General features: G+C 34.2%; 5 protein-coding genes, 2 long non-coding RNA genes and 1 pseudogene across 8 annotated transcripts in view; 5 read left to right on the forward strand and 3 right to left on the reverse strand.

The window, feature by feature from the left end:
- Positions 1–9,505: 9,505 nt before the first annotated feature.
- LOC120165941 (protein indeterminate-domain 12-like) lies at positions 9,506–12,404 on the forward strand. The gene is made up of 3 exons (XM_039175370.1): positions 9,506–10,012; positions 10,099–10,495; positions 11,584–12,404. The coding sequence occupies exons 1-3, from the start codon at positions 9,919–9,921 to the stop codon at positions 12,317–12,319; spliced, it is 1,227 nt and encodes a 408-aa protein (XP_039031301.1). The 5' UTR covers positions 9,506–9,918; the 3' UTR covers positions 12,320–12,404.
- A 19,171-nt stretch (positions 12,405–31,575) lies between these two features.
- Positions 31,576–32,811, reverse strand: LOC120165977 (annotated as a pseudogene).
- Positions 32,812–38,055: 5,244 nt separating this feature from the next.
- Positions 38,056–40,030, forward strand: LOC120165933. Its single transcript, XR_005519872.1, has 2 exons — positions 38,056–39,058; positions 39,149–40,030. It is a non-coding gene; the product is annotated as an uncharacterized LOC120165933 (long non-coding RNA).
- A 16,356-nt stretch (positions 40,031–56,386) lies between these two features.
- Positions 56,387–59,822, forward strand: LOC120165985 (protein LONGIFOLIA 2-like). The gene is made up of 4 exons (XM_039175405.1): positions 56,387–56,644; positions 56,718–58,175; positions 58,259–58,436; positions 59,175–59,822. The coding sequence occupies exons 1-4, from the start codon at positions 56,486–56,488 to the stop codon at positions 59,756–59,758; spliced, it is 2,379 nt and encodes a 792-aa protein (XP_039031336.1). The 5' UTR covers positions 56,387–56,485; the 3' UTR covers positions 59,759–59,822.
- Positions 59,823–62,121: 2,299 nt separating this feature from the next.
- On the reverse strand, positions 62,122–63,097 carry LOC120165890 (histone H2A variant 1-like). Of its 2 annotated transcripts, XM_039175321.1 has the most exons (3): positions 62,989–63,097; positions 62,703–62,810; positions 62,127–62,619 (listed from the first exon to the last, which is right to left on the reverse strand). In XM_039175321.1, the coding sequence occupies exons 2-3, from the start codon at positions 62,808–62,810 to the stop codon at positions 62,323–62,325; spliced, it is 405 nt and encodes a 134-aa protein (XP_039031252.1). In that variant the 5' UTR covers positions 62,989–63,097; the 3' UTR covers positions 62,127–62,322. The 2 variants fall into 2 exon arrangements, with proteins under 2 accessions (XP_039031253.1, XP_039031252.1); XM_039175322.1 differs by lacking the exon at positions 62,989–63,097 and having other exon boundaries at positions 62,122–62,619; positions 62,703–62,883.
- A 1,512-nt stretch (positions 63,098–64,609) lies between these two features.
- Positions 64,610–66,263, forward strand: LOC120165949 (DJ-1 protein homolog E-like). Its single transcript, XM_039175376.1, has 4 exons — positions 64,610–64,906; positions 64,990–65,451; positions 65,544–65,906; positions 66,007–66,263. The coding sequence occupies exons 1-4, from the start codon at positions 64,724–64,726 to the stop codon at positions 66,190–66,192; spliced, it is 1,194 nt and encodes a 397-aa protein (XP_039031307.1). The 5' UTR covers positions 64,610–64,723; the 3' UTR covers positions 66,193–66,263.
- A 1,978-nt stretch (positions 66,264–68,241) lies between these two features.
- On the forward strand, positions 68,242–69,388 carry LOC120165897. Its single transcript, XR_005519870.1, has 3 exons — positions 68,242–68,495; positions 68,943–68,995; positions 69,325–69,388. It is a non-coding gene; the product is annotated as an uncharacterized LOC120165897 (long non-coding RNA).
- Positions 69,389–69,903: 515 nt separating this feature from the next.
- The window catches only part of LOC120165898 (basic leucine zipper 25-like), a 2,472-nt gene continuing 286 nt past the window's right edge, over positions 69,904–72,089 (reverse strand). The window contains exons 1-2 of the mRNA XM_039175329.1: positions 71,977–72,089; positions 69,904–71,874 (exon numbers count right to left, since the gene is read on the reverse strand). The exon at positions 71,977–72,089 is cut by the window's right edge and continues 286 nt beyond it. Of these exons, the coding sequence (XP_039031260.1) occupies positions 71,767–71,874; positions 71,977–72,089 (221 nt within the window). The 3' untranslated portion in view covers positions 69,904–71,766. The remainder of the gene's footprint in view (positions 71,875–71,976) is intronic.

Raw genomic sequence — 72,089 nt, forward strand, 5'->3', positions numbered from 1 at the left:
CATTCCAGTCCAATTGGCAAATACGTGTCGAGCACAATTTCGATGTTCTACTCATGGTAGAACATCATTTACAGCAATCTCAATACCCTGTCAAGAAAAATTTAACCAAGTTTGAAATTATATTCAATTATCATAGAACAACAAGTTATATAACAACAATAAGTCAGACTGTGTACAGTAACATAACAACTAGCATCAAGTAAAATTAATACATTGATTTACCTTGTGTTGGTCACTGATGATGGTGTAGCCAAATCCATCATCCAATCCCAAGTCTGCTGCCACTATATTTAGAAACCAATACCAAGAATCTGTGCTTTCACCCTCGACGACGGCCCATGCGATAGGGTACATCTGATCACTGTCATATCTCCCAACAGCAGATAAAAGTATGCCTTTGAATGGGCCCTTACGAAAGCAGCCATCTACACCGATTATAGGCCTACACCATTCTTTCCAACCTCTCTTCATAGCATCAAAGCATACATAAAATCGTTTGAAGTGAGGTGGAGAATTATCTGACACCCTATTTGCTGCCATCTTTATTTTATTCCCTAGATTATTTGACCTTAACTCATCTGCATAATCCCACAAGTTTGCAAATTCCTCCTTCATGTTTCCACCTATCCTTGATGTCACCATATTCTTTGCCCGTCGACATTTACTCAGATTAACATTTACATGTATTTCAGATTGCACCCTTCTTTATATGTCTTTAAGCTTCATTTTTGGGTGGTCTCTAATTGTATCTTCAAAATATTTTGTAATTACCTTTGCAGTCACCATCCCGTTAGTAAAACTAACAGGGCAGTTATGTTCATCTATGAAAGTCTTAACCTGTAGACTCCCTACCCTCTTATTTCTACTCACATAGATTCTCCATGGACAACTTTTAGATGCATTACATTTGTAACTAATCCTGTTAGTTTCAAAATGTACAATTCTTAACTCTCTTCTACTGTATCTTGAGTATTTATGGATGACAACTTTGAATTATTTTTCATCTATAAATATCATCCCCAAACAAAAATGATGACTCTCTGTATTTGGGTTATAAATAGGATATCTTCCTCTTCTCCTAGCACCTTCTTCATGTTCATCATCATCTGACATAATCAAACTCCCATGGTCATCACTGTCATAGTAATCAGTATCATTCCCGCCTACATGTTTTGTAACTCCATTATTACCTCCTTCATCTACTCCCTCATCATGGAAATCAGTGTCATTTCCCACGAAACCACTATCATTTCCCTCATCAACATGTTTTTTACCTTTATTCTTCTCTCTGGCATATTTCAGTTCATCATCACCCTCATCGTCAGATAAATATGGAACATCCATACTATTTTCACTTTGTTCCTCACTATCACTATCACTATCACTCTCTTCATCATCTTCATTTGTATTCTCAAATTCTTCGACACCCTCGCCACTACCACCACCACCACCAGTAGCATCAATACCACCCTCTCCTTCAGCAGCAACATCCTGAACACCACAATCCCATGCAACAGTATCATCAACACCTCCCCTATCATAATCTAACCCATCATGTTCTGCAACATCTCCAATATCATCAAGACCAGCAGCATCAACTACATTTTTAGCAACCCTCTCAGCAGCACAATCAACAACACCCTCAGCAGCAACCTCACCAGCACCCTCACTAGCACCCTTAGCAGCACCCTCAGCGGTAGTTATTCGTAAAATATCATCAACAATAAAAGGAGTGTCTACTTCATGCTCAACGTATATGTCTATAAAGCCATATTTTACCCAGTAATTCAACATGGCAATTGTACTTGTATCATCCCAAAGCACCCTAAGATTATCTTGTAAACGACCACTAAATGGTTCATGGATGTATATAATTTGTATACTATTAAAATGTAACGCATTTTGAATAATTTTATGAACTTCAAAATAGGAAATTGTATTTGGATCCTCTTTCAACCTAATCAACTCACCACCTACATATCACACGTATGGATCGCGAACAAATTTACCACCAACATGCAAATTCATGTAATACTCTTTTTTCTCGTCCATCTGTATTTATAATAAAACAAATTAATTTTAGCATGCACATGGAGGGACCCAAATAGTGTAAAAAACAGATAATGGATGTTGAACATGGGGGACCACTTTCCTAATAAAAAAACCAAACATGCAGTCCCCACCACTAAAGTACCCTATAAAGTGCAGTCCCCCACCGATTATATATGCATCCAAATTAAGCTTTCCACATTCGATTCATAACCCTAAACCCAAGTAATAAAGCCTCAAAACCAAATATATACCCTTTCATGCAAAACCCACAAGTTATTAACATCCCACAAGTTAGAAAACCCAAATATTTTACAAATGCTTCGACACAATGACATAAACCAAAACATTTAACCAAACCCATTATGCCGAAACAAATCCAAATAATCGATGTTATTCTTTAAAAACTAAACTCACATTCTACTGCATTTAAGAGAGAGAGATTGAATGGGGAAAAGATTCAGAATTCGTTCTTGTAGAGGAGATTTGATGGAGTAGAAATTGAAAGGGGATATGCGATTAGGGTTTTGGTTTGATTTGCATTTGGGGATACTTGGGTTTGGGGGAAAATACCGTTTGAATCGTATATGTATGCTAAACGCACGTATAATTTTTTTTTAAAACCTGGATATTTATTTTTGGTTTATTAGCATAATGTTACACATAATTATCGAGTAACATGCCTGGCCTGGTGGCAAGGGACATCCCATTTCACGTCCTTGCCCCAGGTTCAAACCCCATCTATCACATTGTGAGCCTTTCATCTCTTCTATCAAATACGCGCCAATGAGAGAGTGATACATGTTACTTTCTTACTGATTCACATTTTTTATTTATATTTTATTATAAAAATATGACGTGTAAATTCCACGTCAGCAAAAAAATAATGACATGGAAATGCCACGTCATCATAGTTGACCACATGTGCATGCCACGTCAGATGGACCCGTTGACCGTCAGTTGACTGACGGATTCCATCCAACGGGGGGGACTTATGCCTCATAAACAAACGTTGTGGGTAGAACTGCTCCAAAAAAACGATTTGGGCACAAATGCATATAGTGCCAAACGTTAGGGGTATTTGTTTGCATAATGCCTTTTTTTATATACATAAACTACTAATTTTACTCAAAATAAGAAAATTTTAATTGCAATAAAAAATTATAATCATAAATTAAATATATAATCAGAATAGTTTTCTATAATCATTGAAATAAAACTAATAACTTAATATCACATAAAAATCAAATAAGGAAAGATTAAAATCTACCCAAGAAACTCAAACAAAGATATATACAAACAGATTTGATTGCATCTACAAACGAATTAAAAAGGGAATCAAGCTACGGAAAAACCACCGATAAATCATAAATTAGATTTGAGTTACGTGAAAAGCTATCGACAAACGCATAACGGGCATGCAAATCAAATCCGAGAGGCCAAAACAAGGGAAATCAACAATGTAACAGTTACGCGCTATTTTGATCAGTTGTATCGATGTCAAATCAATTCCTAAATAAAAATAAATCAAAATAATGGTCAAATGATAAAAAACGTATCAAAAGGAAAAAAAAACATATCATAAAGACATGGGAAAACGTGTTATAAAAATAAACGAAAAACGTGACATATAAGCAGACTTATTAAAAATAAAAAATAAAAAAAATAAAAAAATAATAAAAAAATATCAATGATCGACAACTAATATTAAAGTTGATAACATTGTCAATTAAAAAAATAAAGAAATAAACGGTGTACCAATAAGAGAAAACTAAAAAAATTCTTTATTGTTCTTATTACGTTTACTTCTGTTCACTTGCGATTAGTTACAGTGTAAGTTCCATTCCGTTTTAGTATTCTTTCACCCCACTCAAAATAAGTTCATTTTCACTTTATTATCAGCAGAATTTTTTTAAAGAAATTATCAGCAGAAATAGAATGTAAACAAATTGGAAATTTGATGAATTATTTATTAAATGTATAATTTTTGTTTATGTTAATTTATTAAAGAAATGAATATAAATAATTTTTTTATGTTGAATTAATAAATGAATGAACATGAACAAATGTGCATTTGGTTTATTTATGTTCACAAACAATCTCGTTTATTAATTTGTTTATTAGCTCGTTTACTTGATTTTTATTTTATTTTTATTTTTTTATTTTAAATATTGGTAAAAATAGTGAGTAAATTTAATACAATGTGAACTTTAGAATTCAAACTGTGAAGCCTAAGGAATTTAAAGACTAATAATGTAATTTTATCATTTTTGAACATATAAACAAACATATTCGTGAACGATAAACAAAAATATTCGCGGACATTAAATGGACATGTTCACAAACATATAAACATATACATTTAAGAACAGTAAACGAACCAAACAAAAACACTTTAAAAAATAAGCAAATGAATACAATATTAAAAATTCAGATGAACAAAAACCAAACATGTTCACCTTCAAAATAAATAAAAGAACATGAAGGTAGTTTTATTTGTTCGAACTTCATTTGTTTACACCCTTAAATAAAACATTTTTATAAAAAATAATACATAAAAATTACATTTTTTAAAATATTACCTTCCAAAAATTTATATACAATATTATTAATGAAGATAATCATCCATTTTAAAAGGCGTTGTGTTTTACATGTAAAAATAGGAGCCATGCACCAAAAACTCCTAAAGTTGTGTTAGAGGATCAACTTTTTTTTCTACTTCAATTTTAGCTAAAATTATGTCTGTGTGCATTTATTTTATATATTTTAATTATTATTTTTTAAAATTTATTTTTGACAGAAAAACAGTTAATTTTATTTAGTAAAAAATATTCAAAATTACAATAAGAGCTTACAATTAGAATCGTAAACTAAATATATAATTAAGATTGTTAAGATAAAAAACTAACAACTTAAGATCGTATAAGAACCATACAATGAAAAGGTGAAAACCCGATTCAAAAAACCTCGAACAACAGGTAGATACAAACATATTTAGCTGCTACAGTAAACGAACCACAACATGAGATTAAAAGGCGTTGTGTTTTACATGTAAAAATATTATAAATGAAGATAATCATCCATTTTAAAAGGCGTTGTGTTTTACATGTAAAAATAGGAGCCATGCACCAAAAACTCCTAAAGTTGTGTTAGAGGATCAACTTTTTTTTTTCTACTTCAATTTTAGCTAAAATTATGTCTGTGTGCATTTATTTTATATATTTTAATTATTATTTTTTAAAATTTATTTTTGACAGAAAAACAGTTAATTTATTTAGTAAAAATATTCAAAATTGCAATGAGAGCTTACAATTAGAATCGTAAACTAAATATATAATTAAGATTGTTAAGATAAAAAACTAACAAATTAAGATCGTATAAGAACCATACAATGAAAAGGTGAAAACCCGATTCAAAAAACCTCGAACAACAGGTAGATACAAACATATTTAGCTGCTACAGTAAACGAACCACAACATGGGATTAAAAGGCGTTGTGTTTTACATGTAAAAATATTATTAATGAAGATAATCATCCATTTTAAAAGGCGTTGTGTTTTACATGTAAAAATAGGAGCCATGCACCAAAAACTCCTAAAGTTGTGTTAGAGGATCAACTTTTTTTTTTCTACTTCAATTTTAGCTAAAATTATGTCTGTGTGCATTTATTTTATATATTTTAATTATTATTTTTTAAAATTTATTTTTGACAGAAAAACAGTTAATTTTATTTAGTAAAAAATATTCAAAATTGCAATGAGAGCTTACAATTAGAATCGTAAACTAAATATATAATTAAGATTGTTAAGATAAAAAACTAACAAATTAAGATCGTATAAGAACCATACAATGAAAAGGTGAAAACCCGATTCAAAAAACCTCGAACAACAGGTAGATACAAACATATTTAGCTGCTACAGTAAACGAACCACAACATGGGATTAAAAGGCGTTGTGTTTTACATGTAAAAATATTATAAATGAAGATAATCATCCATTTTAAAAGGCGTTGTGTTTTACATGTAAAAATAGGAGCCATGCACCAAAAACTCCTAAAGTTGTGTTAGAGGATCAACTTTTTTTTCTACTTCAATTTTAGCTAAAATTATGTCTGTGTGCATTTATTTTATATATTTTAATTATTATTTTTTTAAATTTATTTTTGACAAAAAAACATTTAATTTTATTTAGTAAAAATATTCAAAATTACAATGAGAGCTTACAATTAGAATCGTAAACTAAATATATAATTAAGATTGTTAAGATAAAAAACTAACAACTTAAGATCGTATAAGAACCATATAATGAAAAGGTGAAAACCCGATTCCAAAAACCTCGAACAACAGGTAGATACAAACATATTTGGTTGATACAGTAAACGAACCACAACATGGGATTAAACTATTGAAAGATCATCGACAAACGCAAATCAAAATTAACCTTCTTGAGAATATCATCTATGAACATAGAATGTGTATCCAAATCTAATTCGACGGTTCAAAACATATAAGATCAATCATCTTGATCAGTCGCAACGATGTCAAATCCAATCCTGTAAAAATTAAGCTACAAAACGACAAAAAATAAAACTAAAAAACATGTCAAAATGAAGAAAAAAAATGTTATGAAGACAGAAAAAATTGTATCGTAAAAACAAAATTATTAACAATAAAGAAGTAAAAATCCGATATTAAAATAAAGAATAAAGAAAAATCAACGACTACAACGAACATCAAAACTGACACTATCGCATACTAACCAAAAATAAAAAAGAAAATATAAGACAAAGGAGGAGCGGCGGCTAATTTTCTTTTAAAAAAATAATCATAACTTAAATAGTACATGAGGTAAACTTTTATTATGACTCAAATATAAAAGAAAAATAATAATTCCTATAGATTACCCTTAATAGTTTTCATGTTTGTCTGTACTTTGAAAAGATAACATATTTATATATGAAGGGTGATGAATGAAAAAAAAAAGATGCCCTAAATAATGTCTTTAGCTTTCTCGTGAGACCCCGAGTCAATTCATAACACTTAAATGTCGTTGGCCCCACCTTTGGTACCCCCTTGCTGGTGTTTTGGGCTCTGAAATTGAAGGCCACCACTTGCAGTCCGAGTTGAGCTTAGTTCTGGTCCACTCTCTGCGCTATGCAAAAGCCTACTTCTATTAGGGTCGTTATTGAAACTCGGAACGTCTTTTCATCAAACCACCCTAATTTCATCCCAGCATCACCATTATGTGCATTAACCCTAACGATGCACGAGGTTCTTAGATACTAAACTAAAAATAGTTCGAATTATCACCCACTCTTAATTTTATTGATTTTTAAAATTTTATAAGCTCGAATATACTGTGTCTTTGATTTAATGGTATAAAAAAACCAAATTTTGAGGACATAAGATAAGAGGTCATAAACAGAGAGACAAACCCAAAATTTTGGCCCACAACTTAATTGGGAAAAAAATATCTTTTTGTGCACTTGAGGGGCAAGTGAGCCAATATTGCACTAGAGAATCTGGTAATAGAAGAACCCGTGAATAAGGGCATGGACCCCCCTGGTTATGGTAGCCTTTCTACTCTCTACACATCCAAAACAGAGTGGTAAGTGTTTTGTTTAGATTCGTAAAAGATTTATTGTTATTCTTTGAAATATCGGATTTAAACATCGAAAGGTTATTATCAAATTTACTTTATACTCCGTCACATATTTATCAAATAAAAATAATAGTAAGTTAGAATAAAAAAATAATTTTGAAATGCCAAAAGAAAAAGACTTATAAAAGGCACTTGTTTGTAGTCAATGTTGAAAAAGAGAAAACAAGATAGGGTTGCAAAAAGGCTAGCAGACTAAAAAAATTAGATCAAAGACCACACTATTTCAACTTTGTATCATACCGGTTCAGCACCTTTTAACGGGTCTGCCAAATCAGGCTTCCTCTTAACTGTGGGGGACTTGTTTGCATGGGTTTGCTCATTTGTTTCTACCTCATTGTTGGGATCAAAGATCAGCTTCCAGTGCCATGTTTTGCATCCATTAAAGCAAAATAGTCGAGCCAAAAGATCACCTGACTTGGACAAATGAAAGGTGATGGAATATATATAAGGCCGATTTCATGCTATCTTCCTGTGCTTTACATATAGGTTTGGAATAACTAAAGTTATTTAAAGAAAGGAGAAGAAAGGCCTTCCAAATTCCCCTTGGTGGGGTTTGCTTCAGCACTTTATATCAAACACATACATTGTGAAAGATATTCATTAAAGTTTACAATTTTTGAGTATCAATGTGGAAATGATGCAGGAAGAGATATAGCTTCAATATTTATATGATATAAAATAACATATTCTAAAAGGTTTAGTAACATAAGCCAAAAATAGTTATTTGTTGTACACGTAAAAACCCTACTTCATCAACTAATTGATTGGAAAATATGAGATTGCTTTGACATTATCAAATAATGTAGTGTCTGGTTTAAGAGCTGATAAGAGTCGATCATGTTAACTGTGGGGTATTAGAAAAAGGTTGAAAGTCTCAAGGGTAAGGGATATTCCTCGCAGTGGCCCTGCCTTTATCAGTAGCGCCTCCTCAACGACTATGCATGTATTAATAATATGAAATTTTTGCATGAATGGACACAAATAAAATTTCAGTTTTAGTGTAGGTACAATCAATAGAATATGTAATTAACTGCATAAAATTTTCGAATGAACAAGCACAAATAAATTTTTAGAGTAATCATAATCAATAAAATAAGTAATTAATTTGAAAAATATTCGGATTTAAGGATTAACATATATACACCGACCACCATAGACTACGGGTATCAGCCACTGGCCTTTGGCCCTTTACCACCCACCCCCTTGAAACTTTTTTTTAAGTTTCTAATGAATCATCTAGCAGTAAGCAAAAGCAAGCCTTACTTTTAATATAACATTCCTTTTAGGGTTTGGGTGTTTTATAACAGGAGCAAAGGAAAAGATAGAAAGTGCCAACGTTTGAGTTCACAAGACAAAAGTATAAGTATTAAAATAATAATGGTATAATTTTATTACCAAAAAGAATCTGAAATCAAGTGGGGGTGAGAGGTACTTCTAGTCCTTGCTTTGAGCTGCCTCTTCACTCTTCCTTTTGTAGAATTCTAAACCTTTTTTTATTTCGCATTGCTTACTTTTTCTTCCCTGGAAATTGATTTTATCTAGTTTTACCAACCCTTCTCTAATCTCTCCTTAGTCTTCCACTTTAATCATCACCTTCTGCACTCTACCCTGCTAATGAAACTCTCTCTCTCTCTCAATCTATTATCTGTGAATCTTTATATACACATAAATGGATAAAGGATAGGGCTATTGAGTAGTAGATGTTTAGAGAGAACAGAAACCCATTTTATTGTTTGTATTTCCTCATGTTTTGATTGCATGAGGAGAGCAATTCTCAGCTCTGGTTGGTTAATTTGCTAAGAAATAGATAGATGTATATGTAGTCTGGATTGCGTTGGCAGGTTGTTCAGAGCAATCCATGGCTAGACAGCGACTTGGAGAATAACCCATCATCATCTTCACGAGATTTTGCTATTGCCCCCCAATGAATGATGTCTTTCTGTATGTACATGTCACTGCCACCTGTTCATTAACCTAGCTGTATGTGTGTAGTTTGTGTCCAGAGCTAGGGGATCCTATTCTATATTATATGACCGACCCTTTGCTGTTCTCATTTGGTCTGTATTGGTTGTTTCTTTCAAAGGTGCAAAGTGCTCACTCTTTGAAACAACATATATCAGATAAAACAAAGAGAGGGGAATCAAACTAGTCTTCTGGGATTTCCTTCTTGTTTTTCTTTCTTGGAGTTTTCTTCAATATCTCCTCCAACTATGTCCACAAGAGCTCAAGCTGACTTAAATCCTATTGTTTCAACCGTTTCTCCTCAAAAAATTAAGAAGAAGAGAGGCCTACCTGGGAACCCTGGTAATCAAGACTTTTGCTTTTTATGATCTCTTTCGAAATTTCTTTTAGAATTTGTCTTTTAATTATTTGATGCTAATAATTTACAGACCCAGACGCTGAAGTGATTGCTTTATCTCCAAAGACGCTGTTGGCTACCAACAGATTCATATGTGAGATCTGTAACAAAGGTTTCCAGAGAGATCAGAACCTCCAGCTTCACAGAAGAGGCCATAACCTTCCATGGAAGCTGAAGCAAAGGAACATCAAAGATGTAAAAAAGAAAGCCTATGTTTGTCCTGAGCCAACGTGCGTCCACCACCATCCATCGAGGGCTTTAGGTGATCTTACTGGAATCAAGAAACACTTTTGCAGAAAACACGGTGAGAAGAAATGGAAGTGTGAGAAATGCTCGAAGATCTATGCGGTTAAATCGGATTGGAAGGCTCATTCTAAGACGTGTGGAACAAGAGAATATAGATGTGATTGTGGAACCCTTTTCTCAAGGTATTCCTTTTTCAATTTATCCTTTTTTTTTGCCCTGTTTATGGCTGTTTTTGTTTTCTTGCTTAGACCGGGGCCGAGGTTTTTTGTTTTCTTGTAGTTGTTTCTCTTACACAAGAGTTGGGAAGCTTATGCATGGAACTTAATTAAATGCAGTGCCTGGCTTCGTTTCATCGAAGTGGACACCATTAATATACAAGTGTCTGTTACTTCCTACTGGGTAACCCTTGCTAGAGAAACGGAAAGCAAAATCTCTGAAATCTTAACCAGTTGCCTTGTTCTTCTCTCTTTTCATTTATAATCTGTAGTATATTATATATTAACCTTGATTTTCTTCTCTTGTTTTCCATTATCGGTTTACATGGTTTTATTTCTCCTTTGATGCCTTTTAATAGGGTAGACTGTAGTCTCAAAAACAATGATGAATATCCAAAGAAAAAAGCAAAAAGAAGCTTAATTGTTGCTTTTGAGATTTCATAGTTTGAGAAATCCGTGACAAAATTTTCATGTAGTATGTCATTATTTACTTGCAGAAAATACTGAAACTCTGAATTTTCTCATCATGATGTAGAACTGATAAATCTGCAACAATATCTGCTGTTGATTTTGGTTTCTTTTTTTCCCATGCCCTCCATCTATTAGATTTATGTTTCAATTGCACATCTTTGTTTACACATGCATGGAAGAGCTCTAGTTTTAAATACCAACACTTTTCCATCATGTTTTTTACCATATTCTTGAAATTTTAACCCATCTCTGCATGCATATACACATCAATTCACTGCCCATGCATATTTCTTCTCTCTCTTCGTCTTAGCTTTATATTTGACCAAGGTAGTTTTCTCCTTTATTTTTTTCTGTAAAACTTTGACATAAGTCTATTTAATGCGCATGCAAGATCGTAGGCTTGAACCTTTTCGATTTTTTTTTTTTTTGCTTTTTTATTGCAAAAACAAGAACATACATTCTGTCTTGTGTCAAAATCCCACAATCACTTTCACTTTGTTTCACAACTGTTTGATTCATTTTCTCAAATTTATTGCTTGTTAATGCGTTTATTAATTATGATGACTTTGTGAAACCTCCTACAGGAAGGATAGCTTCTTAACTCACAGAGCGTTTTGTGATGCATTGGCTGAAGAAAGTGCAAGACTGTCGGCCAACCAACTTGCCGCTGGCGGCGGCACGAATCCAGCCCCCAATCCACCTTTGGGTTTCCCTTTCCCAAACCCTATTTCTCTTAACCCATGGGACCCTACTCAAACCTCTAACCCTAACCCGAATAACCCACTTCAAGTCAAGCCCGAGTCTCAACATTTCGCGCCATACTTCCAAGAACCGCCGCCGCCTCCAAAGGTCCTGGTCACCTCTCCCTTCCAAACCCTCCGCGTAAGCAACAATCCGCTCTCCAATGCTGCCATGTCAGCCACTGCACTCCTTCAAATGGCGACCACCGTTGGTGCATGCACCGCCACGCAGATAAATAACAACAGCAATTATCATTACGGCATGGCGAGTCATGTATCCCCGGATTTCTCAGGTTTCACGGCGGCAGACCTGGCCACGTGGCAAAAGAACAGCGACCGTTTCACCAGAGACTTTCTTGGTTTGACTAGAGACAATCACCAGCAACATCACGGTGGTGGCAATGCCATTGCCAATGGTAATGGGAATGTTAACTTTGGCATAAACGCGAGAGATGTGATAACGTGCACTGTCGGAGTGGAGTTGCAGCACTTTGGGACAGGCCACCCGCTGTTGAAGCCCCAAGGTTTTGGATTCGCCGAGCCCTACGTCCCAGCCTCGGAAGCCTGGGGTGATTGTTGAAACAAAAAAAGGGGAAAATTTAATAATTTGGGATATCCCTTTCAGAATGAAAACAATGCCCTTATCCGGTGTAATGTTTAATAGCGAGCCCTACGCTTAGATTTCAATTTGTTTGTTGCTAAGTATGAAAGCAAGAACATGGAAGATAAGATTTATATCGACTGTACTTTCTATATATTTAAGTAGGGAATTCGGATAGAAACCATAAGTTATGAAAGGAGCGAAGGCAAAGAATATTCTGTGGTCTTGCTCTTTCATGCATGTGAGTGATAATGCCCACTATTCTCTCTGTCAATCATCACGACCCTACCCTACACGTTTCATGGGAATCGTCATACTTGTCATGCATGCACTACAATTACCATTCTGCCCTTCATTTATTACCCAACAAAAATTATCTATTCTCGGTAGAAATAAATCTGTATAATTAGAATAGAACTGAGATAATTATGCCAGCGGGAGCACATAAGTAGGATTAGAGGGGCAGTAGGTAGAGACTAGAGCGAGTCCATTTTTTCTCTCTTTTTTTTTCTTTCTTAAAAATATTACTAATACCAACGGTTCACACAATACTCGTACAAATCCACAATGATAATTTCTCATACCCAAAACGGACGTTCACTAAAACTGTTAAAATTCATGAAGAAAAATTACCTGATCCAACATGGCCATAAAATAGCCCCAAATCTAAATGTCCCCGTCCGCCAATTATTAGGGTAAAATTTGTATTTAGTCGCTCTAACTATTATTTTATTTGTATTTTGATCATCTAATTATTTTCTTTTAAATTATAATGATATGTTTTTTATTTTACTTTGATTATTCGTCATTAAAAAATTAATAATGATATTGATGTGTCGTCATAAGATAATGTCACCTCATTATTAAAAAAATGTCACGTTAATAATTTTATTATTTTTTAATGATAAATGACTAAAATAAAATTAAAACGTAACGTTAATAATAATTTTAAAAAATGATTAAATAATCGAAACAAAGTCAAAATGATAATCATAAAACTAAACACGTAACTTACCCTAATTATTAATTTTATTATTGCAGAGCTGGAGTAACTAAATGAATTAATAATGCAGTTTTGTCTCTTTTCTTCTGGAGAGTTACAAAAGGTAGATACAATGGCAAATATGGGAAAAATAAAGTCTAAAATGCCAACTGCTTGCCTACATAAATAATAGATCATTACCCGAATCTCTTGACTAACACAAGCCAAAAGATGGAATCCAATTTGAACATCGTTTACGCCCAAGTTAAACATTGGAATACTTGACTTGCACAAGAGTTCAAATTTAACCAACCCACAATCAGATTTGATTCAATAAAACCATACCCCACCATTATTTGTACATACATACACATATTTTAGCGGTAGTTTTCTTCACATTACCTTTATTTACCTCCTCAGCTGGCCCTCGCGCATCGAATACCGTTTAAAGATGGAGGTGAAACCAGTTTCCAAGAAATTCTTTTCCCCCCATTATGTAATGTAATAAAAGAAGCAAGTGATGTGGCCTTTTGTTGTAAAGAGGTGCGCCTGCTGTGTAAACCTTTTGTAAGCGTGACGAGTGAAAGAAAGGTTTACGAAGTTGATTGATGCTGCTGTTGGTGGTGGTCCGGCTCTTGTGTAGGTGTGGTACTAATCCGAAACAAATGTCAACGGTTATGACAAAGATGCTGCCTATAACTTTGAATCAACATTTCAGTCAACTACTTCCTTTTGTTTTCGACCCTTTATCAATTTCTGTGCACCTCCCCATTTCTACAGCTTTTGGCTGCCAGCTTAACCTTCATCATATTACGGTCATACAACTTTCTTTGACTGAATGGCATACCAAACCCCAATCCGTTTGCTACGCTTCAACAAAATGTACACAACCTAATGATGTAAGATATACCATGTCAAATCATCAATAACACTCAATTAAATGTGAGAATATACCTGAATCCAGCAATAAATTAAAAACTTTGAATCAACATTTCGGGGATGTCTCAGGAAAGGCGGGTTAATATACGGCTAATATACAGCATTACCGGATACATTAAAATGTATTTAATAAATTCGGTTTAGCGGTACCTATTATGTTGACAACTAATAATGTTTTTTAGGTAGAAAGAAAAACTATTAAAAAATTTGATAACCGGTAAACTTTGGTTATCGGTAAGTATCTATCCTTTTATAAAAGTGTCCATAGTTTAACATATCAAGTAAATTTTACCGGTTTGTCATAATGAATCTGGTTTGTCATATTTTACTTGTTATATTGTAATTATCTATCCTTTTTATAAAAGTGTCCATACTTATTTCACTGTGAAAATATATTTATTATTATCTTTAGTTAATATTGTTAAATTTAAAATCTAAATAATATTTTATAAAATATCAAAACAATCAAATAATTTTTTGTGTAAATGAAATTATTAAATTAATATTGTAGGTGGAAAACATGAAACACTATTAAAAAATTTGAAACATAAATTACATAACTTTCAAAAAAGTATATATTTTTATAAAAGTGTCCATACTTATTTCACTGTTGAAAACATATTTATTATTATATTGGTTAATATGTTAAATTTAAATGCTAAATAATATTTATAAAATATCAAAACAATCAATAAAATTTTGTGTAAATTAAATTATTAAATTAATATTGTAGGTGGAAAACATGAAACTATTAAATAAATTGAAACATAAATTACATAACTTTAAAAGCAGTTTTAAATCCTAAAAAAGTGTCGATACTTTTAAAAAATATATCGATCCAAAACGATATACCAAGGTAAAAATATGATAAAACCGGTAACAAATGATAAAACCGGTAAATTTAAAAGTGTCGATACGTTATATAAGGATCGACACTTTGTGAATTTAAAAGAGAAGCAGTTATAGCGCCTATAAGTGTCGATACTTTAAAAAAAAATCGATCCACAACGATATAACAGGTAAAAATATGATAAAACCGTATCAAAATGAAAACGGTAAAATGATACCGGATATATTGAAAGTGTCGATACTTTCGTAAGTACGTGTAACAATTATCGACACTTCAAAGAAATAGGTAATTATCCTTTCGAAAGTATCGACACCTGACATAAAAGTATCGACACTTTTGTATTTGTATCGATAAATATAATACATATCCGATGATATAAGCTAAATATCCTCTGAAAAGATAGAACGGACGAGTTTTTGAAATCGAAGAGTAATTGTTGCTGCATTTCAGAAGGCGTTTTCTAAAGCGAAGTTGTTTGTTGTTGCTGCAGTCGAATCGAAAAGTATGTTGTCGAAACCCAATTTTTTATTATTACAGTAATCGCGATAGGGTTTTTTATGTGTTGTTTGGGTTTTGGAGTAAGGAAGCATTTGGGACCGATGCAGGTAGAAATAGATATTCAAGGAAAAATATAAATGTCGATACTTTTATTAAATATTATAGGTAGAAAATGATATTATAGGTGTATAATGTGCCGACACATTTGGTGTGGCCATTCAAATTCTTTGAAGAAAACCGTTTTACCACAGAGTAGTTATCTATATTTGTATATTGACAAGTGTATGTAAAAATAATTGATTTGCGTAAACTGAATAATGAAGGAAAAATGGAGTCAATGGGTTGGAAAATTGTGGTGGAGCAGATGCTTTGAAATTGAGGCCGAGACTCGAAAGCAACCAAAGGGTGGATATATGTACTTCTAGTAAGTATCATGTCTTTTTGTTATTATTGTTGAAATGGTAATTGGATTAAAGTATCGATAAACTTTAAATTGATTACAAAATTTTAAATGTTAACAGTATGGCCGAATGCAAAAGGATGAAGGAGATGGCACAGCGGTTCGGTATGTAAAATGAAATTGACATTGAGTAGTATTAGTATTTAGTGTTAATGTATTGATTAAGAAACGTTTATGTTTAATATTAGGTGAAAAAAGATGTGAGGTCCAAATGGAATTCAATGAGTGATGCTTGAAAAGGAACCTTACATCACACAGTCAAGGAAGAATTTATTAATAAACACCTTAAGGAGAAGGGTCAGTTGAATGTGCTGGGAGAAATAGGTTTTGGATCGTTGATCGGAGTAAGGGATCGACCTATTCGGAGGGAATTATGTCGATCCTTGATGGCACAATTTGACGTCAGTCAATGTATGGCTAAGTATGGTGATTATTCATTCCCTCTGGGGGTATCGACTGCTGCAGCCGTATTGGGGGTACAAAACAAAGGCAAAAGTGTTATAGAAGTCTGTAGGAGTAAAACTGGAAAGCACTTGCCTCCAATATGGTTTGAATCATAAGGTGACATATACTGAAGTTGAAGAGGATATCAAAAGTGGATATTACTTGGGGGATGAGCTGAAGGCCCGAGTTCTATTGTACCTTGTCGGTATATTTCTTTGTCCAACGGGTGATACGTCAACGAACAAGGAATATGAAGCTCATTTGCGATGAAGGCTTGAAGGGTGAATTCAATTGGGCTGAATATATCCATTCGAGATTGATTGAATCAATTATCACCTTTAAAAAGGGCAGCCAGAGATACCTCAAAGGGTGCATAGCAATCTTAGAGGTAAATGAGTTGAATCACTTTTTTTGTTTTTATATAAAATTCTAATTTTATTAAAATGCAGGTTGCACTGTTCGATTTTTGGTCGGGCTGTGAGGCAGTGCCGGCTTATGAAAGAACGGAGTGGCACGCATCCGTGCATGGGGGAAGGAAGAGGTGGTTAGAGTGATGGTGAAGTTGAAGTTGGATAGAGGGAAGAAGCAAGAAATGGTAATAAATGTAATTAAATAATATTAAGAATATAATCAATGTCTTAATATTGTAATTTAATTTTTTGAAGGTTATTGGCAAGGATGTAGAGGAGGCAGTGGAGGCAGAGGAGAAGAAAGGAGGGATGGTTGTATTGGGGGATGAAGGTGAGTGGGACGAAGGTGAAGCAAAACAGAGTAACTTCGACATTTTGATGTCTGAATTGGTGATATCAAAAAAATCCAATTTGAAATCATGCAAAGACAATCAAGAGTCGAAGAGAAACTTGATCAAGTCGTAGAGAAACTCGAGAGGCATAAGGGGGTAGTGGAAGGAAAATAGATGGAGTGGTGAAAGAAGTAGAGGTGTTGAGGGGTGAAGTGGTGAAAGAAGTTTCGGTGTTAAGGGGTGATATTAAGATGGTGACGGGAGAAAATTTGAGGGAGTGGTGAAGGAGGTTTTGATTGAGGAGTGAACTTACGGGGGTGAAGGGGGTGGTTGATAAATACTCGGATGAAGGAGCTCAATTAAAGGGTGAAATAAAAGATATGAAGAGCTATGTAGAAAAAAAGTACGATGAACTGAAAAAATATGAAGAAGAAAAGAGGGAGGAGGAAGAAGAAGAGATGGAAGAAATGAGGAGGAAGGAAGTCGATGTCATTTATACACCGGAGAGTGTTATAGCAGCAGTTTTGGATTCGGAATGTCCTGCACCCCAGAAGAAGAAGCAGAAGGTAAGTTTAATAAAAATACTTAATTTGATTTTTATTATGTTGTTGTGACAAAATTTGTATACAAAATTGTAGGTTGAAAAAGCGGACATTCCAACCGGAATTGATGACATCGAAGCTGCAATTTGTGATTATTTATGGAATAGCGAGTTAGAATCGGGGTAAGTGAAATATATTGTTTTGTGAGTGATATTTAAATATTTCATGACAATATTAATCCTAATGATTCATACAGATATTCTGTAATCAATGGGAAATCAATTCGCTACTGTATACGACGTTGCAACGTTGAAGCCTACGGAATGGGTTGGCGGTGTGGTAAGTAGAAAGTAGAAATAAATAAAACTTATTGAATATGTTCTGATTGTGTAATTAATTTTGTTAGGTTATCGATTTGCTCGCCTGGACCATATGCTACGATTCTCAAAAGTCACACGGAGGATTGGCTACCTTCCATACCTCTTAGTGGTGAGTTAAATTAATAATATTGAAAAGTAGTGTTATAGACGGTAAATTAATAATGTTTGTTGCGTAATTACAGCAACAGGCGTTGGAAGGCAACAACAAAGAAAGTGTTGAGGGTATTTCTACCTTCTGGGGTGTCATATTGGATAACTATGTGAAATTCACCGACTGTGAGAAGGTAAGACACCATACCAATTGCAAATGATGTTTTCGGATATAGAATGTTGAATTTTGTCAAATTGGGTGTGAAATTTGTTGCAGATAATGATCACAATAAACTACCATAATTCACATTGGTATCTGTTGGTGTTGGATATGGTAGATCATGTTGTAACAATATATGATAGTATGTTTACAACTGAAGCAGCTAAACAGAGAGTGAAGGATGCTAAGAGATTGGTATATGTATGTATGAAAGGACATTATGTAAATTATAATGCATAATTTTTTGGTGCATAACTTCTTCTATTTTAATGCAGATTAAAATTAGATTCTTATAATAAGAAACGCATTTGGGTTGAGTCATGTGGATCTCTAGGAAAGTATCCCTTGAAAATTTCAAATTTGTGGAGCATAAGAAGAATAAGCAATTGAATGGGTATGAGTTATCACAAATAGAAAGCTTAATTTATGCAGTATTCATCATATGACATGTGTGGTTTTCAAATTTTGTAACAGATATGATTGCGGCATGTATGTGATGATGGGATGGAATCGATCGGTTCTACAGGGGCAACTGGTGATTTTGTAAGTGGATAGAAAAAATTGTTTGTGGTAAAATTGTTAAAAGTCGTAGATTGAATGCTGTAATTGACAATACTTAACGTTCTGACAATTTGAATATAGGTGTTGGAGACTGGGATCGATCGCGAGTATTAAACGATCTCGTAAGCCACAATCAAATGAACGAAGACAGGAGATAACAAAAGCTGCAATATTACATAGGAATAACAAAAGGATGCAATGATGTAAATGTCGAGTTAATTTTGTATAAGATTTATAATTTTGTATACGATTTATTTTTTATGTGAATAATTATGAATGAGATGAAAAAGTTAGCAGTATGTTGTTGTACATGTTTCTTATACACATTAAGGGTCATGTCGATACTAATATAGTTTGTGTCGATATTTTTTTTCCAGAATGAATTAAAAACAAGGTGCACCCATAAAGTGTCGATCCATATATAAAAAAGTGTCGATCCCAAAATCATCGAACCCAAAAGTATAATGTAATATGTAATTTTTTAATCTAACCGGTACATTATACCGGTTTTATGAGAGAATAAGTCTAAATAATGTCGACACTAATATAGTTTGTGTCGATATTTTTTTTCCAGATGAATTAAAACAAGGTGCATCAATAAAGTGTCGATCCATATATAAAAGTGTCGATCCCAAAATCATCGAACCCAAAGTATAATGTAATCTGTAATTTTTCAATCTAACGGTACAATTATACGGTTTTATGAGAGAATAAGTCTAAATAATGTGTCGACACTAATATAGTTTGTGTCGATATTTTTTTTCCAGAATGAATTAAAAACAAGGTGCACCATAAAGTGTCGATCCATATAAAAAAGTGGCGATCCCAAAATCATCGAACCCAAAAGTATAATGTAATCTGTAATTTTTCAATCTAACCCGGTACATTACCGGTTTTATGAGAGAATAGTCTAAATAATGTGTCGACACTAATATAGTTTGTGTCGATATTTTTTTTTCCAGATGAATTAAAACAAGGTGCACCCATAAAGTGTCGATCCATATAAAAAAGGTCGATCCCAAAATCATCGAACCCAAAAGATAATGTTAAAGTGTCGATCCATATATAAAAAAGTGTCGATCCCAAAATCATCGAACCCAAAAGTATAATGTAAATGTAATTTTTAATCTAACCGGTACAATTATACCGGTTTTATGAGAGAATATGTCTAATAATGTGTCGACACTAATATATTTTGTGTCGATATTTTTTTTCCAGAATGAATTAAAAACAAGGTGCACCCATAAAGTGTCGATCCATATATAAAAAAGTGTCGATCAAATCATCGAACCCAAAAGTATAATGTAATATGTAATTTTTTAATCTAACCGGTACAATTATACCGGTTTTATGAGAGAATAAGTCTAAATAATGTGTCGACACTAATATAGTTTGTGTCGATATTTTTTTTCCAGAATGAATTAAAAACAAGGTGCATCAATAAAGTGTCGATCCATATATAAAAAGTGTCGATCCCAAAATCATCGAACCCAAAAGTATAATGTAATCTGTAATTTTTCAATCTAACCGGTACAATTATACCGGTTTTATGAGAGAATAAGTCTAAATAATGTGTCGACACTAATATAGTTTGTGTCGATATTTTTTTTTCCAGAATGAATTAAAAACAAGGTGCACCCATAAAGTGTCGATCCATATATAAAAAAGTGTCGATCCCAAAATCATCGAACCCAAAAGTATAATGTAATCTGTAATTTTTCAATCTAACCGGTACAATTATACCGGTTTTATGAGAGAATAAGTCTAAATAATGTGTCGACACTAATATAGTTTGTGTCGATATTTTTTTTCCAGAATGAATTAAAAACAAGGTGCACCCATAAAGTGTCGATCCATATATAAAAAGTGTCGATCCCAAAATCATCGAACCCAAAAGTATAATGTAATATGTAATTTTTCAATCTAACCGGTACAATTATACCGGTTTTATGAGAGAATATGTCTAAATAATGTGTCGATACTAATATATTTTGTGTCGATACAAATTTAAATATCAAGTGTTTTCCACCGTTTATATAGTACTCTTAATCGAGAAACCCTAAACATAAATGCAAGCAGGCAGATCTTCCTCTTTCTTCCTTCTACCGTTATCATAAGTGACGATCAGATATTCAGGTAAATTTATCGATATTTTATGGGTTTGATTGATTATATTGGAGTTTTTATCCTGAATGTGTTTGTGTTCCATTGTAATAGGGGTAGCATCCAACCAAAATGGCTCCAAAACGTCAGCGTCAGAAGCGAGGTCTTTCTCAAAGCTCTTCTCAACCCAGTTCTTCTCAACCACCTCCTTCTGTAACAAACGATTCTTCTGAGGAAATCAGGTCCTTCGAAACTCTGAACTTTAGATCCGACATGGAGAAACAAAGATGGCAGAGGGACGAGTTTTAAAGTAAGGAAGATTCGTCCGAACGTGTCATTGACCTGGGTTTCTTTGATGATAAATATGCATTTAGTTTTAAATCCACATTTACATCTTGGGGTTGGCTTGAATTCCTTGGTGTAGAACCAAGATATTATCCCAACCTAGTTAGAGTCTTCTACAACAATGCTTCCTTCCCAACCTAGTTAGAGTCTTCTACAACAATGCTTCCTTACAGCACGAGCTAATAGATAATAGGAATTAATACACATGTCATGGGGAAGGATATATATATCTCCAGAAACTATTGCGGGGTTTAGGTGTAGCGATAGGGGATTCAGATGAAAATGGTGTAGATTGGTCTACAATTAAACGGGTTACTAGAAATAGCCCAATTCACCTCGATGTAGAGTCGAGAGTGTTTCACAAATGCTCACATGGTTATCCGGCCTAGTGGGGGAAAACATTCAACGCTTCGAGACAGCGATTATTGGTGGATAGCAAAGTATAAATCCAAAACGGCTCCAAACATTGCAAAACTCATATTTAATACAATTGTATATATGGTCACAAAGGGAGCAACAATTTCAACTACACTACCATATGGATGTGTCATCACCCATCTGTTGAAGAAGAAGGAAGTTGATTTTTCGCATGACGCCCTGTTCGATTAACCCGCAAGATTGACATGGTATTTATTAAAAAGCGGGATATGATTTTGTTGAAAACTCGGTTGGAAGCGTGTCAAGGAGGTCGGATTAGATCAAGAGAGGAGGAAATGGACCCGTTGGCCATGAAGAAGAGCAACCAAGTGGAGACGCAATGATGGAAGAAGCAACAGTTGCAGAGGATGTCACAATTAAGACGTGATGGAATACATGGTCAATTTTCGGGAGCATATTGATTCCCTTGTGAGTGGAATGCGATCCGATATTTCATCATTGCAACGTGAAGTCTCCATGTTGCGTAACGAATTACGTCAACGACATCAAACGAGTTAGGTAATTCATTATCTATGTTTCTTAACATTTACACGTTCTGAACTTTATTTATTTTCTTTTAACAGATGTGGACAACCAATCGGTCGCAGAAGATGAAGCTGACGATGAGATGACGATGATGATGATGATGACGATGAAGCTGGCGATGAAGATGATGACGATGATGATGATGATGATGAAGATGATGATCCAAACAAGTATATCGTGTCTGCAACGCCGCCTTCAAGAAAACTTTAATTTTGATCTCAATGGTGTCCTTGCCTACATCCCAAGACTACCGGCAGGTTTTAATTCTATTCTTTTGTATCCATTATTTTAACATATAAGCGTAGAACTTTAATCTCATTTTCTTCATGTTGTAGATGTTGTCCTCAGAAGAGGATTATTTGAATTTATGCAATTTTGTGTCGACAATTTTGTTGTTGCCCTTTGGTCTTCAAAGATGAGGTTAGAACATGTTTGAGGCAATTGAATTACTGTAGTCAAAATCGTTAATATACATTTGAATGTTAACATTCAACTTGATTACAATCTCAGCATAACGTCGACCGTGTACTTGAGAAACTACCTGTATTCTCCGAGCATTTCTATTCGTGTGGGTAAGATGATGTCATTACAGTTTGCTGACTTTCCTTGTCTATGATTCCTACATATTATTTCGACGTTTGTGAACAGGATCAAAAAAAATGCAAAACATACGATTCTGTTACCTACTGTAAAGATCTCAATGATGTTTGGAACGCGTGTCCAGATTTTAACGAGCTAAATACACTTTTGGTCGATGATTCAGCGGAAAAAATGATTTATATCCGGTAGGTTGCATTTATGCAATATGTTCTGATCAGTTGAACAGGTGTTCAGACATTGATTATTTAACAACTTATGTGTTTATATAGAAATACAATTACATATGTCCACATACCTTTGACGCTGCTTCCCATTCGAACGACAAAGCTCTAGGTATGACACAAATTTATTCATGCTTATGCGAATTTAATTTATTGTTAGTAAAATTGCACCTCATTAGTTTGATAATTGAAATTATTTATGTATGTCCTCAGAAAAAGGCGGAAACATACGAGAGTATTTGGAAAATTGTTGAAGGCCTCTAATGTTCCGGACTTCGTTAGAAACAACCCTTTTCATCGGATTAATTTTGTTTGTCGGTACATTATTGAACATTCTTGTGTATTTAAATTTTGGTGTGATTATATTGTATGTATATTTTCATTAATTATTCCATATTTGCTTCTATGTGTACATATACATTTGAGTGTCTATACTTTTTTAATATATTGTAAAGTATCTATCCTTTTTATAAAAGTGTCTATACTTTTTTCACTGTGGAAAACATTAATTAAGGTTATCTTTTGAGTGAGTTTTAAGATATTAATTTAGTAATTATAGGCGTCTAATGATTAATTTTTTACGTTACGGTATATATATTGTTAAATTAAAAATTCTTATATTTTATAAATATCAACACAATCAACTAATTTTTTGTGCAAATGAAATTATTAAATTAATATTGTAGGTGGAAAACATGAAACATACTTAAAAATATTGAAACATAAATTACATATCTTTAAAAAAAGTATCGATCCTTTTTATAAAAAGTATGGACACTTTCAACATATTATAATAAAATAGATAATTTTGTAATATAACCGGTATAAATATACCGGTCTTATGCGCGAATAGGTCTACAACCTATATCGACACTTTTTAATATTGTGTCGGTACTTTATGTCCATTGGAAGAAAAATGTGTCGATACAATTTAAAAAAGTGTCGACATTTTACACATTGGAACCCATAATTATAATGTAATAGATAATTTTGTAATATAACCGGTATAAATATACCGGTCTTATGCGCGAATAGGTCTACAACCTATATCGACACTTTTTAATATTGTGTCGGTACTTTATGTCCATATTGGAAGAAAAATGTGTCGATACGATTTAAAAAGTGTCGACATTTTATACATCGGAACCCATAATTATAATGTAATAGATAATTTTGTAATATAACCGGTATAAATATACCGGTTTTATGAGCGAATAGGTCTACAACCTATATCGACACTTTATAATATTGTGTCGGTACTTTATGTCCATACCATTTAAAAAAGTGTCGGTAATTGAAGTAACGCGGTTTTTCTTCCTTCATTCAAAATTTATATGTACATACAATAGGAGTGATGTTGATACTTACGATATATTATATGGAGATCGTTGTCATTCCATTCCGTCTTCGAAAAAATCAGTTGATGTAGGCTGTGTGCTTGTACTCAAACTAAGCTTGACTTGAGGACATGTTAGTTTGTTATGCCCCTCACCGTTGCAGTACCCACATCGCCTAATTTGCTTCTCGACCTTGTTCTTCGGCACTTCTTTTCGCTTGCGTTGTTTTCGTTGAGGGTCACGAACATTGTTTACTACAATGCTCTGGTTGACTGAATGATTCAAACCAAACGAGTTTTCTAATTCTTCTATTAGTTTTTTCATCTCATCTCTTGCGGTTTTGAAAGACTCGTCTGTCTTTGATGCAATGTAGCATAACCTACTTGACGTTGAACGTAGAGCAGCGAACCTTGCCATTTGCATCACTTCTGGAGACACATTCAAATCAACATAGCTGGGTGCAGAAGCCTTCGCATCATTAGTCCACCTACTTTGAATCAAAGTCCCGGGCAAATATGTGTAGTCCAATTGCTTCAAAATGTGAAGTTGATGGCGACACGGAAGTCCAACGGTCTCGAATTTTTTGCAGGAGCAAATTAGAGTTTTCGTACGAGAATCAAAACTAATTTCAAATTTCCTATTTTTTCTGCGTACTTTGACAAAATATAATGTTGACATTCATCTGATAAGGACTTAATCTCTGCCTCAATCCGTACAATGTCTCCCGTAAGTTCATCTTGGAACACACGAAAAGATTCGCGGGTAAAAATCGCAGCGGCATGGCTTTCAAGGTCGACCAGTTTTGTGATCTGGAAGGGCTTCGTATGGGAACTTAAGTAATCCGCTTTCAACTCGTTCATACGCATTCTACTAATTCCATCTTCAATTGCACGAACAACATCTAAATATGTCTTCTTGTGTTTCAGTGCAATAGCTAGTGAAGCATTCATAGACTCGCACCTTTGTGTTGAGCGAATATTGGCAAAGAAATGACCGGTTAGATATGCTTGTGCCCATAAGTGTCGTGTATTTCCCTTCTCAATCACCCATGGATGCTTTTGGACGTTGAATTCTGAAACAATCGAACGCCATTGAATATCAAATTCCTTGGTTGTCCACCAGGAAGCCATGCATTTTGAGAATGCTGCTGTAAACTTTGGTTCACCAATGTTAGCTTGTGCATTGCGAGAAAGATGCCAAGAACATAATCTGTGCTTAGCATAAGGGATAACAGATTTGATAGCCTCTGCATTGCCCTATCCCCATCGGTTACAACAGAAATAGGTGATTTATTCATCATGGCTTCTAAAAAATTCTGTAGCACCCACTCGAAAGATTGAGACGTTTCGTCAGCGATTATGGCAGTGGCAAACACAATTGTGTTATGGTGATGATTGACACCAACAATAGGCATAATTGGTCGACCATACAAATTATCTTTGTACGTTGTGTCGAACGCAATTACATCACCGAAGCATGTGTAATCCGATCTCGATGTAGAATCCGACCAATAAGATTATACAATGCCCCGATTCGTCTACCGAGTATGTCATAAAAAACCCGGGATCATCATGTTTCTTATAATCAAAGTAGGCAATAAGCGCATTCACATCCCCATCGACGATTTCCTTTGCTTTACCTCTTTGAAGTGCATTGTAGAGGTCTTTATGTGTAAATCCAACATTATGATAGCCCCCTGCCTGCTGCGTTAAATAGTTCATTACTTGTGACGTGCCAACACGACCTCTTTCAATGTTGTTGCCTCATCGATATCAGCCTTACTTACAGCTCGATTAGAACGCATAAATGGTGTCATAGCAGATGTGCACAATGCATGATTATGTTTCTGATCAGACTTACTTATAACCCACTGATCGTTTGTATTTGTTGCTGTAACTACGACTCTAGCCTTACATCCTGTTCTTGTGACTGGCGTATGAGCACGTTGACGATCAACAGTATTGACTTTTGATACTCGAAACCCTTCTTTGGAACAACAAAATTCTTGTGTCTTCACATTCCCTTCCACGTCAAGCCGTGTTGTTCCTTACGTGCACTAAACCCATGTTCCCGTGCGAATCCCTTGTAAAGTGCCAAGCTTGATCACGTGAACAGAAGAGCTGACCAACCAATCTGTCAGATTCATCAACATTATGTACTTCATGGCATTCCTCGGTTGGCTTAACATTGTCTACATCAGTATTATCCATGGCAAAAATTTTGTTGTGCAAGTTCAGTGCTCCAGGAGTTGATGGATATGTAAACGAAGGTTCATTTTGAACATGTTTCTGTAGTTAAAGGGTGGGTACAACATTAAATTCGCAGTACATATTTAGGTATGTACAATAACTACAAGTATATTATCATTTTAAATTCGCAGTACACTGTTAAAAAAATTGAAACATAAATTACATAAGTTTTAAAAAAGTATCGATCCTTTTTATAAAAAGTATGGACACTTTCAATAAAATAGGTAAACATATGATGTAATAGGTAGCCCTTATATAATGTAATAGGTATCGTTTATATAATGTAATAGGTAGTGGTTATATTGTAAAGTGTCTATCCTTTTTATAAAAGTGTCCATACTTTTTTCACTGTGGAAAACATTAATTTAAGGTTATCTTTTGAGTGAGTTTTAAGATATTAATTTAGTAATTATAGGCGTCTAATGATTTATTTTTTACGTTACGGTATATATTATTATTAAATTAAAAATTCTAAATAATATTTTATAAAATAAAAAAAACAATCAATAATTTTTTGTGCAAATGAAATTATTAAATCAATATTGTAGGTGGAAAACATGAAACACTGTTAAAAAAATGAAACATAAATTACATAAGTTTTAAAAAAAGTATCGATCCTTTTTATAAAAAGTATGGACACTTTCAATAAATAGGTAAACATATGTAATAGGTAGCCCTTATATAATGTAATAGGTATCGTTATATAATGTAATAGGTAGGGTTATATTGTAAAGTGTCTATCCTTTTTATAAAAGTGTCCATACTTTTTTCACTGTGGAAAACATTAATTTAAGGTTATCTTTTGAGTGAGTTTTAAGATATTAATTTAGTAATTATAGGCGTCTAATGATTTATTTTTACGTTACGGTATATATTATTATTAAATTAAAAATTCTAAATAATATTTTATAAAATATAAAAACAATCAAATAATTTTTGTGCAAATGAAATTATTAAATCAATATTGTAGGTGGAAAACATGAAACACTGTTAAAAAAATTGAAACATAAATTACATAAGTTTTAAAAAAAGTATCGATCCTTTTATAAAAAGTATGGACACTTTCAATAAAATAGGTAAACATATGATGTAATAGGTAGCCCTTATATAATGTAATAGGTATCGTTTATATAATGTAATAGGTAGTGGTTATATTGTAAAGTGTCTATCCTTTTTATAAAAGTGTCCATACTTTTTTCACTGTGGAAAACATTAATTTAAGGTTATCTTTTGAGTGAGTTTTAAGATATTAATTTAGTAATTATAGGCGTCTAATGATTTATTTTTTACGTTACGGTATATATTATTATTAAATTAAAAATTCTAAATAATATTTTATAAAATATAAAAACAATCAAATAATTTTTTGTGCAAATGAAATTATTAAATCAATATTGTAGGTGGAAAACATGAAACACTGTTAAAAAAATTGAAACATAAATTACATAAGTTTTAAAAAAAGTATCGATCCTTTTTATAAAAAGTATGGACACAATATAATAGGTAAACATATGATGTAATAGGTAGCCCTTATATAATGTAATAGGTATCGTTTATATAATGTAATAGGTATCTATCTCGCATGTGAGTACTTTATTCCAACCATGTGACAAGTGTGACAACTCCATCAACTCACAACTCAGCTTTGAACTCAATCAATATTGTCTTTTAGCTTGATGGTTCATAAAGCATGTTACTTGAACAGTATGAATCAATTATGCAATTTTCATGTTCAATTTAACACTGCATTTCAAATCATTTCATATGTAATTGGAGTTTGAATTTAAATTTCAATTTGAGTTTGAATTTCAATATATATTTCGGCTCCACTAAATATTAGCCCAAGCCAATATGCATGTTATCATGATTATTCCTAATTTCCATTGTTTTTTTTCCAACGTATAAACGCGAGGGAAATCCCGACCATTTTATTTTTTGGTCAACTTTAAAGCGTCAGAAACGTTTCGGGCGTATGATCTGGGTGGTATACAAGAAATGTAACAAATAGCAACTAAAATCATAAGTTGAGTACCACCCAAATCATAAGTCTGAAATACTTCCGATGCTCATCAAAATCCAAAGCTCATATGGTGCCAAGCAAAAGGAAATCAAAATCCAAATCTCATATGATGCCAAGCAATAGGTAGTGGTTATATTGTAAAGTGTCTATCCTTTTTATAAAAGTGTCCATACTTTTTTCACTGTGGAAAACATTAATTTAAGGTTATCTTTTGAGTGAGTTTTAAGATATTAATTTAGTAATTATAGGCGTCTAATGATTTATTTTTTATGTTACGGTATATATTATTATTAAATTAAAAATTCTAAATAATATTTTATAAAATATCAAAACAATCAAATAATTTTTTGTGCAAATGAAATTATTAAATCAATATTGTAGGTGGAAAACATGAAACACTGTTAAAGTATCGATCCTTTTTATAAAAAGTATGGACACTTTCAATATAATATAATGTAATAGGTAAATTTACAATGCTATCGGTATAAATATACCGGTTTACTTATAAAATAGGTAAATATAAGCGCTACCTATTACATTATATAAGCGCTACCTAGTATGTTATTGTACTTTATAATATTTCCGGTTAAATAATATAACATAACCGGTCTAAATTTTAACCGGTCACTTGTTTAACCGGTCACGCCGTATATTAGCCGTTTTTTAGGCGCCGCACCGCAGAACGACCCCAACATTTCAGTCAACTACTTCCTTTTGTTTTCGATCCTTTATCAATTTCTGTGCACCTCCCCATTTCTACAGCTTTTGGCTGCCAGCTTAACCTTCATCATATTACGGTCATACAACTTTCTTTGACTGAATGGCATACCAAACCCAATCCGTTTGCTACGCTTCAACAAAATGTACACAACCTAATGATGTAAGATATACCATGTCAAATCATCAATAACACTCAATTAAATGTGAGAATATACCTGAATCCAGCAATAAATTAAAAACTTTGAATCATTACGTTAATCTCAAATTTGTACTTTTTACAACTCATATGTTATAAGATGGTATGTCATAATTTAAAGATCATAACCCTATCAAATAAATTTTGCACATTAATCTTAATCTCTAGTCAGCCTGTAATCAATTAGAAATTAGTTATTTAGGTATCTACTTATATTTTTTATATTCTAATTGATCCCCAATTAACTTTAACAGTATTATGTCACTTTAATTTGGACTAACTTTTTTATTATAGTAAATAATGTATCGTTAGTTACTTCTTATAGATACATATCACGTCCATATAATTACCAGGTGTTAAGTTTGACCAAGAAAACATTTGAATGAAATCAAAGCATAAGAATCAAGAAAATATTTACCAAGTGTAAAGCTTGATCGAGTCACAAATGCAACTCAAATTGAAATACTACAAATGCCTAATTGAGTTAAACTATTGTTAGGTAACAAATGGCTTATGAGGCAATCTTTTGGGAATCAATGGAATACAATGCCACATTCCTCTTTAACTAGCTATTAAAAGAAAAAAGATTCTGATAATCCATGTAATAATATTCAAGCTAAAACAGAAAGAAAGACCAAGAGAAGGGAGCCTTGGGATTAATGAAAGTAGAAGTGCAGTGCTTATGGGTATATCCCCCAAGCTTTTAGAAAGTATATGTGAGAGTTGCCGGCTTAAGGTACAATATACATCCCATTTGCCTACTAAAAAAGACTACCTCTTTTTTTAATTTAAAATCTCTCCCCCTGGTACACAATCAGACAAACCAAAAGCTTCTCTTCTATTCTCCCCTTTGTCCTCTCTCAATGCCACTTGCATATGTCACCTTCCATAAGGGAATCTCATCTCTAACAAACCTTACTTTTGCCCTTCCACTCCTAATAATTACCAGCCCTCCTTTTTATGCCTTTTTCCCCTTTTTTCTCCTTTTCTTTTACCATCTGCTGTAAAATCCCATCTTCCCTCGATATTAATATTTGCACTACAATCCTTCAAAAAAAAAAATGCACTACAAATGAACACATGAAGCTGATACTTGCACGGCTTAATCCTAAATATATATTATATTAAAAAAAGGCATCTTTTTACCCTATTGCTCAAGGCATTAACTGTAAAAGCCTATTTTAATTAAGATTTTTTTCTTCCATAGAAACTTTTAGAGTTTAGCGAATAGAAAGCTTAGCAACCAAAGACACAAATTAATAATATGAACTCGTAAAGGAAAGTCCCCAACATCATGGCAATCTCAGTGCTCATTTCAAACATAAAATAAGACAGGTCGATTTCATTGTGTGTGGGGGTGACTAACTTATAGGAAAACTGTTCTTCCTCTTTTTTCTTTTCCTCAATTCACTTCAGGGATCAATTAAGCATGTATTTATCTCAAGTTAATTAACAGACCCCTTCAGTGTGCATACCATTTTCATCTAGTTTATGCATGAAAGATTTTTCCCCAAAAATGGTGTTTATGCTGCATAAGAGCTTTGTAATCTAAATCATACAGCATCTGAGCATAATTGAGATATGCTGCTGTATTCAAGGCTTGTAATTATTTATATTCTATAAAATTGTTGATGACTCACATGTGAAAGTACTGATTGGGACAGAAAAGTTCAGTGATGAAGTATGCATCAATCTACAATCTCGATATCACCATGGGACCAATTCTCTAAAGAAGAATGTGTCGCGAGATGTCTTGGCTAATTCATAGTTTTAATACCTCCAAAGTATTTAGCCAATAAAATTTCTGAATGCCTGCAATATAAAAGTATTATACTAAGAATGCAAAGTTAATAAATTTAATCTATATTGTGGGTAGATGCATCGAGATAAATGATGCATGCAGTGGGACAATGATCATATGAGAGTGATTACCTGCAAAGGAGAGTCCCCGGATGCAGGTTTAACACCGGTTACGGAGCATCCCATGATCAAACCGTGTCTGCGAACTCCTCGATAACATTTAGGGCCAATCCTTTTGAGTTTAACATCCTTAAATCCAGCCTTTTCGAACCACTCAATGTACTCTTCCTCCTTGGGAAAAAGCATCCAAACATCCACAAAGAAGTGAGACAACCAAAATGTAGGGTACACAGGACCAATTAGACAAGCTTTTCCTTTTAGTTTCAACACCCTGTATGCTTCCTTGATGCCTCGCTATGGGTCTGGCCAGTACTCTATGCTGAACAAACATAACCAAGTTACCATCTCCTCCATATCATCCATGCAAACCGGCCAGCAATTTTACCATCATGCATGACAATTAACAAAGGACGTAATCCAACCACAAGAAATCAGAATTTTACATCTTATTGTGAAGAGTGAAGACATATGAAGTGCATTTCAAGCAGACAAATAGTTCGGAAAAAACTAACCTGCCAGCAGAGACATATCTATCAGCATAATCAGTAGGGAAGGGGAGATCTTCGGCATCACCTTCAATTATCTTGCACTCCTTGAGGGGCTCCTTCTGCTTAGCCTTGGCGAGTTGGTGCGGAGATTGGTCGAGAATTGTAACATTCTTAGCATCCACATGCTTAACGATACCCAAAGTAGTGAAACCAGTTCCACCACCACCATCTACAACAATCATGTTCCTGTTGTTGAGATCAGCCGGCTCAAGTGCATCATCCCTCATGTCTTCAGTCCAATGACCAGGGTTTATCACATCGTCATAAATGATTGACAGGAACCTGTAGAACCAAAAAGCCTCCTTTTTGTGTTATATGAATCTTGGCTGTGAAGCAGGCCTTGATGCTGATAAGCTGCACTTTGGGGTCATCGTTGTTAACGGCCTGGAGATTCTAGTACTAGATATAAAACCCAGATTGATAAGTGTTTCCCGTGAAAACCTGACCCTAAAAAAGCAATCCTTTTTGGGGTTACCCCTCTGATGAGAGTGAAGCTTTCAGCTCCGCCGAGCAGGGAAGAAGCCATGAATTGAGCAAGCAAAAACAACCCACAAACCAAAAAGATGAAATCTTTACTTGAAAACTTTGAGCAAATATCTTTTTTGGTTGAGATTGGACCAAAGATTTTGCCCTTTTTGGGGTATAGCTGGTTTTACTCTTTCATTGTCTGGTTTTCAGCAACTTTGGTTGAGACTTGATTCGAGTTAAGGGAAACGGACATCACAGCCACAGGATTTGGACCGGACTCTGTTCCCTAGTGGATTCTAAGACAATTTTTTCTCTAATTTTTTGTTTGTTACTTGGCTTGAATTGTGTTTCTGACTGTGATTAGAAATTAATGGCTAAAACGTTGAGAAATAAGAACTGTAAATCAGCTGAAGATGAATATCTGTTTTTTTGGTCGCGATAATAGTTCGTAACTTCTTCGACTCATACGCTCCTCATGTTTCCAATCCAATACGTGTTCCCTTCTTTTCGTTTCATTTGTCCAAAATTCATATACTTTTCTTCCTTGTTAGTGGTGAGAATGACATACAAGGAAAACTGTTAATTTTGTAAGAGATGTGATTTATGTGATTAAAATAAAAAAATTATTTCTAATTAAATCAAGTTTTGTTTAACTTTAATTATAACAATCAAATTTTTTTTGCATAGTTTGGGCCTTCGAAGACGAAACCTCAAAGACCATGGGCCAATGGCCTATTACCATTAAATTGAGTAATCCAATCCAAGGCCTACTTTCATTATTAGCTCCATCCTGAAAATGGGTAGAATCACTGTTCATTTCAATGTTGAAGATTCCAATTTCCGGGCGGAACTAGAGGAGGGCAGCGGAGCATTGGCCCCGTCGATTGTATTTTTAATTATTAATTAAAATAAAAATATATATATTTAAAAATAAATAAATAAAAATTGTCAGGTCCCTCTTAATTAAAAAATTTATATTTATGGAAAATAAAAAAATATTTTAACCTCGCTATAATAAATTCTTAGTTCTGACCCTTTCCCCATATTTTTTTCTGTTTTAGCTTTTGTCTTGTTCTCAATATCATCTCAAGTTCACAATGATTCTTTGAAAATGGGGTCTTACTCGTATATACAATAAAAAGTTTGTCGAAAGCAGCAAAAATATAATACTACCCACAAACAGTGACTGAATGAAATAGTATTTTTTCCAAGTAAGAACTCTTCGACAATATCAGTTTTCAGGTTCCCCACCATACCATGCAAAACAATAAGAACTCCTGGGGGATATGTTATTCTGGTGTAGCTAGTTTCACCGCAGCTTACTGGGTAGTTATTGGCTACCAACACATTAGTTGTAATACCCTAATTCAAATCGTCTCAAATTCGAAGAATTTTTCTTCAAAATTATTTGCTTAACATTTAAAAAACAGTTGCATAAGATATAAACATCATAACATTTTATAATAGCGAAGCTCATTATTTGAAAATTCAATGCATGAATAAAATATTATAATACGAATTATAACGTTTACATGTGTACTAAAGCCGCCGTTATTGTAATCTAATACTTTTATTGAGACTCTTTCGATGATATCATTGTCTCATTCTGATCCTTAAAATATGTAACTTATGAATGGAGACGCATTTTGAACAATGAACTACTAGGCTTAGTGTCACAAAACTAACTATATTATATATACGACATGTATTTATAACATATGTATTTATAACATAAGTATCCCTTCAAGTATAGTTAGAGAAACAATATTGTCTATCCAATACTTCTCCACAATCACAGATCACGTACTTCAAACAGGTATTATGATGTATTCTGAGATCATACATGCATCATGGGAGTTACACTCCTCTAGCTTACTAACATAGATATTTAGATGATACATGGGTTATTCTCGTATCATGAATGTATATCTAAAAGACTCTCAATAGCTAAAAACTTCGAATAAGACTTGACTCACATCTCAATAAAAAACGTACACTTGAATAATTTACTCGTTTAAAATGTATGGATGAATCTAAACCACAAAAATATTAAAACCTCTTAGATGCTTATTGCACAATTCTCAATATAACCACTGCACGTAACTAGCTACTCTAACACCTCCACGGTATCATCTGTCGCATTCCTACATTAGCAGTTATTGGCTTATTGCATTAGTCATACAAGTACTAAAGAATTCACAATAAATCTACCTTATACACGGCGATGCTGGTGAAAACAGAAAAAAAAAGAGTAAATTATACAAATGATCACTAATGTTCAAATAAGATTTCATTTTTTTCACAGAAGTTTTGAAAATAATAAGTTTAATATTATCAATTTATAATAAATTGATCACTAATATTATCGATTTATAAAAAAATTAGTCACTCACCGTTATCAACTTTTATTGAAGGTCACATAATACTGATATGGCATGTTAAATCGTTTATCTGGCACAGTTTGACCGCATGGGAATATCGTATTGACTGGTTTGACTCCCCAATCTGCTCTATCTTAATCCCTAAAAAATCCTAATTTATCGCGGCTTTTGCTGCTTCTACTTCTACTAGACCACCTCTGAAACAAGCAGAGAAGACCAAAACGGAGAAAAAAACGCCAACTGGTCCGTCAAGAGTGACCTTACCACTGCGAAGATCTCCAACTTCATCACTACCCTCTGGCGTAATTCACATGTGACCTCACCACTCAGAAGGTCTGCTTATTAACCATAGCTATCTTCTTATTATCTCTCTACTGCTTCTATCTCTTCATTTTTTCGCAAATGACACAAATGGGGTTCATTGTTTTTGTGTGTGCAATTCATTTCCTTGAGTTGTTTGATTAATTCCAGCAAAAGAAAAATGAGTTATTATCTAAGTTAAGAGAGGGACAATTTTTTTTATATACTTTTCAGAGGAAGTAATGGTTCTCTTTTACTTGTTTAATTTGCATGGGAGTTTTGGATGTCTAAAAATATTTTTCATGTTCGTAAGTGAATTAAGATTGCATCCTTAAGTGTACTCTCCATGTGATAACTAAAACTTTAGCGAATATTCAAATTTAACAATAGGTTCTAATCCCAGTCATGCAACGGGAAGCTACTGTCTTCGGTCGACCTTTTCTCTATTGCAGTGTTAACCTCACTCTTGACAGATCAAGTGGTGGCTTTTTCTCCAGTTTGATATTCTCTGCTGCTTGTTTAAGAGGTGGTCCGATAAAAGCAGAAGCTTCAAAAGTTACGGTAAATTAGGGTTCTTTTAGGTATTGAGATAAAGGGGAGTCAAATTGGCCAACATGGTTGTCCCACATGGGCAAACGGTGCCAGATAGATGATTTAACAAGCCGCATTAACATTATGTTACCTTTAATAACAATGGTTAACAAGCGATCAATTTATCATATATTAGTGACTATTTATATAGTATATAAAAAAAATGCAATGGGTTGACTACTGAGACAGACAAGAGAATGAGACGAAGGGAATGAAAAATGTGGCTGAATGCATAGGATAATAGAAATAGACAGCATTGAAAGGGCAACTTCCCAAACAGGGATGGACCCATTTCGCCTATCACGAACCACGAACCACGAAAGGGCATCTTTCTGGGTTGGCCGCCTACTACGATTTCTCGGCGTGTTCATACACTAAATTGCGATTGGTAAGCACAGTTCAACGTTTGGGTATTAGGGAAAAAATAGGAATGATTGAATTATCGTAGTGGGTTACTAGGAATAAGATAAGGTAAGCGAAATATTATTTTATTAGATAAACTACGTATTTAGTATTTAAACTATTAATATTTATTCGTTGTAATACCTAAATTTTTTTTTTAAATCATATCTAATGTTTAGTTTTTGTTTCATTTTAGTACTCACTATTAAAAACTTAACGCATGTAATACTTACACTTAATTTTGATCCGTTTTAGTACCCAAACTTTAGATATGATTTTGAACAAAAATTAAAAGTTTAGGTATTAAAACGGACCAAAATTGATATTTTAGGTACTAAATGCCCTATTTTATTTATAGTTTTTTTAAATATAAAATAAGTGTCAAAATTATATCATTTTTCTAAATAGGTGCCTAAAGTATTTTTCGACCCATTCAGGTGCCTAAAGTTATAAACGTTACAAGTTTATGTACCTAAGTGTTAACAGTCGTTAAAAAACCCATTAAGTGACATGTGTCACAAACCTATAATTTTGAAATATTTATTTTTAAAAAATAAAAATATTATTAAATAAACGCATGCTATCCCTCCCCTGCTCTATCGACCAAAATTCAAATTGTCAGACGTCAAATGGTCGAGGAGTCGGCTTTCATAGTCAATTAAATAACCGATTATCACAATCGATCAAATGAATTTAAGGGATTAAGTATTTGGGATTTTAAGGATTAGGAAAATTAGGAATTTAGAAATTTTAAGTTTTGAGATGATATTAAGAGTTGTAACCGGTTAGCGGGTGGTCGACAACGTATGGGTGGTCTGTCGTTGGCGAATGGGTGGTCGGAGTTGACTAGTGGTTAGAGTAAATAGGATTAAAATAAGAGAGTTTAAGAGTTTAAGTTTTTTTTGTATATAAAATATTTTTAAGTTTTTTTAAATAAATTTTTAAAATTACATGATTGTGACACATATAACTTAACAGGTGTTTTTAATAGCCTTTAACATCGAAATACCTATAGGAATAACGTTTATAATATCAAACATCTAGATAAAAGGAAAAATACTTTAAACACATATTATGTAAAAAGATATAATTTGAACATTTATTTTTATACCTATATTTTTTTTTTAGGAAATCAGAACGGCTTTCTTAAGGAAGAAAAGTCGTTTACTCGTTTCCGTTTCCGTTTCCGTTTCCGTAATGTAATAAAAACAGAGAGCAAGCAATTAAAAGATCACAGCTTTGTAATAACTAACAGATCTGAAGGTTTAAAGGAGTTGCTTTAGTGCAATTGAAAATTCAAAATGAAATGAGAATCTCTCAAGCTATGTCAGGTGAGTAACAATGGAAGCAGAAACGGCTTCGTCATCGGATGAACAGAAACCATCTGCTTCAGCAGCTGATACCAGAGGGAAGCATCGGATTCTAGCAGAACTCAAGCGTTTCGAACAAGAATCCATGTTTCTCCAGGTTAGCTTTTGCTTTTTCATTTTGTTTCCTTTTCCACTAATATTCTGGTTTCCTCAATTTAATAGGAGGAAAATAGTTCATGGTAGAGTCAAAGTCCAAATAAACTTCAAGTACTTTCATTGTGGAATCCAAGTCTCCTACCTTGCAATTAGTACCATGAGTGGTTAATAGTTCTCTTACTACTTACGTGAGATCCCAATTTGATAGCTTTTGATCCTTTTTTTTATGCTATTTTGGACTACTGTAACTTTTTTTTTTGCAGAACTGTAGTTTTATTGGACTCGCAAAAATCTGCCAGGGATGTTGCAGATGCCGTATTCATCAGGTTATACTGATGTTTAGGAAGGCTTTATTAGTGGCAGGATGAAGTTCTTGATGTTCCTAAACTTTTTCTTTTCTCCTTTTCACTTAAATTCAGTGATGAAATGGTTTTGGGTTAGTGTTTTTGGCAACCATAAGATGAACTTTGTAGTATTGGTTGCTGCTCATATTTTATTTTGAAGAATTAAGGTTATATTCGGCATTAAAAGGGCTTGTTGGTTCCCTTTGTTATGGAAGAGAGTTTTTTTGCATTTGCATTTGGATTTGGCTTGCTGCTCTTGTTAAGCTTCACCTTGATTAGTCATATGCTTAGCATCAGCTAAATAAACAAGCTTTTAGCGATGTTGTGCATTTGCACCGCATAAAACCCATGTAGAATGCTGCTATATGCCTCGGGTTATCTTATCCATTCACACTTCATAGACTAGTCGACTTGGTATGGATGGAGTTGTTGGTATTCAGCTCACAGATGTAGCTTTCTCGTGTCCCATTTTTGCCCATATTTACAGCTTTCTTAGGTAGATGATTTTAATAGTTAAATACAAGATTTCCTTTACTTTGAGCAATGTCATACCTTAGTGATTCAAAAAGTTTCTGTGTGCAGAAAAGTCACCATTTACAGTTTAGCATGTTTTTTTCTCTCTTTTCATGTATTTTTTCTTTTTCCAGGACGAGATGGCTGGAGAGAACGGACAAATTGCAAAAACTTGAATATAAACTATTATCATCTATCGTTACAAGATATGTTTATCGCACAAAAGTTGTATGATAACCGGTTCGATCGGAATTAATCTCTCCTTTTCCCCCTCTCAGGATGCTGCTTAGCTTGGAGACGAGACCAGATCCGCTACTCCCAGTGTAATTGCAACAACTTGAATTATTCTTGTATCTTTTTTATTTTGATAAAGTTGTTTTTCCCTCTAATGCTTGTGTTTATTCTGTCAACAGAACACGTGGTCCTATAAACCCATCATTGGATAGATGGTCTGAAGGGCCCCAAGATTCCAAAGGTTGCAGATGCCAGATTCTATGATTTGAGCCAATCTAACATTTGTTGCCAATACGTGTTAAAATGTTACAGCTTAGTTGTTATCTTAATAGATGCTTTCAATTCTCTTTCAATAGTGTGCAATACCCAAGATTTTGGGTGGCGCCGTATAATTTACTTTTTCCGATTCGGATGAAACTTGTATATCGGATGCATCTACTGCAGATATGAGCTTCTAAACGGATGGTTCTCGTCTTCATTTTGCCGGTCCATTGTTGACTCGTAAGCAGGAAGCTCTAGTTTATGGATACCGTATACTTTCTCAACAAGAAACCAGAGTAAGTCTCTTTAATCACAAAAGGAAGAGCATGCTGGAATTATCAGGTGTGCTGCCCAACGGTTTGTGATAGATTTGGAAAACATAGTCACTGTTTAAACTACAGCTAGGTCACTATGTTCAGCAGACCAAACAGACCTAGAACAGTGAGGTGGGGCGTCTTCCATTCTGCTATTCCCGCTACTTGATTGCTTAATGATGTTTTCATCAACCTCTGCATGTGAGTTGAAATATCATATACCTGTTTCAACCACGGAAGCTCTCTCTTAGGAGTTACATCACAACCACTACAAAGATTTCCTTTTCTTGGAGGTTCTACCGATGACTGAAATGCAAGCCACCAGCTTCGAATGGAATTGTCGGCCAAGTCTGTTATTCTCCGCAACCTGCAAGCGTATGTAATCTGGCTTACCCTATATAAAAATACGTTGAAACAAATTTTTGTAAATATTTTTAAATGAGATTAAACAATAACTAAAATATGTAGATGGGCCGTTGAAACTCAGAGGGATCCAAATTGTGAAGAAAAAATAGTAAAGATTTTTTTCATTAGTTTAAGGTGATTATAATTAATATATGTTCAGAATTGTGTTAATCAATCGATAATATATACGTCTTGTAGATGCAATTTCTTAAATCTATAATTTCTATGAAAAATAATATTTTCTTTTATCATCAAAATCATTTGATTTGATGAGTTAAATTATATTAGAAGAGTTAAAGTTTTTTTTTATTAATTGGGATAAGTACGAGGTAATATATGTTCAAAGATAATTCTCAACTATTTGACATTGAACGCTTACATCTATGGTATTCCTGTTGCTCGAACCCGAAACCTTAAAAAATAACTACAATTCTTTAAGGTTGCTCTGTTCGTGTAAGAGTCAAAGTTAAATTACTAAAGAATATTAAACATATTTTTAACATCTTCGATGAGTTGATTTTTTTTCCCTTATAGGAATGAAGCTTCAGCCGTTGTTATCCAGTCTCCAACCTTCTTCCTTTATTCTTATCCCAGGAGCCGGTTGACGCAGAGTTGGCTTTACATCGGCTTATGAAATGCCCATTTTCGGTTTAAGGATGGGCTGTCGTTTTGTTGACCCAACAGTAGATTTGTTGACCCAACAGTAGAAGACGTATCCTTTGGGTGAGGAATTTAGGCTGATTAATCCTTTTTTTTAAATGGGATGATAATATTACTAAGATCAATCAATAGAATGTAACAATCAAAGAAATTATCTTGAGATAAACTGAGTCGAAAATATTTAGGCTGACAATTTGATGGCGGAGGGTTGGGTTTCATATAAATTAAGCTTAAATTTATATTCACAACGTTTTAAAAATTGAAACATATGATTTAATGTTGATATTTTTCATATATAATCGATTCTAAACTCAATTTTATCTTTACATTTAAATCAAGATTTTTAAAATTATTGTTTTTTATAAAAAGAAAAAATATAAATATTTAATTTAAAATAATTAAGGTGAATCTCTTTTTTTTTTATTAAGGCGAATCCTATTTTAAAACACAAACAATGATTAAAAGAAAAATATAAAAAAAGCATCATAGGTCCCTCTACTTTTTTAAAAAAATCAATGTGGTTCTTGTCTTATTTTCTCTCTCTTAATATGGCCCACAATAAAGAAAATAGACCCGACCATTTGATCAACGTTTTTCGTAGTTGATTATTATGGTGTTGACGTGATAATTCATGGTACTGACACAGCGATCCATAGTGTTGATGTAACAGTCCACAGTGACTAATATCGTAGCTGATGACATGACTAATGAACTAAATTGATTTTTTTTCTCCTGGGTCAAATTTATTTTTTAAGCTCAAGAGTTTATTTAATTTTTTAATAAAAATTATTTTAAATTTTAACAATAAAATATTTAACTATTAAAAAAATAAATATAAAAAGTAATAAAAATAAATTATTTAAAAACCAAATATTCATAATAAAATACTAAAACTATTATAAAAAAAATTACAATTTTTTGAATATATACTGTAGGTTATAAAATGGTAACTTATAAATTATTAAAAAATAAATTTTTTAAAAGATACATTATACATAATATATACATGTAATATATAGGTGTATGCTATATCATCAACACTTATATAAAATATTTTTTATTAGATTAATCGAGACATGCAAATTTAAATTAGTCAATGCTTACAAATTTTGGATTAGTCAAAATTTACCATGTTTTCTACTTATATTTTATGTCAAAATTTATTATATAATTATCTTTTTAAATTAGTTAAGACTTAAAAAATAATTAGAAATATAATAAGTTTCAACTAATTCAAAAATCATAAGTCTCAACTAATTTAAATTTTGTAATTCTCGATTAATCCAGTAAGAATACTTTGTATAAATGTCGATAATATGCATATATGTTACATGTATATGTTAAGTATAATATATATTTTTTAAAAATATTTTTATTTTTTAATAATTTATAAGAAATTATTTTACAACCTATTATATAAATTCAGTTTTTTGAAAGAAAAAAATTATAGTAGTTTTAGTATTTTTAATATGTATATTCAATATTTTAGTAATTTATTTTTTAATAATTTTATATTTAGTTTTTTGAAAACTTGAATATTTTTATATTTAAAATTTAAAATAATTCTTATTTTTTTAAAATAAATAAGCCTTTGATTTTTTTTAAAATTGACTATCGATCAAAATAAAAAATTTAATTTAATCTATATGTCACATTATTAATCACAATGAACTGTTATATTAGTATCATAAATATCTACGTCATCACTATGACATGTTACTTTAATATAATAACAATCAACGATAAAAAAATATTAATTAAAAAATCACATTAAATTTATTTTTTTCAATAAGAGAATGACATTAAAAAGTAATTCGGTGGACACGTTAAATTCTTTAAAGTGCATGGACATCAGATCCTTTTTGCCCAGAAAAAATATATTTTTTGGAGAAAGGAAACGGCTTCGACACTTACTTTATGTTGTAGTTTACTTCAACGCAACCAATTCATTCAGCTCTCCGTTCCGAGAGAGAAAAGCTATGGGAAAGGTATGTGAAAGTTGCTTTGGGAAACAGCTGGCCAAGCCACGCTAATTTCCATGCAAGTGGAAAACAACATCATTAAACCCCGCTTCGACAAGACCTGAAAAAATTAACCCAAGAGACCGCTCGCGTTAAGCATCTGTTTCACCACCGCTTTTGTGTGTTTTTAGGCACATGAGATCAGTTGGTTTTAATTAATTTAATAACCTATATTCCTAGTTTACTGTCCAAGGAGAATGAACCCCATTATAGCTTATACTGTTCCTTTTTTCGCCGCTTCAGAAAAGAAAAACTTCACAAGCAGATTGGTTGCTCTTTGAAGTTCTTTTGCTTTTGATTCCAATTCGACGTAGATGTTTAAGTCATGTGCATGTTGCTTTGTTAATTAATAGTTTGCTTCCAATATCAGTACCCAGTTTCTTTATGAGATAATAATGATGAGCCATATGCTATCAGATTTAGGTAATTGTGAGATTTTGACCAATGTTGAAGATCACTCTTGTTCACCAACATATATACTTGAACTTCGCATTATTTTATTCATGGTGGTGACTAGACAATGGATTAAATCTTCCCTGCTAAATGACAGGTTTCCAACTCTAAGTCTGCTCTTATCTAACCTGCTCTTCATTTTATACAAAGACAAAAATATATTTATTGTTATTGGTAGGGGAAATAGGAATTATAACAGTTTTTATTGATCAATCCTTTTAGTTTAAATAGAGAATTATAAACGAGAGCTATAAACGATGATCGGTGAAAAAGGAAAGAAATCACAAAACGACGAAGTTGATGAATAGTGGCAAAAATCTTGAGAATGATTGTCACCCTTTTATATACATTTTTTTAGTATTGGTTTTAGATCTAGGGTGATGTAGGTTATGAGATTGTACATTTAGTTAGTACATCACGTAATATTATCAAAGATAGATCATGTTAAGGATAGTGGCTGATCTACATTCGTATTGCCCACTCTAAAATTCAAATTAATCTTAATTTTTTTTCTTATAATTATTCATTTTATTGATTTTTTATAAAATTTTATTGATTGTTGTAACTCTAAAATTATATTTGTGTTCAATGCATATAAAAAATGTGTTGTTAATACATGTATATATTGTAACACCCTAAACCCGATTGGGCCTAAAGTGCCTCATTGGGTTGTCGAGACAATCCCTGAATTTCAAAACATATTCATTTTATTTTCAAACGTACTGAACGATATCATAATTAAACATAAAAAAAATTATAAAATCATTTTACAAAACCGAAGCTCTGTGGCATATAATTTAAAACAAAATAAGACATCTTAAAGATTACAACTCAAAAACATAAATAAGGTTATATGAATACACATGCCATTAAAGCTACAGTACAATACTCTGTCAGAGATGCTGGAAGTCATGCCACGACGGTACTCCATGAACTACCCAAGCTACTGACATGTCAACGGAAAACATCCGAAGGATGAGCTTACAAAGGCCAATAGTATAATCGCTAATATAGAGCATCATAAGAATTTCATAAATATAAGCATGATGAATACATGACACTAAGCAGTAGGTACATACATGACCTGGATCAAGTGCTACCTACTTAAGGCTTTACTACTCTATTACTGAAGTAAGGGTCTCACGCTTCCCTTATTCCTCTGCTAAGGGCCTTGCCATGAGTACGCCTCTAAAGGGTCTCTAACCCTAACGACTGAACATGTTACACATTATCTAAATGCGACACAAATACTCATGTGCATTATATGAATGCAAACTTGACATAATGTACATTATATGAATGCAAACTTGACATAATGTGCATTATCTGAATGTAATCTGAATAGTATATGGTTTCACATAGCTCTCAGACACTAGTTACTGAGGGAACCCTGGTGTCATATATCATCGGCGTGATTCCCACAGCATACTGAATGATCTCCTGGTCCTCACATATTCATCAGGTAGATCATTGAGGGGAACCCGATGTCACATAGTATCGGTATAATTCCCGTACAAACTAAAACATTGGCTTGGTCTCACATAACCTTCAAACCAAGCTTTAACATATCTGACATGATGAATTAACGAGACTATACATTCATGATTGACATAAATGGACAAGGGATTAGTTTGGTGGTGTGTTAGGAGGAATTTACTTGCATCTTAGAGCGACACCCTATCCTACTTTGAATACGAAAAAACCAAGAGGTAAGAACCGAAATTTACGTGCATTGAAAGCTTACCCAACATAATTGACATAACTAACCATGCAGATCTAAGGCCCATAGGTCACATAATACTGACATTGCTAACCCATACCTCGCGAGTGTTCGGGTCTCGCACCCTAGTAAGCCCTTGAAGTGCCTCGTGAACTGGTAATGCCCCACTAGGACAATTAAGTTAACCTGGTACACCTTGACATAACTGGACTCACTAAGGTGAAGTCAACGTCATACTAGTTGCTAACTCGCTCGTTCTCTCACTTAGAATGTTATGCGAAGGCTTACTTATTATCTGAGATATTGGCTACCCCGATACCTAACTCAGGTTCATTTCTAAGTAGCGATACTCTATTTGATCTTATCATAATTCCCTTCAGAACTTCTTGAACTGAAAGGGACGACTTGCTTTTCCTGGGTTCACTAACATTTTTTAAGCTCATACTTTTTACGACCACTGAATCTTACATAATCATCGTATCAATTATCAGATGTCTCTTGAATGATCCTCTGTCCTGACTATTTGTATTCATCCTCATTCGAAGATACTTTGGCATATTGCGCTTAATATAGTTACTCTTGATGTAACATGCTCTTGCAAGTGTTTCTAGGTATACTTGGTCGTTTGTATCCCTCACTGACTAAATCTTACTATTACAGATCATCCTTAGCTCTTACGGACCTTAAATGGGTCTAATATGACCATCCAAAACGAGTAGTATCGATACTCTACTTGTAATATCGATACCCTATCGGTGTCAAAAATGTATTATGCTATAAAATTAGGCTCCCAATATCGATATTGTCACCCTGAGTATCGATATTGTAGGGGCAATATCAATACTCCCCTTGGCAGTATCGATACTCTAGCCCAAAAACCCTAATTTTTACCCTAATTTAACTATCATCGATACTGTTTATCCTAATATCGATACTCAAACCCAGAAACTGATATGTTAGGCTCGAAAACACTCAAAATTTATCCTAAAGGCCATAGTTTGGTTCTAAATCATGCACCAAAGTTATGAGTAGTTATCTAGGGTTTTAAGGTGTCATAAAACACATATTAAACATCAAATTCATGATTTAAGACATAAATCAAAAGTGAAACCCTAAATGTTAAACTCTACAAATATTAGCAATTTCTTGTGATTTATGAAAACTTAATGCTCCAAAAGATTAAAAATACACTACCTTGATTATGGAATCCCGAAATGAAGCTCATTGTTTAGCCAAAATCCTTTTCTTTGTGATTTAAATGAAACCCTCCACTTTTATTTAACTAGGAATTAAACCAAGGTTTGATTTTTTAAAACCAAATTGTAAGGGGATTAAGAACAAAAATGAACAAGAAAAAGATTTAAGACCTTACCTTGGAGCTATGACTACTTAAAGAAATTGAAGGAAGATGAAATGAAGAAGAAGAGATAAAGAAAAGTGGGAAATGAAACCCACGTCCATACTTGAAATAAAACCCCAATTTTAGCTTCAAAATTCAACAATGGTCTAATTGCTCTTTTGGTCATTTGCATTTTCCCCTTAATTAAAAATCCCTTTTTTATGGCTAATTGAGCCCAAATACAATTCAATTAAACCCAACAAATTAAATCATGAAATCTACGAGGTCCACTTACCTCTCGAAAGAACCCGAAACTTCTAGTCCGAAATTTGGGGTGTTACATATATACCTTCAAAAAAATATTTTTTAAAGCAACCATTTTAAATCTACACTAATCAAAAGACTATCATTCTTCGAAAAATATAAAATTAAGGAAGTTTTAAAAATGTAAATACTTTTTAATAGCAATTAATTTTATTCAAAATAGGAAAATTTCAAATTATAATAAAGATTTATAATCACAATCATAAATTAAGCACATAATTAGGAAAATTTTCTATAAGGACCAGAGAAGGAAAAATTAAAAATTAAACCAAAAAACTCGAACAAATATAGATACAAACAAATTTGATCGCATCAACAAATGAACAACATAATGGGATCAAGCTATTGAAAGACTACCGAAAAACTACAAATCACACTCAAGCAACGTGAAAAGCTATCCACGAACACAAATCGGATATCCAAATCCAATCCCATGGTCCCAAGTAGGGAATATCAACAAAATATCATATAAGCATCATCTTGATCAGTCGTGACGATGTCAAATCAACCCTTAGAAAAAGATAAATAAAGCAATGACAAACGACCGAAAAACACATAAAAATGATGAAGAAAACGTGTCATAAAAGTATATGAAAACGTGTCATACATTCAAAACTTAGTGAAAATAAAAAATCAAAAGAAAATAGAGATATGTTATAAGAAGAAGAAAAAAATAAAGAATACCGACAGACGACAACCAACATTAGAGTTGGTGTCGGCGCTGATCAACAAAAAAAAGATGAATGGCACATCAATGAGAGAGAACTAGGTTTTTTCCAATAATAGATATAAATTATAAATACTTTAAAAGTTGATGGATAAGGAATCATAATATATAGAGAGAGTTAGGATCCACTTACACTATGTAAAACTAATTAATTTACACTAATTTATTGTAATTAGATTCAAATAAATAAATGATTTAGATTTAATTAAAATTTGTAACTAGTAAATAAATATTTCTTTTAACTAATGTTAACATAATATTTTTCTTTTTAGGATTAGGATTTAGAATTTATGGTTTAAGATTTATGATTTAGAGTTGAGAATTTGGGGTTTGGGGTTTAGAGATTGAATTTTTTTGAGATTTTAGAGTTTGAAATTTTTGAGATTTTAGAGTTCGAGATTAGGGTTTATGGTTTAGGATATTGGGTTTAGATTTGAGATTGTTGTAAAAAAGTTATTGTTTTATTGTGAGTTAAAAAATATTTATGAATTATAATTAAATTTAAGTCATTTATTTATTTAATTCTAATTACTATAAATTAATAAAAAAAATTAATAAGTTTTACAAGGTATAAATTGAATCTATCATATATATATATATATATATATATATAATTTGCAAAGAAAATTGGAAAGAAACACAAAAATATTACCATATATAAATCGACTATAACATATAACAAGACATTATCTTCATGCATAACTTTGCTGTGTCTTCAAAGTGGTCCGACTACATAACCCCAGGGAGGGATCAGAATCCCCATCTCTCCATGATTGATTCGGCATTCCCCAAATCCCATTTAGCCCAATCAACCTTTTTTAGCTTAAAATATATGACACAGCAAATGCCTTCTCTCACCACAGCATATGGGTGGCATTTCACAGAATAACACATAATATAAATTGGCACACTTTCCCGTAACAAGTTTGAATATTCCTCCTATAGCTATCTACTAGCAAAACCCTTTTCTTTAAAATAAAAACATATAACCTTTTCTTTTCACTAAGTAATTAAAAATAGTAAACTTCCTTCCTTTCTTAATTCTTTGAAACTTTGGATTTAGGAATGTATGCGGAGGAGGGTCAGCGAAAGAACATGGGAGTTTTTCAGATTGGAAGCTGTGCTATGTCTATTTTGACTGGGATTTTTTTTACTATTGCAGTTAGTGGACTGAGACTGTAATTATGAAAAGTTATAAAGATGATGGGTTTGCCTCGTATCTGAAATGCATGTGGGTTGCATAAAAAAAGGTTAGAGAAAAGGTCAAAGGAAAAGAGAGCGAGGTTCAACATGCTTTATTTGAGTTTTCTTGGCACGTAATAATTAGCATCAGATTCAGATCAAAGACAAGACACATGAAAGAGATCTTAGGTCCTATATAGAGAGAGATATAGATATGGGTAGGAGTTCAGAGGCAGCGTACAAAAGAGCAACATAGGCTCCTCTCACATGGTGATAAGGGGATTGTTGCAATTTCATGAGTATAGTGTATAGAAGTCACATGCGGAAAAAAGCTTCAGCTTGAACCTCTACAAGTTTTGGAAACCCCACTTGTGTTCATTATTTAAGAACCCGTATGCTAATTACCCCATGCCAGAGAAAACGTGCCTCGACAAAAGTTGATTCTGTTCTGTTATGGTCACAAGCAGTGCACCTAAGTTGCTACAGCAACAAGGATCTTAGTGGCCAAAGTTACTCCTACGACATAGTTGGAAACCTTAACATTTCGAGCTCAGTGATAGATACAAGGATTGAGAGTGAAAAAAGGGTTTTATTTTTCCATAAATAAAAATAAGTTTGTCACTTTATTAAGATGTACGCGTGTCAACATGCTAAGGTCTTCCTTGTTCAGTAATGAGTGAGAAATACAGCCACCTTCTAGTTGAAAGTCAAAGGAAATTAGGCAGTATATGGGCTGCTGCAAATGATCTAAATTAGGCAGTCATTTTAGTTAAAAATGTGTTAGGGTAAATTATTCAATTTACTCTCTAAACTTTACAGTATTTACAAGATTAGTCTTTAAACTTCAACTATAAATACCCTAACTCATTTAGTTTCAAAAGCATCCCCAAATCATTCTAGCTCTCTCTCAAGTGTTTTTTAACACCTGTAATTTTTCTCTCTTTATTAAAAGATTTGCAGCAGTCCGGAGACGTAGGCATAATTGGTTGAACTCCGTTATCAATTTCGGGTATTATTTTTCCATTTTTATTTCGCATTTTCACTAATATGGTTATAGGGAAATTACTCTTTTATTTCCCAACAACTGGTATCATGAGCTTTTGGTTGTGAATTCTATCAATTTTTCTGCGAGGATACTATTCACATGAATAGTGAATTTCTTGAATAGTGAAATTCGGTCGGCAATACGAGTTTATCGACGGAAGTGTTCTAATACACGGTGGTTCGCGGAAATTGTCAGAAACGATCTAAACGGAGCCATATTCGAGTGGGAGTGATGGCTGCAGACAAAGGGAATGTGAAAATTGAGAAGTTGGATGGTGCGCTCAAGACCTTCTTGGAAGGACTTAGACCGGGGGTGATGCTCGGGGAAGAGCAAGGTGATGCCCAGAGACTTTTGGAAGCCATAGTGTTAGCTGGAACGCTGACTAAGCTTGTAGATATCAAGCCAAGTAGCGATGTGTCGTCCAGGCCCATGCCCAGAGATAGTGGCAATAATGGGGGAGACCTGGAAAAAGTGCAGCGGGGAGAAGGTAGATGAATCTCTTCGAATAGCTAATGTGAGTCATCGACTGTTCGTAGCCAAGGAAAGCCATCAGGAAAGAATGGCAAGGCTAAGTCTGGTGCGAAGAAGAAGGTGATCAAAGAAAGTTAAAGTGCTACTTCTGTAATGGTCCTCATTTGATTAGAGGATATCCCGAGAAGCGTCGCCTTGCAACCATAATGAAGAGGATGGGAGAAGGAGAAGTAGCAGGAATTGGCGCGGTTGCAAGTGTTAAAGCTGCCAAGCCAGGTAAAAGACTGGTCCGATTGAGGGGATCAATGCAGCCAAGCAAGGAACAAGACATGGTGCGACTACAAGTTCTCAAGTAGTCAATCCAAGATCGAGACGTGATGATATTGCAGGTGTCAAAGCAGTCGAGCACAAGAAGGGACTCGGTGCGATAACAAGAGATAAAGTGTAATGCCCTAAAAATTTATTTAAGGATTAAATTGAAATGAATTAAAAATACGAGGATTTATTAAATTAAATAATGAAAGACGAGGATGAATAGGATTCATAGCTTAGACTAAATTGTAAGAAATGTTGATTAAAAGGATATTTTGGTTATTTGGATTAAATTGAATTTAATATTCAATTAGTGGGGAATTAAGATAAGAGATAAGATGAAGAGGGGAATAAGAAGTCAACTCTTTCATCTTCTTCTCTTCTTGCCGTGGAAAACTCTCCCCTTCAGCTCAAAGGTAAGTTTCGAATTTAATGGTTATTTCCTTCGATTTTTTATAGGGATTGAAGCTTTATATATTATGGAAGCTAAAGGAAGGTTTAAATGAGATTAAAGCTAAGTTATTGATGAGATATTAGAGATTAAAAAAATGGGTTTTTGAGTGCCATGATGAAATATGAAGGTTTATGAATGTTTTATGGTAGATTTGACTTGTCATCAACTTAATTAAGAAATATGAAGTGTTACAGTTGGATTTAGAACATGTTGAAAATTGGGTATGATTCTTGAATCTCATGTAGAAGAAAAGATCTTGAGGTTAAGGATGTAGTAAATGCGTATAAATGAGTTTAGATGAAGATATTGGAGTTAAGGGTATGAAAGGGGTTGGAATATGGAGCATTTGAGTTGGAATTAAGCGATTTTCGTGCTCAAAATGTAAATTCTGGACAGAGTGCATCGATGCACAAGGAGTGTACCGATGCATACTTAAATAAATAAACATCAAATACAGATAGTGCATCGATGCATAGGCTGTGTACCGATGCACCAGTGAGAGGATGCATCGATACACTATAAAATGTACCAATGCATACATTAAATAAATAAATGAAAATAACTTTTCTTTTAGTTTAAGAAATGAAAGATTTCAATATACTAATAAGTGATATTGAATGTGTCTTTAATGGATGCTTGAGTATATCAGAATCAAGCTCCCGAGTCTAGCAGAACGAAAGGCAAAGACAAAATAGCTGAGTAATCAGAATTGCGTATTGGAAATAATAGCAAGGCAAACCATGTGAGTGCATCTAATTATGCACGTACATGTGGTAATAGTTAAAATAGCATGATTTATTAATGTATGTATAGTGATTACTAAATGGCACTATCTAAAATGATAAGGAAATCATACTAAATGTATGAATTTCCATATGGAGTATAGAGTGTCCTAAAATGATAAGGAAATCATATTGAGTGTATGGATTTCCATATGGAGCACTGAGTGTGCTAAAATGATAAGGAACTCATATTGAATATATGGATTTCCAGATAGGGCATTATATGTGCTAAAATGGTAAGGGAATCATATTGAGTGTATGGATTTCCAGAAAAAACACTAAGGGTGCTACAAGGATAAGGAAATCATACTAACAATATGGATTTTCATATAGGGCACTTCATGTGTTAAAAATAGTAAAGGGATCATACTAATGGTATGGATTCTCGAATAGGGCACTTCAGGTGCTAAAAATGATAAAGGAATCATATTAATGGTATGGATTCTCGAATAAGGCACTTTGTGTGCTAAAATGAGAAGGAAATCATATTAAGTATATGATATTCCAGATAGAGCACTGAGAGTGCTAATATTATAAGGAAATTATACGGATTGTATAAATTTCCTATGGAATGTATGGATTCCAATAACGATTAATAGATGAGGTTAATGGCATCAGTGATGCAAATTATAGTAAGTATATTGGTAAATAAGCTTACAAGCTTATGAAATTATAGTAAGTATATTGGTAAATAAGCTTACGAGCTTATGAAATTATAGTAAGTATATTGGTAAATAAGCTTACGAGCTTATGAAATTATAGTAAGTATATTGGTAAATAAGCTTACGAGCTTATGAAATTATAGTAAGTATATTGATAAAATAAGCTTACGAGCTTAGGGATTTAATGGTAAGTATATTGGTAAAATAAACTTACGAGTTTATGGAATAATGGTAAGTATATGGGTAAAATAAGCTTACGAGCTTATGGAATAATGGTAAATATATTGGTAAAATAAGCTTACGAGCTTATGGAATAATGGTAAGTATATTGATAAAATAAGCTTACGAGCTTAGGGATTTAATGGTAAGTATATTGGTAAAATAAGCTTACGAGCTTATGGATTAAATGGTATGTATATTGATAAGAAATTTTATAGTATTTTGATCATGGTAAAATATTGGATATATTGATAACATGATTTTATGGCATTTTGATTTTGACATTGAAATGCATGAATTGTATTGCACTGTTTATTGTTTTAATTGCCTCACTAAGTTTATACTTAGCGTGTGATAATTTTTACGCGTAGGTAAAAAACCTGTAGTAGAGTAAAGATTTCAGAACGACATCAAGCATCGAGAAGTATATCTCAATATCAGTAAGACATCCTACGATGAAATTTGAATTAGATAGTGACATGTAATTAATAATGTTTGATTATTTTGTTGAAAAAAGTTGGAAACAAAAATGGAAATTTTATAGTGATTAAAGGTTAATTTATATGTATTTTTTGGAATTTACTGTAGCAATGCATCGATACACATTTTAGGTTTGAAATTTTGATGCATCGATGCACTGTTCGCGTTACTGTAGCAGTGCATCGATACATTGTTCACTGTTCACGGTACTGTTCACTATTCATAAAAAAATACTTTGGTTTTAAATTTGTTAAAATGAAACATAATTCATATGATACAATATTTTTATAATATCATTTACCATTTTAAAGGAAATAAATTTTAAATCACTTTTGAAATGAAAATGGTTTTAGAAATTTGGGTGACATCTATAATTTGTATAGGTATAATTATACGGGTTATGGGTGTTACATAAAGCCGTCAACCGAAGGTGCAAAGTGAGCAAGTCCGCTCACAGTATGCCAGGATGGAAGCGTGGTCCAAATTGAGGTGTCTCAGGCATAAAGGGACACTTAGGGAGTATATGAGCCGATTCAAAAGACTTATGCTCAAAGTCCCAAGTTTGACTGAAGAAGATGGGTTCTTCACCTTCATGTTCGGATTGAAGCAATGGGCGAAGAAAATGTTGGAGCGAAGGGAAGTCAAGGAGTTGTCTAAAGCCTTGACAACTACCGAGTTCATCAAAGAATTTGGAGTCAAGAAGAACAAGACTTCCAAATCAAAGTCGAAAGCCGAGGGTAAGAGTCGAGCAAACGAGGGGGCACAGACTTAAGATGCTAGAACTGTTGTAAAATTACTCGAGGGGAGCCGAGTCATCCAAGGTGATGGATGAGCCTAGGATCGAGTTGTTCAGAGAAGATGACCAACCCAGGATCGAAGAGGCATTGAGAGTTGGCTCAATAAGGTTCATTTCTGCCAAGGCGAGTAAAAGCCAAGTGCAAGAAAAGTTGTTCGTGTCCAAGGAGTTTGCCGAGCATGTTCGTATAGAGAACATGGCTTCAGAGACCATCTTAAGAGAAGGGTCGAAGCAGGGGCTTGCCGAGGGTGTTCAAGTGAGGAACAATCCTTCAAAAACTAGTGAACAAGAGTCGAAGGGAGCCAAGACGTTAAGGGACAAGGAAACCGTGGAGAAACTACCCATTTGCAAGGTAGGAAGTGAACTCCAACTTTCATATTAGAAGGGATGAGGCAAGAAGAGGCATCAGACTTTGCCATGAGAAAGTGTCGATGCATGATGGCGCAAAGAACTCCAATGACAAGGGTTCAATGCGAGGAGTGTCAGACTTTAGGGAGTAAGAAGGTCTGACGCAGATCTATAATAACAAGACTATAAATGTTGATGCATTGATCAAGGTGTGAAGACAGATTAAAATCAGTCTTCAAGTGGGAGATTGTTGAAAGTCAAAGGAAATTAGGCAGCACATGGGCTGCTAAATGGGAGGCTGCAAATAGTCCAACTTAGACAGTCATTTTAGTTGAAAATATGCAAGGGTAAAATACCCAATTTACTCCCTAAACTTTAAGGTATTTACAAGATTAGTCCTTAAGCTTCAACTATAAATACCCTAACTCATTTAGCTTCAAAAGCTTCCCCAAATCATTTTAGCTCTCTCTCGAGTGTTTTTGTAAACACCTGTAAATTTTCTGCCTTTATTAAAAGATCTGCAGCAGTCCGGAGACGTAGACATAATTGGCTGAACTCCGTTATCAATTTCGAGTATTATTTTTCCGCTTTTATTTCGCATTCTCACTAATCTGGTTTTAGGGAAATTACTCGTTTATTTCCCAACAGTTCGGGCAGCGCAGTGATCAATAGGCCTGTAAATAAACTGAACGTTCAACGAACCGTTCATGAACCGTGCGGTGGGAAGTTCATTTAATTAAATGAACAAACACGAACAAAGGGCTTGTTCGTTCATTTACGTTCGTGAACGTTCGATTATATGTTCGTTCATTTATGTTCGAACATAGGGCAAGTTGAATATGTTACGAAGATTATTGAAGTTTTTTGGATTTCAAGAAGATTGTTTTGTTGAACAAATTAACTTTAATACTTTATTATGTTCATATAGCTTATTTATGATTTATGTATGTTTTTGTCGTATTCGAACAAATTAACTCTAAAAGGTTATATTAAATAATTTTAAGTTGTTATGTTTGTTGTTTACTTTTTTTACATTTATTTGTTGTGTTCGGATAAGTTTGTTTTTTGTGTTTGTGTTGTTCGTTTATGTTCATTTATTATGTTCGTTTACGTTCGTTTATCATTTAAATGAACGAACATGAACAAACTATATTTCTTAATAAACGAACATGAACAAAAAAATTTTGTTCGTTTATTTTTGTATTCGTTTATTAAATGAACGAACATGAACATACCTCTGTTCGTGTGCGTTCGGTTCGTTCACAAGCTTAGTGATCAAGTGCCCGTTTTGGCAAACTGATCAGACTGGTTTGTGTTGTAGGTGTTGTTTTTGTTGGGTCAAGGTTATTCTTGCGCCGCGTCTTTGAACTTTGAACAATGATAAACAACGGGCTTAATTATTTATTTTCTATTACTTTTCTTACTAACGAAAACGCATTAATGTATGCCTATATAATGTGTTAGAAAAATAGTTAATCTGAAAATAAATTACAAATAAGCAATGATAATAATATTAAAATATTATTATAAATTTAGAGATAAAGAATGAATTTACTCTATCGTAAGATTGTTTAAATATAACAATCCGAGATTATAATTACAACTGAGATGATAAAGTAAATGAAATTAAACTTAATAAATAATAATAATAATTAGTATAGAAAGAAAAGTTTATCTTATAGAACAATCGATTGAAAATAATTGAGGTCTGTTGATTCCTCAATATTAAGATCGTTGATTATCTATCTTTCATAATATAACATCTAGATAATCAATATACTGTAATACAATTGTAGAAATTACAAACTACACATTTATTATTATCTATCATTGAAAAATTAAAGTAGAAGATTCTTTCTAAATTATTTCATATTATTAAATTGTGAAAGCTTCTGAAACTTACGTTTAACCTAATAAGGTTGCGGCAATATCTATGGGAGATTCTCAAAGAAAAAATAATTCTTCCAAAACTACAATATTATATTATCTCATAATATAATATTTTACTAGCTATATACCGCTATCAATAATATTTTACTAGCTAGAAGTAACATATTATTTATTTTAGCAATGTTAATGTTAAAGTAAAAAATAAATACGAATAAACATTGGAGATTTATTTATTTTATCAATACAAACATTACATATATGAAGAGTGGGTCTGCTTATTAAACCTGGATTTAGTAGCGCTTACATATGTAGCGGTTAAGCAATGCAAATGCACGAAAAATGAAGGGAACATTCAAATGACACGTTAGGACAAGGCATTGCCTGCAGCTGGACAGTGTGTGCGCCACATTGTCTTGGGCATCCAAACCCTTTTCGCTCTAATGTATTTGTCATTTTATGAAAAGGTAAGGCAACGTACCCCCACACTGGCTTTAATCAATATATATATTCACTTGCCCCCACAGCCTCTGCCCTTTCAAAGACCAGAGAGAAGTGGCAATCATTCATTCATGAAGGGAGGTTTGAGGATGGAAGCTTAAGTTTGTCACAAAGAAGACGACTATTTTGAGGGTGAAATAACAAACAACGAAAATGATGACAGGTAATATATTGCTAGAGCAAAATCTTGAGAAACAAATAGGGAAGCAAATGGGATGCGTGGCTGGTTTCCTTCAGATCTTTGATCGTCACCAGATTCTTTCTGGCAAACGCCTTAACTATACCAAGCGCCTCCCTCCCATGCCGACGCCGGTTGGTTTTTCTTTTTTGAAATCTTTTTTTTTTTTTAAGTTGGTTTCTCTTGTTTTATTGATGTATCTTTCAGGTAAGTGAAACGATAACAGAGCAAGAGAAGACCGTCGAGACACCAGCAATATCGAGAGAATTAGATAAGCAGCCACAAGGTCGAGTAGCAGCATCGCCGGACCGTTCGAAGCAATCTCCGGTTACATCGGAGCTCCGATCCCCGGCGCCAGAAGCTTCCACGCCGACCGGTAATCAGAGCAAGTCATCTCTTCCCCTTCCCATTTTTGAATTCAAAGAAGGAAGCGCAAGGTCGCCATGGAAATTCTCCAAAGAAGCTCCAAGGCTCTCTCTTGATAGCAGAGCCGTCGTTGATGCTAAAGGAAGCCTAAAGCCCCGGGAGATCCATACGAGCGCTTCCATATTATCTGCCAACCGATGCGAAAGTAACAGGGAAGAAGATGAGGCGGATGATATCGATAAACAACGACGGTCACCAAGTGTAATCGCCAGACTCATGGGACTGGAACCGTTACAGGATTCGAATCCTGAACCGGAAAGAAAAGTGGAGCTCCGAAGATCCGCGTCAGAAGCAAGAGGTCGAGATCTGTTTCAGCGACGTTTCATTGAAGGAGTCAATTTCCCTTCAAAACAAAGCATGCCACCAAATTTCCAAAACGGAAGGGCTTTGAGCAATGCCGTACGAGAAAATGGAGTCAAAGAAGATCGTGTAAGCATGAGAAGATCAGAAAGCTTACGAAATGCTAGAGATGAGCCGGTTCAAGCTCCAGATCGAGGAATGGACCGAAGAAAATGTTTCTACGATTCAGCAGATTTCGTTCCCGAGAGAAAACAGACCGTTTCCGTGTCCGGAGAGATTGTGAAACGTCTTAAGAGCAGAGGAATCGATGAGCCATCGAAAGATCCCGAGACTCTTAAGAAAATCCTCGAAGCTTTGCGGCTCAAAGGTCTTTTACAGACTAAGAAAGCTCCAAGCCATACGAATAACAGGAACTTTATTTATCAGCAAGAACGATCTCCAATTGTCGTTATCAAACCGGGAAGATCACCGGCTTCAGCCGTCAGAAGGATTGGCAAAGATTCGTCTCCTCCAAGTTATCGCCCAAGGCCTGGACCTTGCCGGAACTTGAATATTGAGTCGCCGCCGACTATGAGTCCGAGACGTAATCAGCCGGAGAATGAACGGAATGTTCTAAACCAAAGCAGAGGTAAGGGTTCGATTTCTCTGGGTAGAAGTGAATGTGGCGTCAGGAGTCCCACCAACAGAAGGCCACTGAGTGTTGAAACACAGAGGAGAGGAAATGGCAATGTAGAGCAGAGAAGAGTGTCCCCGGTTCAGTCCCCTCGGGTTAATGTGAGAAGAGCGGGATTAGATCAAACGACCAGAAGATTACCCAGAAACAGGAAACCAACGGCTGAGATTTACGATAAAGAAGAGAAGGTATTTATTCCAGCGGAAGATCAAACATCTACAGTTTCAGAAAGTAGCATTAGCACGTCCTCCCAGACTGATACGGAGGTAAAAAATTTGCTCAAAATTTTAAATTAAATATGTTTAATTATCATTCTCATTTAAACCAGTAATTTATTTGGGTGTTACAGCGATCGAGGGAAGGAAAGAGCCTTTTGCAGAGATGCGATATGCTTCTTCAAAACATTGCAGAGATGGCCGCTGCCTCGACTGAGTTGCAGCCGAGTCCAGTCTCTGTACTTGATTCGTCGTTTTACAAGGAAGAGTCGTCTCCTTCACCTGTCATGAAATGGAACATCGATTTCAAAGGTATAAAAAAATGAAAATTATACGTCTTGTTTTTGTTATTTATTTGGGCACATACTAAACCTTTTATGGGAAAGTGAAGAATTCTACGAACTGATTTAGATTGGCTAGATTCTGCATATGACGTATCTACATTGTAGTTTAGCACTATGCCTGACTCTGCTTCTTTGTCAAACAGTCTATTTCAAAACTCAGAAGCCTTGGACTTTGATTTGTTTAATTAATCCATAATTAGTCAAACCATTTTTGTTTGCACGGTGGGAAAATTTTCTGGGTTAAACTCGAAAAGTGGCTATAAATAGGAAAAGTGACTGATACATCTTCCATTCGCTGCAAAACAGTATTTACGGGTAAAATCCCCGTAAAGCCATATCCTTTGCTGAGCTTTGCCTGACAGAACCATTAGATTGTCATTTTACAGTATCCCATGCTGTCTCGTTGGTTTATTGTAGGAAAAATGGTCCCACTTCTCTGTTAAAATTGTTAAACTATGTGCATATGGGAAATCGACTGAAAGCGATGATGAATTTCATCTTCTTTCTTTATACATCATCTTCTGTCAGTATGTTTTAATCCACAATCCGTATTGATATTGACTTCGTTTCTTCATCAATCAATGCTGGGATGGACACTAGGCTTAAAACAAAACTGTTTTTGGGATCTTGCAAATTTTCAATCGAAGTCTGAACTGAGATTTTAACATTTTCTCTTTCGTTTATTGTCTGTGTTGGAAATCATCAGATCAACTTGGTGAATCAGAGGATGAAATGTGGAGTCCTGCAATCTTATCCCCCAAATCAAAATCCCAAGATGATTGTGATTTTATCTACATTTCCGATATCCTCCGAGCATCAATTTACTTGCATGATGACACTGATGTCTTTTTATTGCTCGAGAAACAACAATACGTGAAGGGCAAAGACACCTCCAAAGTGTCTAGACTCCAAAGGAAGCTGATATTCGACACCATCAATGAAATTCTCAACCGAAAGAATCAATTACGGCCATGGAAGCTCGTCTCCTTTGTGGATTCAGGGTCTGGGGAAATGTCGTTGTCACAAATATGGTCTGAATTCCAAAAAATTCGAGAGAAGAACGATTCAGACGACTTGATTGACATCATTTGTGGAGTGCTAAGAAAGGACCTTGCCGAGGATGCCATCAACGGCTGGAAAGGTTGTCCCTTGGAGATGTCCGAAACGGTCCTCGACGTCGAACGGCTAATATTTCGAGACTTAATCAGCGAAACCATCCGAGGTGTCGCTGCTTTGGCTGGGGAAAGTAATAACAATATTCTAGCACTTCGTAGGAAGTTGATATTCTGATAGCGACTTGATGAAAAAAAGAGGGTGGCATTTTAAATTATTCCTCTAGTGCTTACTTTTATTAGCTCCTTGTTCTTTTCCTCTCTTGTAATTTTATATTTATGTAGATTTAACACTTTTTCTCATCGAATCTCTATTTACCTGAAATCCAGGCATATCTAATGGTCGCTTTTACAAGCTGAAAAACAAGTGTGGGTTCATATTGGTGACCACAAGGGGAAAATATTTATTGTGAAGCTCGTGTGAGTTATTTTGACAATAATCATATAGAAAGAGTAATTGCGAAAAAAGGGTCATTGTGAGGAAAAGTTTAGAAAATGTCTTTCGTCCTCAATCGACGGATAATCATACGACTAGTACCAACTACACCTTAAGGATTGAACCTTAATTTGAATGGTGTTATTATTATTATAATTTGTTCAAGTAAATACACTTGACATGGGCGTATAATTCGTTATAAGCCACCTTAGCAGTTTAAGGAAATGTTATTCTTCTTCAAAGTTTTGGGTTCGAGTGTAGGGTATATTCGTTGTCAATGATTATAAAAGATTTTGAACAAATACCAACTTCTATTCACCTTATATTATTTAAAAAATATAAGTTTAAAAACACTATTTTTTCGAGATTGATGAGATCGAATGAAATATTTTATATTTTGGATTGGATCGAGAAAGTTAAAATTTTGTTTTATCTCACTCAATTCTTATCTCTAGTAAAGAAGGATGATGATTTGTTCATTTTGTTATCTTGGCTCTAAATGAATTTTGTTTTAAAGTTTAGAAAGAAACGCACAGGGGACTCTTTGCCGAATGACTTGATGTTAACGTTACCTTTTGAGGGCCATTACCTATAACTCTTTCACCTTAATGGGGACTACACCCCAAATGTAAAAAAAAAAATTATAATAGAAACATGACAGTTACTTTCTAGGTTCTGATGTGTCGGAGGACTTGATGTTAAGGTTACTATTTGAGGGCCACTCCCCTACTCTTTCTTTTTCAGATGGGAGCATTGTACAGCCAACTGTAAAATGGAAATCGCCATCGAGTAAATTTTGTTATACTCTCTGTCCCTCCTCCACTAAGTCAATCGAACAAATTCACAGTGATCCAAGAGGAAGAAGATGACACAGTGGGGCTACGGGCAATTATAGCAGGCATGCTCTTCGATGCCTCACACGTATTACCACTTTCATATCACGACCGGCATTTAACACGCACTTACGCATGATATTGTAATTAAACACGGGCAGAAATAAGATCGTCCATAGAATTCTATAAGCTGTCTTTCCCTCTATATACATCAATAGAGAAGAAAATAAAGGGCGGACAGTCGAGTACTATATCATTAAATCTCCACGGGTAAAGCCTTAATTTTGTAGGTGGCAAAAGTGATAACAGCGTGCAATCTTTGCTAAGGATGAAGTGAACTTGGTGCCTTCCTTTTATTTATTTTCCTGCTATTAGGTCGTTAGCAAACTTATTATTAATAAAAACGCTTTTAATCTTCCTCCAACCGAACTTGATTGTGTGCATGGTATTGTCGTTTATTGTGTTGAAGAGACGAAAATGAAATCAATGTCATGGCATATGGCAGAGCCTTTTAATTAAGATGCACTAAATAAACACTGTTATGTTGTGTTGTGCAATGCTTGAAAGCAATGTTTTGTTCTTCTTTGTGGCTTGTATAGCAACGAAAGAACCGGAGCAATCCATAGTTTCCCGATTTAGGTGTGGGCCTCGGTCTCTATGGTTCAGGGGTCGTCGACCATGTTTTCACATGGATGGCCATCTTAGCACTGGGCCAAGCCATTATCCCCTCAACTTTTGCAGCAGTCCATGTGTATAGGGGCAACGCCAACCTCAATACTTTTTGGGCTCATGCTTGGTTGACCAGGATGTACCCAAGTTATCCTCAATAGTTCGAGTACTAACGTATATGTATATATTTATTGTGAATTGTTTGAAAAAAATTCAAACAGATAATTTATAATTCCTTTAAACTTATAAAAAAAATATTTAATTTAATTTTTATAAATTATGATGTTAAAATTATTAATATTTAGAAATCTAGAATTATTTGGTCAAAAACGCGTTCTGAAATATGATTATTAATATAAATGTTTATATTAGTTCGTTTATTAAACGAGCATAACAAGCTTATAAATTAACTTTTTCGTAAACATCAACAGAACAAATGTATTTATTCAATTATTAAACAAACATAAAAAATTTATTCATGCTCTTTTACTCGGAACATCCATTGGATTTTAAGATTAAATTACCAAACTCAGTTTATCTGATCGTGGCCTAATGGTTTAGTATGAAGTATCAGAGAAAACTCGTCAAAATCAAACAACAAACTTCGCTGCTAGAATGACACAATATATCTAGGGGAACCAACAAAGATCACAAGCTCAAAGGAACAATTCTAGAGAACTACAACATATGAGTCACTGACCAAATATCCTAAACACATTAAATGAAGTTTACAATGAAACGCAGTCATTAAACACGTACTATAATTACTGGAAAGTCGTACCATCTAGTTAAAATCAGACATGTCTAATCCTTGGTAGTTTTGTTGATTAAGGACTTGTGGATGTGAGGGATGACACCACCTCCAGCAATGGTACCCTTGATAAGGGTGTCCAGCTCTTCATCACCCCTAATAGCAAGCTGCAGATGCCTTGGAGTGATTCTCTTTACTTTCAGATCCTTGCTCGCGTTTCCGGCCAACTCCAGAACCTCCGCAGTTAGGTACTCGAGGATGGAGGCCAAATATACGGCAGCTGTGGCACCAACTCTTCCATGTGCAGATGCCCTCGTCTTGAGGTGACGGTGGATACGGCCCACTGGGAACTGAGATCAGAAAGAAAAATGAAAACAACGGATGGGATTAAATCAAAGATAAGAAGGCAGACAACAAGTATAATGAGAAATACCTGAATTCCGGCACGAGATGACCGAGAAATCGGACGCTTCTTGTCCTTGTCCTTGTTTGCTGCGGTTGTTTTCGCCGCCAAAAGCCCCTTTCCACCTTTTCCTGCCATCTTTCTCCGCCCGAAAAATAATAATGTCGCATTTAATTTTCAATTAGGACAAAGGAATGAAACTAATAAACAGCTGTGAGAAAAAAAAACAAAAAACAAGATCTGCTAAACGTTTACCAGATAACATATTAAAGAAATTTACTTTGTGAAAAAAATAGTGATGGCAAGAGAAAGAGACCTGAGAGGTTTGGGAAGCTGGAGAGCGAGCAGTGAAAATCAGGAAGATTAGGGGAATCTTTTTTTTTTTTGCTTGTCCTCACTTTAAATGCCGGAAAACGTAACGGCGCTTAATTTTAGGTGGAAAAAACTCTCTTTCACTATTTCGAAAATTTTCGCCTCACTTTACCCAACTACCCTCTCTTTCTCCCAAAATCATACAACCCTACTACCTTTGACTAAACACGTGCCCTAGACTCCTTGGCCACGTATAACTCAAGTATTAGAAAAATGGGTGAACTTTCCAGATAATCATTCTGTTATATAATTTTCTGGCATAAATATAAAATAATTGTCTAAGCTATATTATTTTTTATGAGTAATTATTTAAAGTAATTTTGACTCATTTTATTTAGTATCTAACGTTATAAATGTTATTATTTTTTGTGTCTGAGTCTTTAAATACGTTAATTTTCTCTATTAAATAACACATGTCATAATCTTATAATTATAGAATTTTTATTTTTCTTACAAAGTAAAAATTTCATTAAAAATTTAAAAAATCCCCTACTCTTGTCCCACCTCCTTTCACTCCCTTGTTTCCATAGCATTTCTATGTTCAAATGGCCCACTGTCACAGTCTGCTAAAACAGCTTATTATCACAATCGATCAAAGAAATTTAAAAAATTAAATATTTGAGATTTTTGGGATTAGTGATTGAAATTTAAGGATGTGAAGATTTTAGGTTTTGAGGTGTAAGGGTTGTGACATGTCATTAGGTGGTCATCGACATATTAGTGGTCAATCATCGACAAATGGATCGTTAAAGATGATTGACGTTCAGAGTAAATGAGACCAAAATAAAAGATTTTAAGAGTGAGTTTTTTTATTATTAAAATAATGAGGTTTTTCAAAAATAATTTTTTAGGCTTTTTCTTTTAAAATTAAATTTTTAAAATTATCGGATTATGACATGTGTCACTTTATTTAACGGAGGAAATTAACGACGATGACGGTCGAAGCACCTAAAATAGTAACGTTGTTAATGTTAGACATCGTGATGAGTAAAAAAATACTTTAGACACCTATTCTCCAAAACAAATATAATTTTTACACTTATTTTATATTTAAGCCTAATTTTTTAGGCAACCGGATGAGTAAAAAAATATCTCTCGAACGTGCCTATAAATAATTACGGTTTTGGCTATAACTTATGTTCTAAAACGCGAGGATTGTTAAATAACACACACAAATTGTTAAGACATTTTAAATTCTCGAGAACCTCACATTTTTTTAAATATTAAATTATACTTTTTTTTAAAAGTGTTTATATGTTATAGGAGTCTCACGCCTTATAAAAGCGAAGCCTTGACACATTTTCTAAGACACGAGATAATTTTACGTGTACACTTTAAGAGTATTTTTCCAATAATACTATTTGAAGTTGTTTTTTCATTAAAACAATAAAAAAATCGTTTTTTTATTTAATAACGCCTTTTAAAGTGGTATCCACAATATTTGAAGTTTGAATCGTATACGTCTCCTTTTCCCCATGCTCAATCTGCAATGTATGGTGAATGAGAGCGACATCTGACCTTAGTCTACAAAACGCCAGCTTTAATCTACAGTAATTTCCGTTTCTAACAACGTCACACTGATTCCTATTTTCTTCAGTTTGTTCTGACGCACCGACTCTAAATACACACAGGGTCTTGTTTTTGGTAGCACTTCCACTTCCAGTGATTTGCAGTTGCACATGATGGGCACTGTTGTGGAGAAATCTGCTTTGATAATCTGTGGAGACTACATGGAAGACTACGAAGTGATGGTGCCTTTCCAGGTGCTGCAAGCCTTTGGAGTTCGAGTTGATTGTGTCTCTCCCAACAAGTTACCCGGTCAAAAATGCATCACTGCCATCCACGATTTCTTAGGATTTGAGGTAAAAAAGAAAAAGAAATGCTTCGCTATTTTCATCATCATATATAATTTCTTAATTTCAAACCCTTCTTTCTCTTTCTCCAGCTTTACTCAGAATTGCCAGGCCATTTATTCACGCTGAATTCGGACTTCGATGAAGTGAAGGCCGAATGCTACGACGCCCTGTTTATTCCCGGAGGTCGTTTCACCGAGCTTCTCAGTGTCGACGACAAGGTCTTGGGTATCGTTAAAGGGTTTGCCGATGCAGGGAAACCTATTGCCACGAGTTGTCACAGCCAACTCCTCCTGGCGGCGGCGGGGCTTTTGAAAGGCAAGAAATGCACTGCATTCGCAAGCATGAAACCAGTGATTGAGCTGGCCGGTGGAATTTGGTGGGAGCAACCAGGAATCACATCAGCTTTTGACATTACTGCTTGTCTCAAAGATGGAAACATCTTGAGTTCAATAGGATGGCCGGCGTATGCTGAATATCTCAAAACTCTGTTTGAATCCATGGGAGCCCGAGTTCATGCAACTAAGACTAACTCGGTGCTTTTCCTATGTGGGGTAAGAATGAGATAAGCCCTTTTCACTAGGAATATAGATAGCTACACTGATAAAACTAATCATAAATATATTGTATTTTGTGCTTTCCAAAGGACTATGTAGAAGATTACGAATTCAATGTCCCGTTCCGTGCACTCCAAGCATTAGGCTGCAAGGTCGATACCGCTACCCCGAGCAAGAAAAAGGGGGAAACCTGTGTCACCGCTATCCATGACGACGAAGGAGCCCAAGTTTTCAGCGAGAAACGCGGTCATAACTTGTTTATCACAGCCAATTGGGATGATATCAGTGTTTATGACTACGATTGCCTTGTCGTGCCAGGTGGGAGGTCACCTGAGTTGCTCGTAATGAACGACAAAGCAGTCGATCTAGTGAAGGAATTCTATGAGAAAGATAGGGTCATTGCTGGTATTGGGCAAGGGCAATGGCTCCTAGCTGCTGCAGGTGTTCTAAAGGTGATTTCTCACTATTACTGTTTGTTTATACAATGTTGATTAATTACATGTATGAATACATGTATATGGGTTTTGAACATTAATGAATCATGTAAATCAGGGGAAGAGATGTGCATGCGGCCATGGAACGAAGGTAATGGTGAAGATGGGTGGAGGAGACGTGGAGGAATCTAAATGGTGTGTGTCTGATGGGAAGCTGGTGACTGCCGTTGGATGGCCTGCCCTTTCTTCCTTCATATCTCAACTATCAAGGCTTTTGGTTATATCTTTTGAGTTTTGCATGTGACCAAGTTTGTGTCCTTCAGTCCAAACGCAACATAAAAAAGAAATGTATGCACTTTGAATAAAGTTGGTTTATCTTCAGTGTTTTGGATGACAAAGTAATTGTCTTTAGTCCAAAACTGGCATAAAAAGAAGTGTATGCACTATGAATAAAGTTGGATTAATCATACTTGCAGTTATTTGGTGAAGTTAATTATCTTAAAATTTCTTATGGCGATTGCTCATAAATTGTTAAAACGGGAGTTTCATTTTGTGAAACCTTACATGAAGAATTTTTCCTAACGAACTAAAATGGTGATTATGATACACTGAAAATGGAAAGCCAAGCAACAAATAAGATTGTGGGTTGTGGGTATTGAAAACATCATGTGAAGACTAATGTCGGCTATAAAATCATTTTGGAGGATGTTAGATATATACTAGATATGCGTCTTAATCTTATTTCATTTAGAAAATTAGATAACATCGACTATATGAATCACTTTGATAAAGAAAAATGAAAACTCACTATAAATAGTATGATCATTGCTAGAGGAAGTAGGCAAAGATCATTGTTTATAACACTAGAAAAGTTACGCAAGAGAGAAACTAATGTTTGAAGCTATGATATAAGAAGTTAAAGTCACGTGAATGAAACAAATCCTTGTCTGAAAAGACCTTCATGAGGTGAAAGATGACTCACTTGAGCCTTGTATTCATTAGATACATAACAAGCAATATCAAGTTTTATTTTGCTAAAGTAATCAATCACATATAAGAAGATATATTATTGATTTAGTACATACAAATGTTTGTTCAATGACTAAAACGCCAGTAAGTGATTCTTTATACTGTGTTAATCTGATTGACCATTCAAGAATCAAATATTTGAGACATTCAAAGAATTTCATGTTATGGTAAAAAAATGAGACTAGGAGAAAGTTAAAATGAGCGAGCGTTGATAATAAACGAGAGTATCAAGACCCTTTTAAACCATATTGAAACTCTTCTAACATCAAGATCGAAAGAGTTTGAATCATGCATTACAATTCTAGATTAGATTGTCTAAATCAATATTTGGGGTGAATCCTTAATACTATCCTAATTATCACCAATCATTCTCCTTCTAGTGATTTAGATGAAGATATTCCAATACAGATAGACAATGATTTCATATAAACACTTTAAGGTGTTTGGCTGTCGAGCTTTCATCCACATTCCTAAAGACGAACGTTCCAAGCTTGATACAAAGATAATAAAACAATGTACATACCTTAACACATCTAAAGAAGAGCTTGGTTTCCGATTATGGGATCTGATGAAAAAAAAATTGTTAGAAATTAAGATGTCATGTTTTTTAGGAGATTTTCATATATTGTTCATCACTAATTTCTTGATAATCCTTTGGTTTGATTTATAGGTCCAATTCTTAAGAGATTTTCATTTGAAAATGAGTGAAGTTGTGGACGCCAAAAGCAAGCTTGGAGGTAAGATCTTGATGCCACAAAGCATTCTAAATGGTTCACTTTATTTTATTTTATTTTGAATTTTCTTTCACTCTGTCTTCATAATTTAATGTCACCTCCACCCCCCCCCCCCAAAAAAAAAATTGGCCATTGAGTTTCATGATTTTCTTCTCAAAATTCACCTGAAAAGTTGGGTTCAAAATCCATCATAAAACAAGATCGGATGTGGGGCAGTTCAGGGTTGAAGTCTCCTATGGCATACTCTGCTGTCTTCACCAGGAAGACACTTTGTGGAGGCCTGCATCACTGATTACCATACAGACCGTTGTACTCCTCTTATTTGACCTGCGGTAGTTCATTGGATGCGTATTGAGTTCAAGTGTAACACTGATTACTATCCAAAGCGTTGTACTCTCCATATTTGACCCGAAGTAGTTCATTGGATGCATATTAGGTCCCAGCATAGCACCTTTTGTGATTTCATTGTCAATGGATTACTGAACAGTTGATTTTTTTATTATATATTTTGGGTGATTACAAGTTAATATCTCTTCAGAACTTTCTTTACCTATTGGCTTTTATCAAAAGCTAATGCGGACATATGTAACCAAAATTTAATGTATACAGTTTCAGTGGTGGATAAAGAAATTGAATAGCCAATCTGCAATAAACCAAGAACCTTTAATCAATTTTCTTTCCGTCAACTATTATTTCCTTCTCGCTACTCACATGTGTATTCCGACTATTTCTTCAAACTTCTATTAAAATGTGCTTTCTTATTTGGGATTAACAGGCAATTTATGAAAAGATTAGGGAGCTCTCAAACTGTCAAATTGTTTATCCAGGAATTGATTTTCTGAAGGTACATCTTCTTTCGCTTTGCATTCTTTTAGGCTTTGAGCCATATTCAGTATCACAAATAGAATATCGAGTTTTTCATGTTTATTTTGGTTCTTCAATTTTAATCAAGGCATCATATTTTTGTTGAAAAGTTACTTATTTTCCAAGTGTTTTAGGTTTGTGTTTTGTTTTGTTTACATGCATTGCATCATATCGGTGCTCGTTCTTAAATGGCATTCCTGTTCACTGGACTCTGCATTCTTGTCACTGAATTTGTTCATTTTTCTTTGTGTTCTAATCGGCAAGTGAAGCTGGTTGTCTTATTTTGGGTTTGGTGAAGTGCACAATCTTTTCCCACTTCAGTTTTGGTCTTTAATTATTTTTCCTGCTGTAGTTTTATGATTTAGCCTTTGCAAATTAAGCACAAATATTTCAAACATAGCAGTAATGAAAGATTCGTTTGATTCAGAAAGAAGCTGGTATTCCTAAGAGTCGTCAAAGTTGAGGATATTCCTGGTTTGAGTAAGTTCTTTGGCTTTTTATTGTGTTTGGCCGTTGTTGGCAATTATATTAGATACTTGTTTCTCTTTTCCATGTTTTATATAAATGCTGTATTGCAATTATATCCATCAATATTTCTAGCTTGACAATTTGGGTGAATATATATTTGTTCCTTTTAGATAAGCTTCTAATTTTCAATATGGAAGGTATCTTGAGTTTATCTTTTATCTAACAATTTTCCATTTCCCCCTATTTGTTTTTGTTGCGAATATTCATACATATTCAAAGGCTGTCTGCCCGCTGGAAGTTTTAACTAACTAAATCCTAAATTTGTATTAATTTGGTAACAGAGGAAGCCGGATGGACTCCTGATCAATGGGGTCATACACGATTTAGATCCTTAATTGTATCTGCAACAAATCAGAAACATTTAACTGGTTTCATGCGCTCACTTCTGAAGGCAACTTTCTGAACTTTTAATTGGTTATCATCTGCATATATCTTCATTATTTCACTTGTAATTATGTTTAATCGATGCTTAATTTCCTATCAAGTAAATGTTGGGTATAACTCTGAGTAATCATCATCCTGTTTCCTTATGTTGCAAATGAATGTGGTTAAGAGGCTTGAGTAAAAAGCATCTATGTGCCCTTCCTTGGATTCTAAGCAAAGTGATGATGTTCATGCAGTCAATGCACGAAATGCTGATGCTTGGCCATTCAAAGAGCCAGTTGATGCTCGTGATGTACCGGATTATTATGACATCATCAGAGATCCCATGGGTAAGTTTCATATAAACAACTGTGATAAGGTGGTGTAGCTGTCTAGTGGGTTTAGGTTTGAGTGGGAAAGTTGTTTAGAATTTTTCTCCTAGCAACTACAGGTGTTTGCAGGCAATGCCAAATCTCACTTAAGTGGAAAACTATAAATCTATGAAAGCACTGCATGATATTTAGTTTTACATTTTCGGTACCAAACAGACAACATTAACCAATTCCTGTTTTAGCTAAATTATCCGCCTCCCAGTTAGCACTTCTCGGAATGACTCTCAAAATCACATTTCTCTCCAAAACTGAAGCAACGATCTCCTTCACTACAGAGACAAACAAGGGAGAGCAAGAACCAGGCCCTTTGATTTATTCCACAGCTTTGGCACAATCGGATTCTAGGATTAGACGCCCCATTCTGCTCCAAGCGGAATCCATAAATAGCCTTAAACCAGACTTCAACGCCAAAAGCTCCGCCAAAATAGGAGGCCCAAAACCAACACTTTCAGAAAAGGACCCCAACACAGGACAATCTGAATCTCTAAGTCTACCACCAATACCCCCTCTGCTCCATTGATTATCCATAGCCCCATCGACATTAACTTTGAAAAAACCAGCAGGAGGAGAACACCATGACGAGGAGGCAGATGTAACTCTTGGACAGCTTGACCAATGATCAGCCATAGAAGGATCCCCCACAAGACAGTCAAAAGGAATCAAAATTTTGGGAAATTTTACCCAAAACCACGCTGAAATTCTATACATAGTTAAGAAGTATAAATTTGCCGAATCAAGCTTCTTTTTCTCAAAGACAACCTCATTCCTAAATTTTCAAATCGGCCACACAACTGCACCTGGGATAAAAATCCAAATGTTCGACCTCGGAACTAAATTCCCCCAAACAGAAAAAAGCTGAGCAGGATTATCAGGCAAAGCGAACTGCACATTCCACAATCTCAAAAATTTCGTCCAAAGATCCCATGCCACTCCACATGAAACAAATAAATGACCTACCGATTCAGGAGCCAAACCACAAAGAGGGCAAAGTGAATCTTCAAGCGAAACACCACGTTTTACCAACTACACTTTGACTGCCACCTTCTGATGAAAAACTTGCCAAACAAAGGTTTCAACACGAGGGGGAGCCACACCAAACCAAACTTTCTTAGACCATAACAGATCATTTTCAGATGAAGCATTCATAAGCTTCATGCAAGAGCTAACCGAATAGGAACCCTCCCCATTTCCTGACCACACACAACAATCATCCTTAAAAGACTCGTTCGACAAATTGCAAAGCAACGCATTCAATTCCACGCACAGTTCCATCTCCCAATCCGCTAGCTCCCTCCTCATTTGAACATCCCACCACCATCCCGAAGGGGATTGTTTCCTAAAGGCTTCAATTTTCCCATCTTTGCTTAAGGAAAGTGCAATCATACGCAGAAATCCCTCTCTAAGGAGAATATTACCCACCCAACTATCATGCCAAAAGGAGATATCCCTCCCCGACCCAACTTCTAAAAGCACATGATTTCTAAAGCACACCCCAAAATCATCGCTAGACGAACAATTTTTTATCACACCTTTCCACATCCATGAGGCTTGAGAATGTATCAAAATTTTCAACTTAAAAGATCTCGGATCCATATTGTTTTTACAACAGATTGCTCTCTTCCACCACGAATCCTTCTCGCTAGCAAATTTCCACGCCCACTTACCCAACAATGTTCTATTCATAAGATTCAGATTTGGAACACCGAGCCCTCCCAAATTCTTCGGCTTGCACACCGCAGACCAAGCAAATCTGAAGACTGTATAGAACTTGGAACACCGAGCCCTCCCAAAACCTGACTGAAATTTTTAGTTTCTATTACGAATATTTACAGCTCAGTGGGTCATGCAAACAGATATAAAGTAAAACTCAAAGATCAACGTTAATGGTTGCAACCACCCATTATAACAAAACAATCTCATAAGTAAACCACTACTAATCACCCAAAATTGAAGCTCATGATTTTCAAATCAAATAAGCTGCATGAAAAGCAGAAGCATGCCTTGAACTTTTGATCCCGATTGAAACGTGTGATTTTCAGCTTGAGCAGACGAATCTTCTGCCTTCACAGCTAACGCCTGGATTTTTTTCGATAAATAAAGGAACAAAAAATTTACTAGTATTAATAATAGCATATAATAGTAACTAAAAACGGAGATTATAGAGATACAGAGGAATACACGAGAAAGAACAACCGCGGCGCATTCTAGTTCGAGCTTGCTCTCGAGGATCGCGCGGAAATCATCCGAATTAATTGGGACTGTCGGTTTTGGATCAGACGGAGGAGGATTAT

This window comes from Hibiscus syriacus, unplaced genomic scaffold (genome assembly GCF_006381635.1).
Source record: "Hibiscus syriacus cultivar Baekdansim isolate YM2019G1 unplaced genomic scaffold, ASM638163v2 tig00111621_pilon, whole genome shotgun sequence".
NCBI lineage: Eukaryota > Viridiplantae > Streptophyta > Magnoliopsida > Malvales > Malvaceae > Hibiscus > Hibiscus syriacus.

What these genes read in the sequence shown, in the direction of transcription:
- LOC120165949 (XM_039175376.1), top strand. Translation starts at nt 64,724, where the DNA reads ATGATGGGCACTGTTGTGGAGAAATCTGCTTTGATAATCTGTGGAGAC. An exon ending in ACGATTTCTTAGGATTTGAG is followed by an intron (nt 64,907 to 64,989) that starts GTAAAAAAGAAA and finishes CTCTTTCTCCAG; the next exon opens with CTTTACTCAGAATTGCCAGG. An exon ending in CTGCTGCAGGTGTTCTAAAG is followed by an intron (nt 65,907 to 66,006) that starts GTGATTTCTCAC and finishes CATGTAAATCAG; the next exon opens with GGGAAGAGATGTGCATGCGG.
- LOC120165890 (XM_039175322.1), bottom strand. Translation starts at nt 62,810, where the DNA reads ATGGCAGGAAAAGGTGGAAAGGGGCTTTTGGCGGCGAAAACAACCGCA. An exon ending in CATCTCGTGCCGGAATTCAG is followed by an intron (nt 62,620 to 62,702) that starts GTATTTCTCATT and finishes TTCTGATCTCAG; the next exon opens with TTCCCAGTGGGCCGTATCCA.
- LOC120165985 (XM_039175405.1), top strand. Translation starts at nt 56,486, where the DNA reads ATGATGACAGGTAATATATTGCTAGAGCAAAATCTTGAGAAACAAATA. An exon ending in CCTCCCAGACTGATACGGAG is followed by an intron (nt 58,176 to 58,258) that starts GTAAAAAATTTG and finishes TGGGTGTTACAG; the next exon opens with CGATCGAGGGAAGGAAAGAG. An exon ending in ATGGAACATCGATTTCAAAG is followed by an intron (nt 58,437 to 59,174) that starts GTATAAAAAAAT and finishes GGAAATCATCAG; the next exon opens with ATCAACTTGGTGAATCAGAG.
- LOC120165941 (XM_039175370.1), top strand. Translation starts at nt 9,919, where the DNA reads ATGTCCACAAGAGCTCAAGCTGACTTAAATCCTATTGTTTCAACCGTT. An exon ending in AGGCCTACCTGGGAACCCTG is followed by an intron (nt 10,013 to 10,098) that starts GTAATCAAGACT and finishes AATAATTTACAG; the next exon opens with ACCCAGACGCTGAAGTGATT. An exon ending in TGTGGAACCCTTTTCTCAAG is followed by an intron (nt 10,496 to 11,583) that starts GTATTCCTTTTT and finishes AACCTCCTACAG; the next exon opens with GAAGGATAGCTTCTTAACTC.